Source organism: Anas platyrhynchos, chromosome 3 (assembly GCF_047663525.1).
Source record: "Anas platyrhynchos isolate ZD024472 breed Pekin duck chromosome 3, IASCAAS_PekinDuck_T2T, whole genome shotgun sequence".
Classification (NCBI taxonomy): Eukaryota; Metazoa; Chordata; class Aves; order Anseriformes; family Anatidae; genus Anas; species Anas platyrhynchos.
In genome coordinates, this window is record NC_092589.1 from 60,048,720 (window position 1) to 60,120,400 (window position 71,681).

General features: G+C 42.5%; 2 protein-coding genes and 1 long non-coding RNA gene across 3 annotated transcripts; 2 read left to right on the top strand and 1 right to left on the bottom strand.

The window, feature by feature from the left end:
• Positions 1–16,838: 16,838 nt before the first annotated feature.
• Positions 16,839–27,278, top strand: PERP (p53 apoptosis effector related to PMP22). The gene is made up of 3 exons (XM_005017738.6): positions 16,839–17,183; positions 24,125–24,268; positions 24,908–27,278. The coding sequence occupies exons 1-3, from the start codon at positions 16,973–16,975 to the stop codon at positions 25,141–25,143; spliced, it is 591 nt and encodes a 196-aa protein (XP_005017795.1). The 5' UTR covers positions 16,839–16,972; the 3' UTR covers positions 25,144–27,278.
• A 6,955-nt stretch (positions 27,279–34,233) lies between these two features.
• On the top strand, positions 34,234–50,813 carry LOC101797113 (p53 apoptosis effector related to PMP-22). The gene is made up of 3 exons (XM_005017737.6): positions 34,234–34,580; positions 48,384–48,527; positions 48,812–50,813. The coding sequence occupies exons 1-3, from the start codon at positions 34,370–34,372 to the stop codon at positions 49,024–49,026; spliced, it is 570 nt and encodes a 189-aa protein (XP_005017794.1). The 5' UTR covers positions 34,234–34,369; the 3' UTR covers positions 49,027–50,813.
• Positions 50,814–55,883: 5,070 nt separating this feature from the next.
• LOC101796988 (uncharacterized) lies at positions 55,884–63,944 on the bottom strand. The gene is made up of 3 exons (XR_005264634.2): positions 60,574–63,944; positions 58,265–58,379; positions 55,884–57,153 (listed from the first exon to the last, which is right to left on the bottom strand). It is a non-coding gene; the product is annotated as an uncharacterized lncRNA (long non-coding RNA).
• Positions 63,945–71,681: the final 7,737 nt, after the last annotated feature.

Below are 71,681 nucleotides of genomic sequence, written 5' to 3' on the forward strand. Positions count from 1 at the left end.
TTTAATAGTGTTGATTTGCAGATTCTGTTCTGCCACAGACGGATCAGTTTAAAATTAATTTTCTGGTTTCAGGGGAATGTTGCCAGTATTACAATGCAACAGCGATAAAATTCAAACCAGAGTCTTCATTGTATGCATTCATATATTATTCACATATGAAGATTAAACTTGAGAAAAATTTCTGTTTTCTTCTCTGTGCTACTCTCAGAATGCTCAGAGGTGTAGTTTGACTCTGGGAGTCGATGGTACTTATTTGGCCAACTTTGCAGACCAGCTTAGAAGATTTAAAAGCGAAAATGAGCAAGTTAGCTCCTGAACATACTTTAGCTCCAGTTTAGTATATTTTTTTCTTCACAATAACAGGTAGAAATTTATTTCAAGGAAGGTAAGCCTTGGACTCCAAAAGCTCTTCCAAAGGATCTGTTATTCCCCACTTGCTCTCACCCCTGCAGACACTACTTGTTATCTCAAAGCAGAACATGTTCAATACTTCCAACATGCGTCAGACTATCAATTGCTTAAACATCTATTTCTTCCACGTGACTAAGCTCAGGACTGAATTCCTGAATTTGACACTTATATCTGCATATTAGCAATAAAGTTGACCTGTGGTGTAGCCATATGCTTGGAAGTTTGTCTTGGAACATTCAATAAGAGCAGCAATAAAGCATCCGCTATAATCTGACCAATGAACTTGCACATTGAGTGATGCCCTTTTGTATTTCACTACTACTATTAACCAATGTGAGGTCAATGCTCAGATTGCTATTGGCATATCCTTTCTGGAACTGTAGTTGAGGCAATATAGCATTCAGCTTTCAGCTTGCTAAGAGTAAACAGTAATTGCCTTGAAGTCATGATCTGAAAATCCAATGCAAAGTGGCTATTGACAGACAAAAGCTCTTATTACAGCAATAGGCACACAAACACACTTTAGGGTTGGGGGAGAGCACTAGTATCCAAGTGTGTATTTTTAAACACTTTTGGAAATTTCTAATAGCTTAAATGGAAAATCTAGCAGAATGACATGGTGTTTTCCAACATCTATTTGAAATAAAATAATAATAATAATAAAAAAAAAATCTAAGAATGGCATTGCAGAGTTCTGTGTTTGGATTTCAGGAGCTTCCATCTCAAATATACTCTGTAATGAAAAACATTCGGGAAATAGGGATCAAATAAGGCTGCAGATTCATCCAGTTTCTAGTAGTCAAACTGGATTTCTTGCTACCTATGGTATACTGGAGGGTAAGCAGAAAGAAAAACAGACAAAGATGGGAGATTATTAGAATGATGGTCCTCTAAAGCATGATGACTATTTATAAGGATACTGTCTGAATGTATTTAGTTGGCTTGATCTTAGACATACCTAAAAGAAGCCTTGCTCCCAGAACTGTTGTAATCATCACTGATATAAGTAAGCTTCACTTACGTACAGTGAAGATTTCAGTGGTACATGATAGGACCTTTTTTCCCTGATGTTATATTGCCACAGTTGCAGCCATCAGAACTGTCTGATTTAAAGTCTTGATATAAAGAAAGGGGTGTTTTTTGTTTGTTTGTTTGTTTGATTGTTTTCTGTTATAGCTCTTTATCTTTGCAATCTTAACATGGAAGTTCTCCTATGTGAAATGTAAACACCAACGAATGTTTCGATGTGCACAACAATATTTGAGGTTTGGCTTGAATCAGAATGGTCTGAACTAATAATGCTATGATTTGCTGTCAGACAGATAAAGAATAGGTGACAATGACTGTCATCCTTTCTTTTTCATCTGTCTTTTGCTACAAAGACCTACCTGCATAGATCTTCAAAGACAGATGACATATTCATGTGTGCAGGACAGTTCTACTCTGAATTTGGTTAGAATAACTTCAGTACTCTCCTATTAGGACAAGGCAACCAATTTATGTCTACCTTGGACATTGCTCCATTACTTGGACACCATTATGGTATAAGATAAGCAAGTCTACTTGCTCTCCTGTGTCACACACAGCCTGCAGGCATGCAGATTTACAAATACAAGATAATTGGTGTTTAGTCCCTTACGGTGTAGAGTATTAGCACATAACTATAAAAAGACTCTTCAGATATTTCAGCCAATAAAACATGTGTGAACTCTTTTTCTGAAATTTGGCAGGATTTGGACAAGTTTTCAAAAATGCAGCAAAAAAACATAACTATGATACACAAGCCACTTGTACATTTTATTTTAATTCTTCATGCCAGAAAACAGTGACAGCACATCTTCTCATAGAAATGTTATCAGATTGTATTAACACCGGCAAAACATTATCTTCTTTCTTTCACCTGGAAACAGTGAAACTAATCTGATCGAAATGTAAAGCAGTCACTCCCGCTCCCATCCAGATGGGAGATTTCAGCCCCGGTTAGTGTTTGGCAAAGCAAGTGAAAATGAGATTGTACTCTGGCAGTTGCCAGGTAACCTTCAGATAGTCCCACCTATGATGCCAGCCAACTTCATACATGCATATATATATATTGCAGATACAATCTTTATTTCATACAGCCACAACATGTCGTTAGGGATAGCAATATTGTTCATTTCATATACTGTGGCTTTTCCGATCCGTGTAGAAGATGAAAAAGTTATCTTCTTGAATACTAAGTGCCTAACTTGAATGATTGCTTCATTCAGGAGCAGATAGTCCAATAGCTGCCCATGTCAAGGGCGAGCTAATTTTTATGGTGCAGAGGAGCAGAGCATTGTTGACTCACTAACAAATAGCAATGCAGATATCAGAATAAGAGGATTTGGGCATGTTGCATAGGGAAATATAAAGGCAATATATATGAAATATAAACCATTGTCTCTCTTTTATTTATTTTGTAATTAAGTTCCCAGGTTCTATTTGTTTCAGTTTAGCCTTGTACAAAATGTTGTTAACTAATTTGCTGTTGTTGGCCAGTTAATCGAGTGAATCTTCCTGCAGCAAAGGCCAACCACCATTACAGCAGTTCTCATCAGTAGTGGAAGTGAGTCCTGTAGTTGTTACAATCCTCCCCAATAACATGAGTTAACATACCTCACGTATTTCATGCAGTTGCTGGATGCTGTGGTGTATGTATATACACCCTACCTTCTGAGGAGGACAACAGTAATTCCTCTGTTCTCTGCCCTCATTCTCAAAGGCTGTTGCTTTAGAGGTTAGCCACCGTATGTATTTGCAAGACTGTCTGTATGTATTCTGCATGTGCCTCATCATTGATCAAAATGTAGCTGTGAGACAGAAATTCAATGCATATCCCAGAACTGTATCATAGGCAATCAATCCCTCGGATGCTGTGGCTGACCAGGGCCTTCAAAGTCACAGCAGATGGTCCAGTAGAGTTACACCAGCAGAAGAGGTAGGCTTGCATTTTTTTAAGCTGCAGCATATGCATACCACATTTTAAAGTCCCTAGTTTCATAATCCAAAGAGAAAATCAAATGCCTTGATGCTTTCTGTTTCATTAAAAAAACAAACAAACAAACAAACAAAAAAAAAAACCAAAAAAAATCAAACAGAAATTCAAGGAATAGATGTATTGCTTGTTAATCTTTTTATTAATGATCTTTCCCCATTACAAGCAATATACATCTAGTTCTGCAGGAATCTGCATTCCACAGATGAGTGCAACACATTAGATTATAATTTCATTTCTTGACAGAAAACCCTTAAGTGGGCATTACAGTGATTCAGATTATGCTGTATGGATGATTCATATCTTTTTCTCTGTGCTTGACAAAGCAGCAAGAATACCAAAGTGGCGGGTACGCTCTACTCCAGCACTTCACACAAGTCTTGCTTAGGCTCATGAGCCATAGTATGCCTTGATGTGACTGTTCCTTGGACTGGCAAAGCCATGACCATGAACAAAGAGGGGCACTGTCTAAAGCAGGTACCCATTGAAATACCTCATGGGAAAATGATGGATCACACCGGAGTCCAAGAACAGCATAGTAAAGGATCTGAGTTTGACTACAAGTTGGTCACTTAGATCCCCCTGTGAGCTGGGACGCAGCTCAGGAAACCCTGAGGTGCACCTCAGGGCTGACCCCTCAGGGAACAAACTTATCTGTGGACAAATGCTAACAAGAAAATAGGGTGAGTAGTTCACCTTAGGGAGTATTTTGGAAGCATGCAACTGGATTTAGAACCTGGAGTAAGTCTCGTGTGAGCCTTGCCATTCTCAGACCTCTAACTAAATCGCTGTTTCTACTGTAGCAAATCCTGTTGAAATTGTTGTGTTAAATTGGCTGATGATTACATGCTGATTAAGTGCTGTTAAAATCATACAATCTAGCCTTGTTATTTACAATGAAAGTAAAAAATAAATCCTAAATTGCTGCTACATTAAAGTCGTGTAAAATCTAATTCCAAAGAACCATGTGACAAAGCTGCATGTCATTATATGGATTTATCTCAGAGTGCAAAATGTAAGATTCCCATGGATGATACATCTCCATTGACATCTGCATGGCTGAAACTCATCAGTTATTTTTTTTTCCACTCCTAATTATTTGCTCCATTAATCTGTTCACCTCAGTGCTCAGTGCTTTCTGATGGTTGCTCACTAACAAGCCAGCTGAATAAATTTCCCAAGTCCTCATAAGGCCAGAAAGCCACATTTGTATTTGTTTAACTTTTTCCTTGTTGAACATGGCACTGGGACATATTTTCAACAAATAAATGCCTTCTGTGCTTCTCAGATAACTCACGGCCTTGCTGTGGTGTTCAGTTACCTACAAAAGCCATTTATTGCCTTATGCATTCCTCCAACATGGGCATTATCCCTTAAATAATTCACACTCCATTGTGCCTTACTGCCTGAGCTGCAACCAATATAAAAGATATTTAAGGATGGTCTTTACATAAAGCTCACATAATTTCATATAAGCACAGTTGAACCCTCTTGTGGAGTCAGGTTGGCTTCAAGAAAACTCCAGCTCAGCAGGAAATTTACAGTGTCATGTGTGAACTGTTTTCCTCATGATTTGTTTCCGAATCATGAGGAAGAACATCTTCAGTGCAAGCTGCATTGTTAGAGGAGCATATACAGGCAGTTAAATCACATTTATCTCCTTGATGCTCTTGTGATTTGTTTTTGTGTTCCCCCCCCCCCCTTTTTTTTTTTTTTCGTTTACAATTGGGGCAGAGCAGATGGCAACGGCTCAGCTTGTTGTAATATACCCATAAAATAAGCAAAACTGTCAGTGAGCCTTCTCTCCATTTTATTTCACTTTCAGGAGGATTTTTCTTTGACTGGAATGAACCTCAAAAATTGTGTCTTTAGGAAGCAATGAATAGAATTTAATGATTCTGCAGTTCTCTTTGAGTTCTCTGTAGAGCTTCTCGTTTAGGGGAAGAAGGTGGTACTTTGGGATTTTCTCCTCTACAGGCACTGAATTCTGACAAAACTTGTAGAAATTCCTCAGTTTTTCTGCTTTTGCTCTTTTATCATTAAAAATGTTTTTTGAAAGTATGGAGTGGCAGGAAGCTATCATACAGACATCAGAAGTGCATGTGTTCGAGACCTGACAGAGCCAATGACATAAAGAACTGTAATTTCATTAAGTTCTTCTCATCAAGTTCCAAAACAAACCAGCACACCAAACAAACAAACAAATAATCTGAGGTAATTCCTAATTATCATATGAAATTGTAACTAAGACCTAGAGATGATGGAGATTTGTTATTTCTGCTACTAGAAGTGCCCAGAATGTGCCAACATAAAAAACAACCCTTTACAGATAGACAGTAAGGACAGGCTTTGTCCCCAAACACGATCTAAACAGAAAGGACAGGTTAACCACATTTTAATTTTGCTTTTTTCTTCCCTAAAGAAACTATGGCATAAACTGCTGAAATGATTTGCCTGAAGCCACGCACAAAGACTGAGGAAGAGCTGTCTCTGAAGCAGAGCTGCAGGCAGAAAACCTCCTGAGCCACAGTTCAGTGCATCACCCACAGTTCATCCTTCCTTTTCAGAGCACTACCATGTAATAACATATTACTCAAAGTTGCTGACAAGTCTGAATAGCTCTTTTTCTTACAAATGGAGGAGTGGCCATTGGCAAAAGGTAGTAATAGCGCTGGGCAGCAAAGATTATAACTGGCCATGCCGTGCACTGTGCTACACATTTTGTCTTTAAAAGCTCCCTTGGAGAAACACGTACAAGAATACAAAGGAAGCTGAAATCTGACCTGTCTATAATTTATAGTACTCATTATATTTTTGGGACAGCCATCTCTTGGTAAAGGTAAGTTCTTTTATTTATAGGCAGAGGCTGCTCATGATTTGCATGCTAATGCATTCACATCTGCAAAGCCTATAAATTAGCCTCCAGCTCATTATGGCAATGCCATTGTCCTACTTGCCAGTATGTAATCTGATCCCAAATGTTTCATATGACCGCAAAATAAAACCAGCCTGAGGGAAGAGCTTCACTCTTGCAGTAGTAGCACACAAAAAATGTCCCCCCTTCCCTTCTCCCCCCCCCCCCCCAAAAAAAAAAAAAATCACCATAAAATTTCTGAAAGAGAGGAAACCACTAAGTGTTTCAGAAAGATGAGCACAAAAGCCTAACACTCTAAAACTCAAGAAAATGGAATGTTGTTGCTACGTTTTGAGGTGCTAATGCATCAGTTCAAACAAAAGGATGAATTTATGGCAGCTTTTTAATGGGCTCCCAAATAAAAGTATCTTCATAAAAGATGAAGTCGCTTGGTTGTCAAACTGGTTGCATCCTAATGTGTCATACAGGAACACCCCTGTTATTATTAATGTTTAACTTCTGCCTGAGCCTAGCTATCTGGAACAGACACTGAGGTCCTTTTTCTGTGCACTTGATAAAGGCACTTTCATAGTCAAGAGTTTAGAATTATGTCAAGATTTTGTTCCTTCATTCAGCTGGCAAAAAAACAATGTGCAGTGCAGACAAAATAGGCACACGTGCATGGCTCACACTCCTATCCGGAGGTGTGGATGCTTCCTATATCAATTCACTTTGTCAATGTTAACTGGATGGTACAAGACCACTTGCTTCATGCTAAATGTTCAGCTGCTGAAGGCTCTGCAGGCTCAGCTTTGCTGCTGCAGGTAAGGTGAAGAGTAGTCTCACCTGACCTCAAACACACTTCCACCTACTCTTGTAATTTCCATTTAGTTATTTTTAACTGTGCTGAGGCACACACATGTGCCCATCCTTTAAAAAGAGAAAAGTGAAACCCTTATAAACAAACCCTAAACCCTTCCCATATCATTGGAAAGATCTTACACAGGGTGCACTGATAGAGCTGCTGTCAGCAAGCTCTTACCACTGCCCAAACTTGCCTCTGCATTTCCCTACTGCATGCATCACATGGCCTTTTCATCTCTTCCTCCTAATCTCTCTACCTACTCTTCCCTGGCTGTAGATTCCCTAGAAACATCCATTCATCAGTGGCCTATCGCTAGAGGTAGACAACCATATATGAGAAGAAGGCCTGAAAAAGGAGAACTTTGACTTAGCCTTCAGAGAAAGAGGGGGCAAGGCTTCAGGTCATGGCACAGATGTGATGTTGGATTCAGGATCCAGATGTACCTGCATGGAAGAGATGTGCTAATACCTTAAATTAATTTCTTTGTTGAATTCTGGTTCATAATAAGAGCTGGTTATTTATTTATTCACCTGTAAATATCTCGTTTGTCACGGTAGGTTGCAGAGTACTGGAAAAGTAGGGCTCTGCATGAGTCACAACCCAGAAAAAAGCTCTGCCAAGAACACAAATCACAGCACTTTGCAGCCCAGCCCAGGTGATAAGCATCAGTGTTGTTGTCTTCGTGTTGTCAGCCTTATACTGCCATGAATGACAAGATTCACTGTGATGTATTCAAAAGGGGCTGTAGGTAGGGATATATCTTCATTTAATTTTTCTATATATGTCTTTTCCATACTACCATAAGAAAGGGGAAATATAGCATAAAGAGAAATAACTACTTGTTTAAAACAGACGTAGGAATATAGATTTTTTTTTTTTTTTGCTTTTAAATTCAGGGTTTTCAGCTCAGTTCTGTTCAACTCTACTTTTGATCTTGCAGAGAACTGCACAAGACTAGATCCAGCTCTGAGGCCCAGAGGTTTATACATCTGTTGCTTAGGCTGTTTCGTGGGTGGGCAGTGCTCATGTTCAAGCCACAGCCCTGTCACCCTCCGCAACGCCAGCAGCTGGCAGATAGCTCCCAGCTCTATCTTTTACAAGCAGGACAATCCCACTGAGCTCTGTGGGACCTTGCTAGCTAAGCTACTCGTATGAATCATGGAATTCATTGGACCTCACTGTTTAGTCTCCACTGAGAAGTATAGTACCAGTGCTCACACAAGACAATTCCCCTCTGGTTTCTAATTGCATTCACTTTCTATAAATGGCACTAGCCCCTTTACAACAGTGTGTGGGAAGAAAAGATCTCAGTTGCATTTTTTATTCAGATCAGCTGTAATAAAACCTCTTTCCCTCTCTCTTCTGTCTATTGTGCTTATCTTTAAGCTTTTGCTGAACCTACATTTTGGACGTAGCTCCTGCATGCTTTGTACTACAGACATCCAAGGAATTGTTTCTTCACAAATGATGGCAAGTAAAAGCATGCAAAAGCTAGAAACAAGCATTCTGCAATGACGGTTTAAAAACAAACATTTTCCTCTGTGTGTATTTAACACTTTACATCTCAGCCATATGTTCCTCCCCTCATCAATTTGCCTTTTAGATTGTTCTTTAACACTTGCCTATTTTCTTGCTCCTGCAACAGAAGGGAAGTTGATCTTTCATTTGTTCCGCAAATATCCCTTATTGTCCCGGGTTTTATTACCCCATCTGTTATTGTGTGATCACTTGAAATCTCCTGTGGTCTCACTTTTCCAACCGATCACACGGTACTGCAGGTTATATTTCAATTTAATTGCTATCTACTGTATGATGTGTAAACTAAAAAGAGAGGAGCAGAAAGATGAGGATGTTTTTCCCCTGTCTACCATTCCTCTCGTCCTGTGTAAGCATACATCGTCAGTGCTTGCTTATTATTGGTGACAACATTTAAGCCAAATCCCCCATCTCCACTCTTCTACTCAAAACTGATAGTTCCAGCTCAGTGTTTACTACTTTAAAAAGCAAAAGTGTTTACAGAATACACTCACCAACACTTGAGAGAAATGAGCTCACTTCATGAGCTAAAGAAACACTTCCCTGCAGCACACTTGTCAAGATGTAAACTTTCCCTCCAGGCATGGTGTTTCCTTTCTCCTTCATCTCCCCATCTCCAAGCCTTCTCCTACTGCTCCTAGCACTTTTACTCTTGCTCGTGCGCGGTTGTGTTAACTCTGCATATCCATGTATTTTTAAAATTATTTTTCCTCCCATTCATTTAGATATTTACATATACTATCTTCTGCAATGCCCTCTTTCATCTTCCTGCACTCAGATACTTCTATCAGAGCAATAAGTTCAAGAAAGATGCTTTTCAAATTTGAAGAGGTACGGTGCTGTTTCTGCATGGGGAAGTAGATCCTGTAAGTGTGATTAAGCTGAAATGAAGAAAGTTTTGGAGCTGAATGAATAGAGATTTCTGCTATCTGTCCAGTGCTATGGGAGAGAAAAATCAGCATTATTTATAAACATTGTTTTGCATAATACAATAGCAAAATGAGTCAATGCCAGGAAGGAACAGAGGCATCTCCTGATGCAACAAGGCTTGGGAGAGAGTGCGTAAGAGACAGCACCCCTGACTTGCCCCTGCAAATAATGACTCAAAATCTTGACGTTCATGCATGACGAGTGAATCCAGTGCCACATCCACATGTGCTGCTAATTTGGTTTCGTGATCCCTCATTTGAGAATGTACTTAAAGACCAGACTGTCTCTTAGAAATCAGGCCTCAGTGGACTGAGCTATTGGATGAGTCATTTATAAAAGCTAAACAGGGTCTTTAATGTGGAGCTGTGCAATGAAATGTACCCTCTCTGGTTCTCGATATGCACATGGAGATTAAATTTATCCCAAAAGCTCCTGCTGCTGCTGCTGGGAACCAGGACAGCAGTTTACAAGAGCTGCCTGTGCTGAGGCTAAAAAGAGTGAAAAAAGATGACTGTCTTCTACAGTGCTGTGTGGGCAGACTTGAGATGTGCATGGCTTTACAAAGGCGAAGGAAAAACCAAAGACAAGAAATACGGGTTAATGTAAGGAAATGCAAATATCAGTAAAATAGAAAGCTTCTGCAAATTTATTTTTCCTCAAAATATTTGAATGATACACTCTTTCTGGATTTGACTCTATCTTTCCTCAAAGATATCAATTTAAACATGTATATTAAAAGTCTTGGTGACAAGAATGGACAGACCGACAGATACTGCTCTTCACTGCACCCTAAGCCTGAAATGTGAGGCGAATTCCAGTTTAGGTTTGAGGTCTGCAGTTTTGGGGGAATTAAGTCGGGATGACCGACTTCGTGGCAAAGGGCAGGCCAGGAGGGCTCCTCCGGGCTTTGTGGAGCTGCCTTGGAGGCCCCGAGGAGCCCAGCAGGCTGCCATGCCCGGGGGGGATTTAGGCATTAGGTCAGGGACGCCTCAGGACGGCCGAGGCTGCCCTCCCGGCCCCCAGCCCCCAGGTTTTGGAGGTGTTTCCTGCCCTCTGGTGGTAACAGACATCCCTGAAGCACGAACCCCGATTCCCCCAGGCTTGTAGTAGGTAGTCAGCACCATGTACATAGCCTCTTCTGTTAACATTAACATGGGAGCCGCAGGAAAAATCCCAGGTCTCACTTAAACAGAGTTCCAGATCTGAAGCCAGCTTCCAGAATGACACAGAGACCTGACGGTGTCCCCATACATCAAGCTCAGCTGCAATATTTGCATTTCCATGTTTGTGTTTGATATTGCACAAACATGACATTTTCCAGAAAAATCTTCTCTCAACTTAGCTGAAGCGAATACATAATTCAGAACAAATATGAGCGTGCTGCTCTCCAAGAATGAGTAAGCCTTCCCTGGACCTCTGTGAATAAATAGGAAATGTTAAAAAATAAACAAACAAACAAACCTAAAATCAATGAAAACCATATAGGAATACATTGAACCATGGGTTTTCTTTGAAGGGGAATTCAAAAAGAAACATTAGCAACTCTGGAAAATAATTTTCTCATACTGGACCAAGTTCCCATTCCTGAAGCAATAGTTCCAGTGTCAGCTGGGCAATTCCTAGGACTTCATTGCTACATTTTAGCATCATGCACAAGATTGGTCAGTTTGCAGCCTTGGAAAAGGACTTACAGACAAAACCTAAATTAGCATGCAGGTCAAAGATGACACAGCTATTTATTTTATGCTTTCTTCTTTTGTGTTTTGCAAATACAAATAAAAGGATGAGGTAAAGGAGGAAAAGTTGCAGTGACAAATCTGTAGACCTTGGATATTGTGTGGACATGATCCAAGTGAACCTGAGGCCTCTAGAGAGCTCTGGGGTAAAATCCCAGCCACCAGGGATTCTGTCATTTCCTTTAATGGAGGCAGAATTTCGTCTAACTGCAACACAGAGCATGAGCATAAGTGCAGAAAACTTGTTGCTGAGTCAGTGACCTCACAGGCATCTCTCTGACCATCTGCATGGCAACTAGAAGCACAGTTTGTGCAGAAAGAGGAGGGCTCTTTACTGTCCTTGTATTTATATGATTTTAGGTCTTCCCAGGCAGTTGGAGTCACCTAAGATGTCTCAGGCTGGAATGAGAGAGCTAGTCAGCCTCTGTGGGCCATGCTGATGTTGTTTTGCTGCTCATCCAACCTGGTATTTTCACAAGGCGTTTGAAGCAGTTTCAGCGGCACATCAATTGCACACAGCCAGTTTATTTCAGTAGCGCCAGCCCCAGATGAGTTTCTAATGTAAGCTGAATTCAACCAAGAGCTACTGACAAAATCTGTTCAGAAAAAATTGCTTTCTTTTAAATTCAAATAATGGCAAAGTCTCTGCACAGATAAGGAAGGAGAAATTTGATTTGGAAATGCTGCTGGAGCTGTTGGTATGGGTTACACTACCTCGCATCCCTATCCTGTTTTATGGCTTGAATGACTACCTTGTTTTGGTGATGCTAATTAGTGTCTAAATAGAGGTCTTACCGCTGTGATGCCTGAAGAAAGATTAAGTAGAATTAGGGCACTTGAAATTGAGGAAAGTGAGCATAAGACGCTGGTGAAGGACAACACCCATGAATTATAAAATAATTGTATTTACAACAGGTATTCAGTCTGTGGACATTACTTTTTTCCTAAAGGCTTTAGCTGAGAAGTAAACAGGCTGGAAAAACTGTCTTCAGATAAAATGGGAAAAGGAAGGGAACCTCAGCCCTGAAGGGACCCTGCTGTGCCCCACAGCTGTGATGTGGGACAGAGCAGTGACCTCAGCACTGTGCCACCCACCAAGTCCTCCCCAAATGCACCCTTGGGAACCAACCTGCAGATTCCCACCGCCCCACTTCAAAGCCATACCCATGAGAACCCATCTGGACTGGAGCTGATCTCTGACCTTCACTCAGCTCTGCCTGGTTTTCTTTGATAGCTTGGTGAATGATTGCCAGCAGTAGTAAATGATTTACTCTGTGCACAGCACCATCTACTAGAGGGGCACATCCCTTGTTATGCTGCAGAGAAAAGTATTGCTATATAGTCCCAAAGATTATGAAATTATCTGATGATGATGACTTGCATAATAAATGACTAAATGTACGGATAGTGGCTGTGAAACAGGCTTATGAATCCTGTTTTCTGTGCTAAAAAAAAAAAAAAAAAAAAAAAAAAAAGAGAGACAAGTATTTAGATTTTCATAATAACTACAGAACATGTAACTATCTTCGTAGCTGAAGGTAACATATATTTGACAGAGGAGCTTGATCTAGAGTGCCCAGATAGAATCAGGCATTTCTAGTCATTTAGTAAAGCAAACCTTCAGTTTGTTTTGATACGTATTGGGCACCTTTTCCTTGCGATCATAGTAGTATGTGCTTTTCATGCATGTATCTGCAGCACCATGGAACTGACTACAACCATCTGGTCTCTGTGCTTATGCTGGCTACACAAGCTGGAGGTGACAAAAACTACATATGCTGCAGGAGCTGCTTATTTTGCTGCAGGAGGCATGGCTTTATTAATTTGTTAGATTTTCTCACTACTAAATCAAAGTAACACTGGAACCGACTGCAGATAACTTTGCTGACTGTGTTGTAAGCCCTTGGTAAACACAAAAAGAAATCTTTCATACGCTGTCTTTCAGCTTCAGATGGATTTGCTAGTTGGCTTTTCTGTTCCTTATATGTCATCTTTATAGCCTGGTGGTAATGCCTCCTCACATGGAGTGACACTTCCATCAGTAGTACCCAGAAATGCAAAGGAGTGTAAGGGGAATTTTCACTTTAAGCTGTTCCCGCTCTGTAAATGGTCAGTGCTGTGCTTAACCGCAGGCTTTAGTGGCATACAGAGGGCAGTGCCACTAGAAGGCAGGACATGAAGCATGGGTAAGAGGGTAAGAGGACTATACTCTGGTCTCCAGTGAAAAAGCCAGATATTTGCAACCAAAAAGGAACGCTGATTGCATTTCCCTCCTCATGGGGTCACTGGGGAGAGGCAGGACAGGCCATGGTGGCTGCTGATGCCAGAGGAGGGCTTGGTGGGCTCAGTGTGATGTGACACAGCGGGGCCAGGCTGCACTCAGCACCCAGTGGGAGTCTCATTGTGACCGTCCGGACACCACTGCAGGGCCATATGCTGTCTTGGGGAGCCAATTAATGCTACTAATAAACCTGGCAACCAGCTCCACGTGCATTTCTGAATTGGGGAAAATCTCTAACTTCTGACCTTGTAACAAAGCGGGCAGTTTCCTGAGCAGTGCATTCCTGCTCTATTTCTCACAAAATAGATGAAATTTAACCTTGCTTCTCTTCCAGCTGTAGAGAACAGCTCTTATTTTTTGTACTAAAGAAAAAGACTTCTGTACCTGCTTCTGAGTGCTGCTGATAGTGAGCTGCCTGAAAATCATCTGTCAACACTGAACAAATACAGTTCTGCTATAGTTACAAAAAAAAAACCACTAGTTCTGCCTTTCTCCTCTATGCAAACATTATGTGTTGAAGAATTATGCACGCTAGTAGATTAAGCAAAATTTATTTACAGCTCTATTTGGAATGAACAGTGAGCGTAGATGTCAGGAACGGATGAGGAAGACTATTTTGGTTGGTGTGTGCTGTCAATGATGCAGTTGGATTTGAGAAGGACCAAGTTGTGGTAATCAAGGCTTCAAGAACAATACGCAGGTAGTTATGATTTGAATTGGTATTGTATGGAAACAGTGGTAGGAACTGAAGGGTGAACGAGGAGTTACCAACAAAAAGTACAAAGGTGACAAAAGTACAAAAGAACAAAAGTGGTTTTGTGCATATATATGTACACAAATGCACACATTATATGTACATATATACATATGTGCATGTTAATCAACCTTTGTGTATATATGTATGCATATATGCATCTGTTTATTTATGTGTGTATGTATGTATGTATATTAAACAGTAAATTGATCCCTTGTCACAATTCAAGTTAGTATGCAGGTACAAGCAGGCCATTACATTTTTCCAGATTGGTGACTCAAAGACAGATTAGATTTTAACACTAGCCCTTCATTATTTTGCCAGACAATATGAACTTGACAGTAAAAGTCCTTGAGACAGTGAAGCAGTAAGTGGTCCTTCAACAGTATTCAGAAATGGAAATTCTTAAAACCATCAACTTAAAAATACCCTTCTTCAGTTTTCAGCAAAAAAATAGCTCATAGCTATACCCTTTTATTTGTACACTTCGGAAAGCCACATGCTGTGCAACAAATATGCAAATAATCTTTGAAGCTACTTTTAAATATAAATTATGTACTTTAATTATCATTGACAGAATTAATACTTCTCACTGTCTGATTTTTCTCTCACATTGTTTTAACAAGTACATACAAGTACATACCTTTTAGGTATGCATAGCTTCTTTTTGGATTTTTCTAGTAGGAACTTTAAAGAAAATGTTGAGGGGGTTGGTGAAACTTCTTGAGGTTTGAGCTAACCTGCTTGAGATTTTTGCAGCTTCCCTATGGTGATATCACCTTGTTGTTTTGTTTCCAGCATCGCAGTCCACTCCCTGGCATTTGCCAGAAATCAATACCCATATGAGGTTCACCAGCCCTCCCCACAAGACAACTCCTCTGAGTATCTTCTGAGGAATTGACATGGGTCACAGTTTGAGCATGTTTGACATGACCATGACAAAATTTGATGCAGTGCAATAAGACCTTAGTGCTCTGCATCTTCCTTGAAACCCATGTAATTCACCCTACCCAGTAATCTTTTTCAGTCCTTCAGACCTCAAATATTTGCTGTCCTACTGACCTCTTTGCTGAAGCCTTGAAGCTGCTCTAAGGCTCAACCAAATGTATGTGAGTTATGTGCCAAAAACACATGCATCCTGAATCCCGTGTTTGGCACCTGTCTGCTCATCCGACAAGAGTTTGCATTGGTGCTGGGCAATGGGATAATATGATGAGATGTGTGTAGATATTACTGTGGAGAAATGTTTCTCCCATGATCAAAATATTGAGTCTGCATTTATGTCATGTTGTGCGGAAACCTTTGTTTTGGTCACCTCTGGGGTGCATTTCCAGAATAGGATGGGGAAATATCAGGGCATAGGGCACAGGGGTCCTGAGTACCACTCGCGGACTGTGTCTGGCACAGCCTGGTTGAAAGTCAAAGCACAATTGCAATCACGCACTTGTTAGATGGCCATTAGGAATCAGGCATTTATTTAATGCTCAGTTTAATGCCAGACAAGTGTTGTTAGTTATGATGAGCTGTTTCCTTGTCAATAATGTCATGTTCCCATCCTCAAATAACACCTCTCTTTCTTCTTCTCATTTGCATTAAAATTGTCCAAAAACTGGGCAAGGAATTGACTACTTGAACTGTTAAGCAACATATTGTATGTGTTCAGTACCTAAAGTGGCTAACACTATTAGTATTATTAACATTAGGTAATGATGATCTGTCTTTATCCAGTGAGCAGAGAGGAGAAAAAATGAGTTTAACTACCTGGAGAGAGGGCAGGGCTTGTGAAATACAGTAAGAACATGAAGTTTTTGCTGTGGCTATTTACGGCTACCAAGAAGACACCTGCAGAGGTGGTGAGAAAGACAGACAGACTTTTGGGAGGGTCTGCTGGGTGTAATGTAGGGGTATCAAGCAGAGGTCAGGTATAAGGTAAGTGACCCACCATGTAACGCTGACAGCAGTCAAAACAAAAGTCAAAACAAGGCTTACATATACTGGGAACCTGAAAAGCAGAATCTGGTTTTGAACACGTCCCTGGCCAAAATGCAGCACTATGTGTTTTAGGACACCAATTTTCAGATCAATCATATTGATGTGCCCAGACTCTAGAGCCATCTGAGGTGTCCATCCAAGTGGTTCAAGTACCTCGTGAGAGTCTTGGCTTTCCCCGTGCCCGGGTGGAAGGCCAGCAGGACACAGGACTGTGCCACTGACCACGACCAAAATGTGGGGTTGGACATGGGAGGAAAGCAGATAGCAAGGAGTTAAGTGCAGGACGGGGAGCGTAAGAGGACAGTGTTTTGCTCCTCACTGCACTGAGGGAGCAGGGGCAGGGTGAGGAGCAGGACCCAGCCCTGAGCTCTCCTTTCTTCTCCCTCTCCTCTCCATTCCTCCAGCTCCACAGGTTGCCGCCGCCACGCTTAGTCACAGGAATGTGGGTGGGACTCCCTCCTCCCCCGGCGCGCATTAAAACCCAGCTCAGACGGACAGACCGGCAGTCTCTCTTCTCAGAGGAGCGTCCCTACGACACCCCACCCTGCCCTACCGGCGAAGCTCGGGCTCTCCAGGTGCCCCCGACAGCCAGGCAGGATGGTGGTGTGCAGCCTCGCCTGCTGGAGGTGCCGGTGGCTCCTGCCCCTGCTGCTGGGCCTGGCCATCATCATGGGCATCATCGCGCTGGCGGGCAGGGGCTGGCTGGAGTCGGAGTCAGAGCCCTACGTGCACCAAGCGTCGCTGTGGGAGAGCTGCACGCGGAGCGAGCAGGACATCAACTGGAGCTGTGAATCCCTCATGGACTATGGTAAGCGGGGGGCCCTGCGTGGGACCTCTGCAGCCAGGCTCCCGGGGGAGCTTTGGCTGCAAAAAGTGTTGGTTCAGCAGGTGGTAGCAAAACCCACGGTCCCAACATTTCTGTGGTGGTGCAGCTGCTCGCTGGGATGGGGTTTTCCAGGCAGAACCAGTACCACGGCTTAAATGAGCAAAGAAACACAGGTCCTCAGACTGCTTCAGAGCAGGCTTTTCTGTCAGTAAGAAGACTTTTTTTTTTTTCTCCTTAAGTTCTTTTATAATCAAAGTAAGGGAGCCAACTGGCCACGGGTTCGCTTTCTATCAGTTATTTGCAGGCTGTGGTGCCAGCAGCCTCGCCCTGCAGTAAGCAGCTCCCTCTCGGCCTCGCTGATCGAACGGAAAGGGAAGAAGTGTTTATGCAGGGCTTCCTGCGCACCTGGGCAGTAGCAAAGGTGCCTTCCCCTGCCTCCAGAGAGTGGACCTTAACCCTGCCTAGCTGAGGGATGGATGCCTCCCGACCTGCAGCTTAAAATGGCCCAGTATGGCTTTGCAGACAGAAAAAATACCATTTTCTGTATATACCTCTCCATTGCACTGGGACCTAAATCAGGGAATAATTGTGCCGCTGTTTTAACTTGCTTAGCTGCTTTTCTATCTGATATCACACATTCTTACCACATACAGATTCTGTTTCTTGGGGACTTTATTTCCTTCCCCCCCCCTTTTTTTTTTCTTTTCCTAGCTGTGGTCTGATTACGTCTGCTTTTCTCTCAAACAAAATATTTCTGGACAAATAAGCAGACCCGCCTTAAGATCCTGGAGGAGGGTACCTTGGGGACTGCAGCTGGAGAGCTGGAAGGGAGCGTTGCAGCCTGTGCGAGTGCAGGCAGGGAGGCTTCCCTGCACAGATCCCCTGCCACCACCCATGCACAGAAGGCTGCCGTTGCCACACTCGTGCCTCTGCTAAGTCCTGAATGTTTTGCAAAAGCACTGGCTTCGTTTTAAGGCCAGGTGATGGCTGTGCGTTTAACTGAAGGTGAAAGAAATCTGGCTGGTGTGTTGAAAATACCCATCTCCCCCACTACCCAGAGCAGAAAAGCTAGTGCGGGAGCGTGGCTGAAATCTGCACTGCACGGAGAAGAACTGCTAGTGCAGAGGAGCTGCTGAGGTTTGCTTTCTCCGGCAGTGACCCTGCCTCACGTCCCCGAGTGCCGATGGGTGTGTGCTTCGCTTCAGCCCCAAGCGTTCCGGGACAAAGTGACTTTCTGCAGTTTTCTCTAGTTAGCAGGAGAATAGTATCCTTGACTTTGCTTATTTAACCTTAAGCCAAAGCTTATTTATATCCCTGGCTTATTGAGACCAATTTGACTTTGCCTCTACTGTAATTTTGAGGAAATCAATGCCACTGTCTTCTCAAACACTATTTACATCTGGAGACAGGATGTAACATATGAGTTCAGGTTTGACTTATTTTGTTTCCTTTTTTCTATGCTAATGCAATTAGGCTCAAAGTAGGTGAGGGCATTTACAAAGGAAAAAATGCCTAGCAGGCGTTTACAGCACTGCTGCAGGAAAAGAAAAGCAAATTAATTGAGATGCATAACTTGTGTTTTGCATATGATAACTACTGTACTCTAACTAGCCTGCTAACTCTCCTGATGAGAAGAAGACTTCAGAGTGAATCTCCATTAGTAGAAAACTGCATTAGACATTCTCTTAATTGAGCTGTGGCATGTATGCTAAAAAGAGAAAGAGAAAAAGCAGTTCGGTAACTTGTTTTAAATGGGGAAAAGGGGGCAGGAACAGACAAACAAAGTTTTGCAAATAGGAATGTCTCCTAAACTGAACTGCTTCTTAATGCATATTTACAGTCTGCATAAGAGGGAAGAAGTAGCAAGGGAAAAAGAAGAGCAAAGTATCATTCAGTAGGGAGGTGGGGAAGGGATTTTGATTTAAGCTCTGTACTGGTTTGCGTCTGGGAAGTACCTGCCTGGCAGCATCTGTGTATTTATCAATATGTTGCAATGCGTGGCTGCCGTACTGCACATAATATGACTCAAGATGACTTAGTTTGGGCCATGGCAGGATAAAACTGTTGACTGTGTGTTTGAAACATATCAGCAAGCCATCAGATATGACGAGGATTGTTGGCAGCGTGGATACTTGGAGAGGGTGTTTGCCTGCGTCTTTACAGTGATGAGCCTGTAAGGTCAGGAACAGTAATTGTGGGCGTAAACGTCCTCCCAGTCCTAAACGCCTGTTCCCAGTGACTTCGGCTTGAATTGTCACTATAAAAGATGGGTGTGTATGTGTGCAGTTAAGGTGATCCCAAGGTGGTGAGCTCTTTCATATTACTAACAGCTGGCTGGTGTTCATGAAGTATGCAATAGACAACTTAGAAAAATGGAGGCATTCACCTGAAGCCTTAACAAGTGCTGAAAGGGAAGAAAAAAAAAGGTGGGACTTAAAAGTAGGAGCCCAGCCTCTGTGAATCATGTTTCCCTGCCACTGTGCCCCTGTTGCCAGGGGACTGGACTTTGATACCGCAGATTATTGGTGAAACAGCAAGCATGTACCAAACTTGGCTGAGGGGCCATGCAAAAAAGGAACATTATGGGTACACTCATTGCACCCTCACCTCTTTTCAGGCATGGTTCTGTCTGATTTATGTTGCCAGGATGTGTTCTAGACAAACAAACTTAGAGTATCAGCTGGGTGAAGGCACTCGGAGAATGCTAATAGAAAAGAGATAGCAGTCAGCATGCCTGGCTACACCCAGAAAACGCGTCCTGAGACTCCCTGGTGAAAGATCCCAGCGAGCAGGACATGCTTATTTCTGCTGTAAGCAACAGGGAGGCATTAGAAGCTGGAATCATGCGGGATTTTGCCTCTCCTGACTTCCAACTGGTGTCAAATGTCTGAAACCAGGCTTTTGTTTAAGTTCGGTAGCAAAACAATTGCTTTTTTCGGACTGCTAAAAACAAGGGAGAGCTGGGATCCCTAGCGTTAATTCCCAGCCAGCTCTCCTGGCAAGCCTGCAGTTCTGGGCTGCCCTGTGCTCTCGATGGGTGTGCACATACCTCTCCTTCACCATGCATGTCGTCATGGAAATTCGCACATTATGTGAGCAAGAAAATATTACTCTCAGTGCTCTCGTTCTCGCAGTCCACTGTTGTTTTGTCAACAAAAGCATATTTTCTGGGCATTCAGTGCTATGAGCTCTCAACGCCAAGCAAAAATTGTCACAGTGATTTATATACAGAAAACTGTTATAACTACAATGTAAAACTGCATCTCTTTTAAGCATGTCACAGTAAAAGCTTCCACCCTAATATTGTCGTTATTCACAAGCTGACAAACTAGCTTCTGGTTTTGTAAATAAGTGAACAAAGACAAGAAGGGCTTGTTACTTCAAATCTGTACTGGTTCATCTTCCTGCTAGACTATTTTCTCAGTCCTTTTATTTGTTTCTATAGGGAAATGTAGATGTAAATGTCCTACCCTGTAGAGCTTCCATCTCTTCCCCGTCGAGGCTGAGGTCCAGCCATATAAAATCAGGAAGTACAGCTAACACTAAGGCTCTTGTTCTATTTTTTTTTTTTCCCCTTTATTTCATCCTTTTACTGATGCTCACCATTAACTTTAAATATTCTGACCCCTCCTAGTTATTCACATGGCAATATTTGCAGCTTAGTTCTTTTGCATAGTCACCATTGATCAAGCTGAATAATAAAACTCTTAACCCTTCCCAATAATTATAGCCCTTCAGCTCCTGTACAGTTTTTTAATGTTCTGTAAACACTGCCTAATTGATAATAGATACTTTTCTGCCCATTAGATGCAAAGAGCTCAACTCTGCTTTGAGGCAAAGCTGACCTGGGGAATAGTAACACCTCAAACTGTGCCACTCTTCTGTTGTCCCATTCTTCTGTCCTCCTATTTATGCAGCCCCAAATTACTTTGGCATTATTGTTTGATTTCATAAACAGACGTCATATTTATGCCTGGGTTGAGTAAGAAATTGTCTCTCTGCCCAATGAAGGGACTTTCTATTTCTATGGAAAACATAAATTCTGGCGAAATCTCTCGTGATTACAAGGCTCTTCTGAGCACAAACCAGCTGGACGTTGGGGCTGATCTGTCTTTCTCAGACTGCAAGCAGATCTCTGCAGCTCTTAGGAGAGCAAAACCAGTGGGAGACAAAATACACAAAATACACACCTCTCCCCCCAACAGCCTGGAGCCTCAGGACAGAGGCTGGGTGCATGCGGAGCCAGGACAGCCTGTCTTAATAGGTGTGGGGATGATGAGGTTAATTTGGGGAGATTTCTCTTACACTGTGCATAGCAACACTTGGCTACTCTTGCTGTTTTCCCACCAGTGCTAATGTGGCAGGCTGGCCGTTCGATAGCTGTTATCTAGTCCTGCCGAGAGCAGATCCCATCCATCACCATGGCCAGCACCAATGGCTCAGTCTTATCAGCTCTTGTCAATATCATGCCACTGATAACTGCTGCTGGAGAAGATAATCCAGCAGGAGAAGGAGGGAAGATGCAGGCTCACCAACACTACACTTCGCTCCATGTGAGCAGAAAAAACGTGGTGAATTTCATAGTGGTGGTGCCTGCTACTGCCCTGTTTCTGAAGACATACAGAAGCTGGGTTTGATATCAATCTTCCTGACTGGATATCTCCTACAGCAACATGTGTTGTCGCTCATATTGCCAGAGACGAGCTAATAATTCACTGTGAGTGGAGCCAAGGCTGAGCTGTGTCAAAAATCTCGTTACCCTTGTAAACTAAGCACATAGGGTCTGGAAATAAAGGAGATAGCACTGAGGGCTTTCCAGCCTGTATCTCTTGCAGGCTTGTTTGTGTTGCAGCAGACTTCAAGGTGTCTAGCCTGATGGTGTATTTGAGTTTGCAATCTATCCTGTATCGGGCAGATGCCAGGCTTGGCTTCCTGCACTGTGCTAGCGTATGTAATGCACCGTGGGGGAAGGTACTTTGGTAACTGAAAGTGTTTCTTGCTGTTGTCACTGTTTTTGTTTGTTTGTTTTTTATTTTTATTTTTCCCTTAATAGGGCAGATATTGATAAAGAGCATTCCTCGTTTGTTCAGTCTGAATCACTTTTCCTGGGCTGGCTCTGTGTAATGGCTAAATGCCCTTTAATATTCTTTATCCCTAAATAAATCCTGCTGTGGAGACAATGCCCAATACCTGCATTAGGTACGTCAGAGAAGATTTTGAAGGAAAAGATGGTATCGGACCGGTGACATATCTGTAATCTCCAAACACCAGTGGGGTGTACTCCTTCCCTCCTGCCCCTGCAGCACTCCGCTAGGAACGGGGCATGAATCATGCAGAGCTGCCTGCAGGAGGTGCGGAGGCTGAGGAGAGCTGGTTTAAAAACATTTCACTGTCTCGAGTCTTGTTCCTCACAATAGCTCCAAGAAAAGCCTTTTCTTTGCCCTCTCTGTGCCAACCTGACTGCCTTCAGGTGGTGGTGGTGTTGCATTCTCTGTCTCAAATTACTTTTTTCTTTTTCTTTTTATGTCACAGTAGAGCACACAGGTAAAGGCAGAGCATTGTAACTCCTCAGGAAAATGTTCACTGTCTCACCGTCTTTTTCATAGATTTTACACAAACAAGGACTTGTTTGACAGAAGTTACATTAAAAACAAGGTGTCACCTTGTTTTTGTCACTCCAGCTGTGCTTGGACATGAAAGATTTTTATGGGGAAAATATTCTGGCCCAGACCTCACTGCTCCCTTTAAACCTACGTTAGAGGGAGCTCGGGATCTGGCCCTGCCTGCATCTGAACACGTGCACGTTGAAACCTGTGCTATACAGACACACAGAGCAAGCTGTGATGACAGCTCACTGAAACCCAAGCACTGGAGGTACAGTTTAGGCCATGTGGGTAGGTATCCTGCCTGCAGGCAGGAACACCTTTGCTGTTATTTGCATTGGACTCGCTCAAACTTCTGTCTAGCTTTTAAAGAGAATGAGGCCTGGCTGTAACGGGTGCCTTTTCAGAAGCCTGCGTCACTGTGAAATGGGAATTACTGGTGGTTTGCTGGAGGTTTTCTCCTCCTTGCTGTGCTGGTGCATGGCAGGTGAGCTGTGAGCTCGGCTGGGATCAGGCCCCTCTCTGCCCCTCTGAGCCTCCCCAGCCTGCAGCTGCCTGATCCTGGTGTTGAACCTGGGCATCTGTGTGGTGCCCGGTCCCACCAAACCTCGAAGTAATGACTCAAAGTAATGACTCTTTCACTTTACCTCTGACTCTGCTATTTCTTCTCCACCCACAGGTTTTAGCTTTTTCTAAATATTTTTGGCTGTGAAGAGATACTTATCTTTGAAATTATTCTCTTCCTCTTCGTCATCTCTCAGCTTGGCTATCCCAAATCTATTTCTTTTTGGTCGTGCTAATTTTACTTCACATCCATTATTCCCGTTGGAAACAAGCAGACAGGAAGCTGTATGCTGACAGCATTTTTATTTCCCAGCAGTTGTGGCTGTGCTTGTGGTTGTACCTTCCTGTCCGCTCTCATACTGCCCCGTGTGTGGAAGTGGTTTTGTAAATTTGTATGTCAAACAGGGCTGATAATGACAAAGTACATTCTCAGAGGTATGTGCCCTATCTGCTCAGATGGCTGTGGGTCTCTTGCAGATACTGACTTTGGAAGTTATCTCCATTATCATGCTATAAGATATCCCTCTTTTAAACAGGACAAATTAGTGGGCAGGGAGTTCAGCACTGCTTGTCCAGCGACGGTGCCTTGCTCTGCAGCTGTGTGCTTTGGAGAAACCCAGGATTGCTTTGACACAGGGAACGCTTCTTACAGTAAAGCATTTCAACAAAGAAATGAGTAAAGGAAACAGAAGAGCTGCAGTGACCTACAGTTCGGTGCACTGCTGTGTGTGACACCTTTCTTCTTTTCTTTACTAGGATGGGGGAGAGCAGCAGCTGCCACGTACCTCGTTGGCTTTGTGATCCTGGTCATCTGCTTCGCCCTCGCAGTCATCGCGTTCTCCGTGGAAATACTCCGCTTCAACTTCGTGCGGGGAATTGGAGGCTTGCTCTTTGTTGTCGGTAAGGCTGGGTGCAAAGACAAGGCTGTCCTAGATGTAAAACGGGCATCAGCAGAAAAGCATGCTAGATGGAGCCTTCCTCATGAAATAAGATGCCTTTGTCTGGTTTATGATTCATTTTCATGGGAAAAAAGGGAAAGTTGACTTATGCTGAGAGGACAATGGTTATGGAAGCTCCAGCAGCTTTTATTGATTGTCACTTTCCCAAAATTAGTGCTTAGGAGAAAAAAACAGCTTTGGCCCTGCATGGCATATGCTAAGACTTCAGAGCTGAGAACGCCAGGTGCTTCCCACCTTCCTGGGGAGAGGAGCAGCTGGGAGGCTGTGGTACAAGCCAGAGGTAACTGGCTCCACGAGGACCAGGGTGCTTGGCAGCAGGACAGGGCTGGTCTGGGCGTGCAGATGAGTGCCTGAGCCAGGTGGCAATGTCAGCTGTAGCTGCTGCCGCCAGGTAAGTGGGGACCTGCCTCGACCAGAAGTCAGGCACCTCTGCAAGAATGCAGGTGTGATCGCAGGGCTGGAGCTAATCCTTACGTATTGGGGAGGGCAACACGGTTATCTCCAGGTACGGTTGTTTAGTGGGAAAAGTAACAACATTCACTGTCATTTACTCTTGGTTTTCTTTTCTTTCTCTCCTCAGCTGCATTCCAGATCATAGGCTTGGTCATCTACCCGGTGAAATTCACAGAAGAAATCCCACTGATAGGAGATAATATGTTCAGCTGGGCCTATGGTTTTGGTTGGGCCAGCACTGTTGTTGTGATAGGTTGCGCTTTCTTTTTCTGCTGCCTCCCCAACTGGGAAGATGAAGTCCTGGGAAACATCAAGCCAACCTATTACTACTCCTCCCCAGAGAGAGCACCATACTTAAATTGAAAGATTAACTCCAACTACAATCAACCATCAAAGCAACATTACAGCACCTCTGCTGTGAATTTCGGTGCGATTAAAAGAGACTGGAAAAAAAACCCACCTTATTTCTTCAGAGTATTTCTTACTAGCACTGGTAAAAAAACAGTAAAAACATTGGCATCTCTAAGCAAATAGCTTTTACCTAAAGTATTATTTATGTATTCTCATGTCAATTCTGTTAGGTAGTTTACTTGCTCCTTTCCCTCCTAATTAATTGAATCACCCTTATTTTACGCAAACATTTGCGCGCAAATAAAGACATAGGGTTTCAAGTCCAGAAAGGAGGGAGAGAGATTTTAAACAACCCACAAGGGGGACCTGCAAAATATTTTTTTTTAATTATTTTTTCATCTCTAACAAAATTGTCTTATATAAAACTAGGAAAAAAATGCAACCCTTCTAAAGAATGCTTTTTCTTCCACCAAAGTCAGTCCTAAAGAAGGAACTTTGCTGAATCTATTACAGTCACATGCTGCCTAAGAATCTCTTCTCATTCCTGTTACTGAACTTTATTGACTATTAACTGTATGAACTAAGGGGAAAATACAAATATTTTTTTCCTCCATCTGTTGCAGTTGGATGGAGATTTTCTCTAAAGCATGGAGCTAGTGTGTGTAATGGTGGTTAGCGTAACACTTATTGGTGTTTTTGTGGCCACTGCAGTGCTTGTGATAGAGGCACATATAATTAAATATTAATTGTCACAGAGAGAACCAATAAATCTTCAGATGTTAAAGTGTGTACATTTTTACATGATATTTGACGGATGCTGATTTAGAAAATGCTTTTCAGAAGAAACACACACTGTTCTTTATGTCTGCCCTTTAAAAACTGCAGTATTTTAGTTATCAGACATGCTTTGGAGGGAAACCTTAGCATAAGGTGTTGAAAACCTCCAAAAGTTTCTAAAACACGATGTAGGTACTCCAGGGATTGGTAAACTTGGGAATGTTTTGTGAGTCACTAGGGATAGCAGGTACACATAGGAAAGCAGTCTGTGAACAATATATACATGCAAATTTCATATGGACACGTCTCAGGGAGTAACCTGCTGGGCTCCCAGCTTGTCTTTCTGGAGCTGGCGACTGTTTTCCAGTGAGACAGAGCTGTGTCTGTGTCTGTCATGGACCAAAGCAGCTTACAGCGCATTTAGTTAAGGTCTATTATCTTTGTCAGGGATTTCTTCAGCTGGGGAAGAAAGACTGCTTTCCCCTTATCATGAACCCAGCACTCAGGAGATGGCAAATGTCTGAGTATATGTATTCATGCACATGTACAACACAGAGCTACAATGCATTAATCAGTATCCTGTGAAACGAAAGGGATGTAGATCTAAGCTTTTTCAGTGCCTGACGTATCTTGTATTATATGTTGTATATCATTCTGTTTTGTAAAACCTCTTCTAATTGGGTAATTCTGTATTTTGGGTGTGTTCTTGTTTTGGAAAGACCAGGTGATGTCTTAACACACCTCGCAGGCTTATATTTTATAATTTTACAGAGTATAAACATCTGCAGACTTCAGAACGGTGTTACAAGCTCAGTCAGTCATGGCATGTACAATAAACTGTGTTTCTGATTCTTGCTGAAGAAGACAACTTGTGACAAACGTGTCTTTAAGAACACATTTTTTTTTTTTTTTGTACAGTACTGGTGGGGGCGGGGGTATACTGTGTAGACATATCTGCATTATGAGTAACGTTAGTACGTTTCTAGTGAATTCAGTACACAGAAGAGAATCTCAAGTCTGGAAAATCCTTGCACAGCAAAAGCTGGGAAGGAGAAAAGACATAAGAAAATGAACACCCTTCCTAATGAAAGGGAGGATGGTATGGTAATAGGGTTTAGCATAACTTAAGTCTTTTGTATGTTTTTTATAAGCACTGTCATAACTTGTCAAAAAAAGCACAAATGTAAAATAAACATGGTTCTGAATATACTGGGTAGGTGGAAGCATAAGCAGCATGTTACACAATTAAGATGTCTGGGAGAAAGCTGTTGCAAATAGCCATTAATTACTCTCAAGTGATACTAATGTATGTGGCACTCCTTTCAAATGTGGTGGCTTAATTAAAATGTTTTAATTGATAGTTGTAGAAACTTGGTGTCATTTGTGTTTCATGGATTTGATTCATAACTCAAGAAAATGGCCATTCTTTTCCTCTCTTAATGTGAGCATCAGTATCTGTGAACTGTTGGGTTCATAAAATGAAGTCAAAGACCTCATCTATCCAGGAGGCACCAACTGCATTTTCCAGTCCAATAAGTTTGAGTATACATTGTGAAACACATCTGCCTGCTTTGATCAGAAGCACCGGGCACAGCAAACTCTTGGCTAAGCCAAAACCTCCTAAATGCATCACGACTTCAGGAGGAACCCCAAACATTTTAAGTACATTGTGGTCTACAGGAGGTCTCAGTTGTGGGAAATGTGTTCTTTGTAACCAAAACTGCCAAATAACTTCCCTATACTGATCAAGCACCTTCAGCAGGGAGACAAAGATGAAGTACTCACCTGGCAGTTTCAGTGGAAGCCTGCACTTCTCCAGTGATTAAAGACCTTCTCATTTTTTAACCGTGTGAGTGGCCTGTAAAGAGTCCTATGTTACTGGCATTCTTTATTTTGAACAACTCTTTCTGACTTTATACAGGCACCAAATCCAGTGTTGGCCACCACTGCATCAGACCAGCCTGGAGGTTCTCATTTCTGGAAAGACAGGTTCACTATTTTCCCAGTCTCTTTAGCTGCCCTTTTTCTTAAATGTCTCAGTTTTAAAACATACTTACCACCCTGGATTCTGGCCACTTGTTTGTTTTTTTCTTGTTTTGTGTTTTCTTTGAATACACAATTAGGGAAAATGTTGTTCACTTAGATTTTCCCAAATGTTCTGAAAACAGTTGGAGGGTTTTTTGTGATGCTGTGATGCCCATTTTTTAACATGAAAAACATCTGTACTACTGCTTACCTAGCAGTCTTTATTCAGCTACAGCCTAATTCTGTAAAACTGAAAGACCCCACCGAGCTTCAGGCTGTACGCAGGCTGAAACCCAGCCCTGGTGCAGAGAGAGATGCTCAGAGAAGCCGAGCACACGCAGCTCTCTGCTCAGGGCAGCAAAGAGCACTCGGCTCATGGGACTGGGTGCCAGAGAAGGCTAACTCACCTGAGTGGGATGACTGAATGATTAAACCTCATGGATATGGGAAACAGTTGCCACACCCCACTGAGATTTTGTGTTTTCGGTGACTCACTTTTTAGACGATTCCTTCATGAGGCAGAATTCCTAAGAAATACTCATAAGGCCTTTACTTCCTGCATCGAAGGACTTTTGGACCCAGAATGCACATATAATTCAATACAGTATAGTCCAGATAATTTGAGATAACTTCTGTCTGTGTGCTTTGGGATATTCGCAACAGGCAAAAGGGCTGAGTACTGGTGCCACAATGCAGAGCAGTGGAGGGTGCTGGCAATAAGGAACAGCAGTCTGAAAAAAATGGGATTTGCAGTACCAGGAGGTGAGGCAGCACAGATATTGAAATGAAATTGGGAGTTAATACAGCAAGAATGAAAAGTAATCAGATGTGGAGGATGTGTTTCCCAAAGGCAAATACTGTAAAAGGTAGTCCAAGGCATCCCCTGTTCAGGTCTGCACCAGTGCAGCAAGCAGCATTTGTCTGGGGTTTGCTGGCACACAAAGGTGTGGGCCGATCTGCTTCAGCTACAGAGCTTGACATCCAGCAATTCCAGGCAAAAAGACAATGCCCTCAAATTTTGCCTGCACATAATTATATTTAAATGACTTGGGAGTTGTCAGAATAGTCCAAAGATAAATTTTATTATTATGATGAATTTTGAATACCTAAATTTAATAAGGCTGAATTTGTAATAAACACTGTAGTGGAAAACATGTAGGTGTGTCTAAAGCTTTACAATATAAATAATAAAACTGCAAATAATATAAATAAATTATAATGTATGATAAGCAATATGCATTATGTGATATAAATAATGAATATGAACTTTTCCATGAATTATATTCCTCATGGGTATGTCTCTGCAGGATTGGATAATATCTACCATAAGGATCGCTACGACTGCTGCTTTTTATTTATTTAAAGCCTTGTGGCCAACACATACCATTTTCCACAGCACTCTTCAGGAATCCAGAAATGTCTTATAAATATTGAAAATTGCAGAACATCGAGGGCACACATTGGAAATCGGGGATCCATGAGACAGGGACGGCAGAGGCTCAGGGAGGTTCAAGGCATGCAGAACTGTGAGCCCAAGGGCCTGTACTTGGTTATGTCTGGAGCAGCTGAAGTGTGAAATCCCTCAGCAGTGCGAGGCATGGCTCTTCCTTTGCTCTGATTTGCTACAGAAAGTCACAACAACTTGCAAAGCAAAACTCAGGATGACCATAACTGCATTTCGTATCAAGACAGTATGAAAATTTGGAAATGTTGGTAGGAGAGCACTGCTTTCTTTTCAGCCTACTTCCTAAATCCATTCCAGACCAAACACATAAAAGTGAAACAGTCATTTTTCACGTACCGTTTTGGTTTCAGTAAAACCCTACTTTTGTCTGGACAATTTCAGAGTGAAAATTCCTGGCTGAAACTCTCACAGGTATGCTCGGTATGCATGCCTTATCTGTAAATCTCAGAGCACTTACAGAAGTAGCTGGTGCTGCTCCCAGCTGACCCATAAGGCACAGTAAATGAAGCGGTTTCTTTGACAGAGAATTGTAAGCAGTAAGGGTGTAGCACCTGGGAATTGCTTGTGTAAGGCAGTTTTTACCCCTCTCCTGAGGCAGCTGACCGGCATGTTTTACAAGGAGTCGCTGTTAAGATCTACTGTGCTGGGACAAGCATTTAGAGCCCCTCGCTATGCCACAGGGAAGCTGTGGGCCCTAAAGCATTTCGCTTAAGTAAAATCATCATTGTTAAAGGGCTGGTGCTCCTGACAGCCACGCAAGGAAGATGCAGATCCCCCAGATGGTCACAAATCTTTAGGACTTGACTGTGGCTGTTTTATAGCACACGCTTGGCTTTGGCTGCTTGTGTGGTTGGAAGGCTGAATTAATCAAACTTCTGCAGAGCATCAGTAAGAAGTAACTGTGGGTTAAGCCTTGTTCCAGCAAAGAGCTTGTCCTAAAAAAGCCATGTCCTTTAGCAAAAACTAGCTGAAAACAAAATCCATGCTCAGGCACATGGAGATTTTCCTTTTGTGTTTTCCTCATACAGCCTTGAACTGCCCACGTAAATAACAAACATGGGAGCAGCCTCATGTTCGCTACTCTGCAGTTAGAACCTGCTATTATGATAATCTTCTGTTTTTGCACATACAACCTCACTAAGGGAAGGAAGATTCTTTTAAGCTTCTACATCTGCCATGTTGAGGGAAGCCTGTTTTACTGACAAGTTACTGAGCGCCACGTGTGGGGCAGGCTTGGGAGGTTGGACAGCATGCTAGTCCTAGATGGCTCTTGCTAAAAGTCTTAACAAAACCCCGTGGAGGTTTTCCTCCAAGCTCAGCAGACAGTGGAGGTCTCAAGCCTCTTCAGAGCCTTCCTGTGCTGCCTGTGGGTGCGGGGAGGGACTTTCCAAGATGTGTGGCAGCAGGACCCATCACCAACCACTGCGGGGCCACCACAAGCACCACCTGTGTGTCCAGCCACCACAGGAGACTCCTTTGAAATGCCCAGCATGTGGGAAAGGAAAAACCCACTCCCGAGGTTTCAGGGGCTTGGCTCAGTGAGACAAAAACCTGGGAGAGAAGCAACCTGCAGCCTCTTCCCCCAAGAAGGGCAGTCGAGAGAGTGGACATGAACCTCTCCTTGCTGGAGGCTCAGTAATTTCCCCAACCTTCTTCTTCCAGATTGAGCCCTGCGTATGTAAACAACAAGTGCTAGCCTTCAGGCAGCACCTTCAGAACTGTAAGATCTATCTGTAATAGTTAAGGCAGAAAATGTTTCTCAGTTGCTCAGAGTGACTTTAAAAAGTAAGAGAATGGATCATAAAATAATTTTAGCAAAGTTTTAAAGAGAAACAACTCTGGAGGCTTCTTGTTCACAAGAAGTATGAACATCATGGAATGAAGATGCTCTTTCTGTAAAACTCATGAATGTGCACTGCAGTTGGTCAACCCATGCCAATCTGCAGTCATACATACAGTTCACATGATAGGGCCAGCAGACTAAGGGTGGATGAAAATGTGCTACCAATTATTTGTTACCTTCTCCATCAAGAGAAAACTATTTGTGTCTTGGCTGAAGGGGGAAGATTGATGTTTTGAGCTCTAATGTCTTAAAATTGTTTGTTTTATCAACATTCTACTGATTACTGATTACTTAAGTAGCAATGAAAATTCATTAGGAATATTTTGAGATGCAGTAAGTGCACTAAAGTCTAAACAGTTTAACATTGACAGTGTATCTTAATTTTCAACAGATGATGCTGGTGTTTACTCTGAGGGGCTATCTACAAACATGGGGAAAAGCAGAAGAACCAGTTGCTTTCGCACAGCTCATACACTGCAAAATACACAGCCCACTGTGGGTATGTCATCACTTCAGATCACGGACTTTGTAACAGAAGTTTTCAGTCATTTTTCCCCGTTTGCCACCGGAGTATCAGAATTACACACGATACTTCATTTTGTCAGCTTTGAATACATCTTCCTCTCTGCTGTCCCAGATACCACAAATTACCCTTGTATTGAGAGTCAGAATTGCTTGTCATTTGAAGTTACTTAAGGATGACAAAGATGAGCAAGATGCAGAAACACCTGCTGTGACTGAACACTACTCATCTTTCTTTCAGTGTGATAAATGTGTTTTGTGGTATCATCCTGCAAATGCTAACATTTGTGACAGTATGCATTCATTCAAAGGTGAGTTATGACAAAAACTGATGACAAATCCTTCAGTCATATATGGCTACCTAAAACAGGGATGAGCATTCCACAGGAAAGGGAAGATAATTTTATTCTTCGGCAAACACTGGCCTTCAAATACCTGACAGTGCTTGACTTCATAGTGGATTTCATCTACAAAATTGCTTTGATTTGGTTGTTTTCTGTGAGAACAAAAAGGCCAAGTGTTTAGAGAACTGCAACTGTTCTTGAAGGACTGAGAACTGAGAAGAGACTAGATATAGACAGCTGAGTGAGGGCTACAGTCTACTGCCACGTGCATCAGTGTTTTTGAGGTCATTGTTTAAAAAACATCTGATATCCAAATCCAAACTTCTTTTGACTCAGTCTTTTGGATATTTTGTGATCATCTTTATCTCTGCTGTGGCAACAGAAAGAATATGTGTAAACAGATCTGGAAAGGTTGCAGGTACCAATATGTTGCAATAAGAGTGAGCTTCAAATAATATTTGTTTTAATGTAAATATAAGAATTCAATGTGTAAAAAATATATATTACAGTGTGTTAGAATTGATAATTAAACTTTTAAGCATTATATTTAGGTTAAAGATAATTGAATTTGTGGCTAGTACAAATGTGACCTACCAGAGCTCCCTAAAATGTCCTTTACAAAATATGGTTTCATTTTTCTTGAGGTTGCCTCTTATTTTCATCCTCAAAACAGCAGCTGAGATGTGTTGTTGGTTGGCTTTTGCTCTAAGTGATGCTCAGTTCCAAGGCCAAGTTTGTACAGATGTGTCCTGCTCTAGCGGAGGTCTGTTGAATGCTGTTGATGGACCTCTCACAACCTCAGGAAAATGGGCCATGACCATACTAAAGGAGAGTTGCTGCCTGAAGGCTTCAGCTAGCCAAAATTGCTCCAGCTGGAGGGTGAGGGACCAAGCAGCCACTGCTAATCTACCACCAGGCTAACATGCTTAGAGGTAAGGCACAGTGTCACATTAATCCATACAAATTGCTCTCATGGTGTAAATAATGGCTCTTCACTGTGCTGCAGCTCACTGGTGTGGATGTTCCAGTTTGGGTCTACATGAGCTCAAGAACTCCTGGTGCACAGTCCTGTACAGTGTATTAATTCTATGTAATGTATGAATTTATTTTATATTATCTTTATTATGGAATTATGAAAATTAATTTGGCAAAAAGCTGTGGAGCTTGCCATTCAGTATGGATGCTGCATTTCACCATAAAAACTGCAGTATGGTTGCAAATCCCTCTGAGTACATCAGGTCCAGGCTTGGATGCAGACCTGGCTGACAAAACCCACCATGGCAGAAAAGGATTCTTAGCATCCTGTGAGCTTCACCATGTTTCACAGAAAACAACTTAAATCTGCAAATGGTGTAGCTGATTCCAGACGTACAGACAACTGAAATACCAGGTTGAGGCACACGTTAGTTCAAAGGGAGAGCCCTACGAGCACGGCTGGGTTGTTTCCAAGCTGGCTGGCAGATCAACCCGCAGCCAGGAGGCCGTGGTTTGTCTCTTCTGCATCACGCTCGCAGCACATCGCAGGCAGGCTCTGGCAGGCCCTGAGCCACATATGCACAGCCAGATCCACATGTAGGGAGGCTTCGCAAGGCACAGTCAAACCCAAGCCTAGTTTTCATTCTCTCACAGAGGCTATAACCTGAATATACTATATTTTTAAGGATGAACTCTTGTATTTTTCCCCCCTGCAGCTATGTGTTAGCTTAATAGCAGCTAGAGCATTTTTTTTTTCATTGATTGCCAAACATAGGGTATCATTTCCTTTTTAAACGGAGTCCAAGAAAGGCATCTTTCAACCTGCAGGTGTCAAGTTTCAGGAGCAACCACCACCCTCCAAAGCAAACAGCTGCCTGGGCTGCCTCCTGCATTTACCTGCCCCATGCAAGTCCCAGGGAAGATGCGAAGCTGCAAGCACAGCAGTGAGTTGCTCCTTTCGCTGGGGAGCGGCAGGAAGGAAAGCGTTAAATGCCGAGGGTAAACATCACCCTCTTTGTTACCGAGTCAGCAGAGCAGAGAGGATCCCACTGACAAACCCAGCCTGGCAGCCTCTCCCCAGCCAGACTGGTTATTGCTCCGGAGGCTCTTACTCATTTGAATTTAGGAGGAGCTGCCTCCCTCCCTCCCTCCCATGAGTGTCCCGATTAAAAAGCTTTTCTCAGACACCTGCAGACCGGCTGGCAGGTACGGGTGCTCCCTTAGCTCGGCTGGGTCGGTAGCAGAGACAGCTCTCCTTGCCCCGCCAGCCTCCTGCGGCCCTGCACGATGGTGAAGTACGGCCTCGACTACACGCGGTGCAGATGGATCCTACCCCTGCTCCTGGGCATCGGCGTCATCTTTGGCATCATTGCACTGGCGGGCAGGGGCTGGCTGGAGTCGCAGACCTTGCCCTACGTGCACCAAGCGTCGCTATGGGAGAGCTGCAGGAAGCCTTTTGAGGGTGGGGAATGGAGGTGCGAGTCCCTCATGGGTTACGGTAAGCATCGGCAGGGGCGACGGGGAGGGCTCTGAAGCAGTGGGTCACCTCTCCAAGCTCTTCTTCCCTCAGCTCTCCTCGCCGTATCTCCTTATATCTGACCTTCATGTAAGAAGCTATGGGAGATAGGGACCGACACTGAAATACATCAAGGTTTTTGAGAAACAGAATGAAGGTGCCCTCAACCCTGTGCAGGAAGAAACCTGGGTGCTTTAGGAAATGGCTTGCATGGTACAAAGAAAAAGCCACAAGTGCAGAAAATATCACAGCACTTAAGAGTTTTTTTCCTCTTTTAGAAAAAGCTGGTAAACTTTTCTCACTAATCACGGCTTTCCAGAACTTAAAAGATACTGTTGATCAAATGTCCAAGAAGCAAGTTGTGGGGGTAAGCCTGGAATGAGTGTGATAAGCCAAGTGGGGAGGTAGAAATGTACAAGTGGGGAGGTAGAAATGATACAAAGATATCCCCAGGGAGTGTCAGACTGCAGAATGCTACTCCAGTAGGTGAGTCGTGTGAAGGAGCCTTCGTGTGATTATGAAAGAAAGCTTTAAGAGAAGAAAGCATTTATGTTTGTGTTGAATTTTGCTTAAGTGTGCTATTAAACAAGCTGTCCCAGCTTGAAGAGGTTTAAACGACTAAGTCTGGGAGGGTAGGCCAAGAGAAGGATCACTGTAAATGTGTGCTGTTTCTTAGCTTTTTTCTGTATGTCAGGTATGGGCCACAGTCTGAAGCGAGTTATTGGGAGTGGTGGACTGTTAGCCTAAGCCAGAAGGTTCAAGCTTTCTTGTGATTTATGCTGATGCTCACTCAAATTTTACAGAAGAACATTTTCTCTAAGGTTCAAATTCCAGCTGTTTTAGTTGAAAATGAGAGCTTGCAGAAGCAGTCTCAGAGGTCATTTATTACAGCTTTTCAAAAGTACTTCTGAAAGTATATCATCCATGGCCAAACTCTACCTCCCGTGCTCAGAATTAATCTGTAAAGAGTTAACTGTAGGAGGCCCATGCGAGTGCAGGGCTGTGAGACAAGGCCAGCTCCATTCAGCCACATGCCCAGTCCTGCTCTTGGAGCTCCTGTGTCAGCTATTTGGCTGGGCATGGATCGAGCCAATTTGCTGCCTCTGGCACGTGGCATTGGAGGGCAGGAGAGAGACCGTGATGCTCAGCTGCAAGTATGTGTGCATACTGTGGGTAGAGGGGCGGTGAGAAAGGCCTGGCCTTCCTTGGTTAGAGTTAGCAAAGGGCTTCCCAGTCCTGAGTTTCAATGAAAAGTTAGGTGCTCCAGTTTAGGCACTGTCTGTGTCATGAAGGCCCATTTTGCCCGAACAGAGAATTTCAGAGGTTTCACCATGCTTCTCTTCATGCTATAAATGCTTCCAGGTCCCACATGCTTGTTTGGCATTACACTTCCTTCCTTACCCTGCCTCTCTCTTACATGCTTAAATCCTGTAGTTGTGTGCAGTTTCCCACTGGGAAGCATCTACAGACAAACCAGGGAGGTCGTCCTCCTCTGGACTATCCCACAACATGTCATGTTACCTTGAATTACATCCTCAGTAAGTGCCACGCTTCTAACATGTTGGTCTTAGTACACACATATTCTCCAGAACATGCATTGGAGAGTCATCTGGCACTTTTGAAAGCATTAGAAGTGCTGTTTGCATGCTGCATGACTGCAGTACTCTCTCAGTGGACATCTATCTAACAGTTAACCTCTGAAAATTTACTAAATACACAGAAAGCCTGAGCAAATCCTCCTCGACAACATTCCCAGGTGGAAAAGGATATGTCTGAGACAATAGAGTCATTTAGTCAATGGGGCAATATGTAAAAGTAGAACATAACAAATATGCACATAAGCCAAATGATGGTGGATTTTGCTGCCAGACCTTTGGCTTTGCAAGATTAATCCATTGCAGTGTAAATCTGGGCCTGTGTAAAATACAAGGGTGGGCCCCCCAGAGGGGTAAGAAGGCTGTAGACCTATCATGGTGCAAAGTCACGTCACTATCCTGCTCCTTTCTAGCCCCATAGATGTAGATACCCACTCTCCCCTAATGCAAGCAGGGTGTCTGCAGCACTATGCAGCAGAGCTGTGGTCCTCCTTGCTCTTTGTACTTCTGGTTTTGTGATTTTCCTACCCATTGCCAGGGAACCAGGACCAGGACCTATTACAGGAAGACCTGGGCTGAGCCCCCAGCCTGATCTGGACTCAGGTCCCACCCTTTCCAGGCAAGCCTGCTAACAGTTCAGGTGTTACCTAGAGGTGGCCTGCAATGGAGGCAGCAGGAAACACCATTTTCTCTGCTATTTATGAAACACAGAAGAGGAAGGAAGGATTGCAGTCTGTGTTTTTGTTTTTTGTTTTTTTTGGAAGAGCAAATGAGCAATCTGTCTCAGAGGACTGGTCTCAGCTCTCAGCCCTGAGGAGATGGAGGTGCTTTCTGGTCAGATTTCCTTCAGGCACCATGAATTCAGAGGTGGGATGTGTTCGGAGACAACCCTGTCCTCTGTACTTCCTATCACTCCATTCTTGCTCAGTAGGTGTGGCCTACTGAGGATGTACTGAGGTGTGGCTTGGGATGTCTCTTTTGTGGCTCTTGTCTTTCCTCATGCGGGGTGCAGGTGCCTGATGCTGGTGCCTTGGATTCCACCCAAAAAGCAAGCCCTGTAACAGCATATCAGTTGCAAGCAACTGCAGGTCTTGCATTGAGTCTGATTTTACCCACCTCAGTGCTAGAACATGGGTTTTTAATAGTTCTGGGATTATGTTTATCCATACTGCTCCAGCAAGGTCACAGAAAACAATCATTCAGTGTCTTGTGCCAAGCTCAACACCATGCTTGATGAACAGAGTGCAATTACTTGCCTTCCTGGGTGCAGAGACAAAAGACATGGTGTAAATAGAAAGAACAGAAACATTTTACATTTTTCCAGAGATTAATTCTTTCTTTCCCCCTCTATTCCACAGTTCCTATTTCCTTTCTTCTGGGCTTTATTCTCAGCTTCCCAGGCTGGGTACGTTCTGAAATTCAGTCTTCCTTTGGGGCTAGTTTCACTGACATGCATGATATGCACATCTACCCCAGCGGCTGCCGTTGAATATGCTCAACGTGGCTTGGACAGTGTAGATGTCTTAATCCATTTCAGACATCTTCATCCTATTATAAATAGATCCAACTATAAAGATCTTGCAAGTTGTTCAATATAGACTGCAAATTCAGATCACGTTCTCCACCTGCAATGTTTGTAATTCGCCTTGCATCTCTGCTGGTCTTTTGCAAGTGTATGAAGACTGTGGAAAGTGAGAACATGAGGAGTTTATGTACTCTACTAACTTCTCCAAGAGTCCAGATCTTCTGTTTTAAGAATATGACACTAATACAGACATTACCAGAAGTCTTTTGCTTTCCAAGCATGTCTAGCTCAAACAAACAGAACTTTATAGGGAAAAATATCTAGTGCCTTAAGACACATCAGAAATGAATGGAGTTTAAGATGAGGGACTGAGAAATGCAAACTGTAGCTCTAGCATTTTCTGCTATTTGGAACAAGTACAGGTTTCAAGCTCATAACATGATTGAACCATTACAAAGACAGAGACAAATACTTAAGAGGTGGATAATGAGCACAATATGGAAAGTATCTAGCGGGGACATGGCTGAGCTTGCAAAGAAAACACAGAGGTTAAATCCCTTCATGATGCTGGCATGGTATTCCTTTGTTTTTCTGGATTTTTTTGGCTGCATAACCTCTCCTGAACAAGGTGTGTCTCAGACCTGAGACAATTTTTAGTGCGTGATTTATTCCATTGCAGGCTCTGAAGATGTTTAAATGTGTGTCCTTGGCTAGGAGGAATATCTGATTCTATTTGATTCGTTTCAATACACAATAAGATGTATAACTCAGGGGTACATGTCCCATCTTATGTTCCACCTGGCCCTGCAGCCTTTCCATGTGCAGATGCTGCCATCAAAATAATTTCAAGCTTAAGCCTAGGTTGAAGTTGTTGGGTCATTTGCACGGTGCAAACAGAAATATTGGAAAAAAAAAGTCAAGAAAAGGTATTTCCATGTGACGGAATCCAGACCATCAGTTATTTTCACATCATAGTATTCAAATCCAGCCTTTTTCTAGGATGTCCAGAGAGTTTATTGCCTGTGGAGATTAGTGGCGGGATGAATGATTTTGCCATCTGGAGAGGACACATTTCTCCATCTTGTCTTCCCATGTAGTGGGTCACCATCTTCTATCTCATTCCAGTATTATTTTGGACTGTGAATGTTAGTTCAATACTACAGGATGGGATGGCTAGTATAGTATGATTATAAAGGAAAAAAAAAAAAAAAAAAAAAAACGGTTCAAGAATGATAGCAGATGAGTGTCTAAAGCATAAGTAAACAAAGGGAATGTTGCAAAAGGCAATAGCCTGTCAGGACATGAAATATTCTACTTTAGTCTCCTAAGAACTCCATTGGTAAGAAAATTTTCTTCCCTGTTTTTGTTTGTTCATTTGTTTTTGTTTTTAAATTGAACGATGGGTCCAGGGAACCTTTTGCAATGATGAAGCCCCGTTTATTATTATGGAGGCAGCATGTATGAATGGAAATCACTTGCCACTTGCCTCCTCCCCCCCAGGTAATGATACAACAGTGAGGTCCTGGCTCCACATCTCCTTCTGGAAAATTGCCTTCTCCAGCCAGACCACTGACTCATCACACCTAGGGCACAGGGCAGACTACACACCTCATTTTCCCACTGCCACACTGCCTACATGAAATTGTTTAGCCTTCCTCCATGTCGCAATCACTCTGACAGTCAGGCATGGGAAAGCCTTCTCTTGCCTCAGGCAAATGCCCTGAGCAGAACAACACAGGGATATTTCCAGAGGGCTGAACTAGGAGACAGTCCCCTTCAGCAGGGCCTGGGAGGAGAAGCAGCCTGTCCCGACTGCTCCTTAGCATATGAGGGTGTGTGCACATAGGAAGAGAAATGGAGAAGGCGTGTAATTGTCCTTTGAAGGAGGGCTTCTCTCAAGTCACAGGGCCATTCTTGCAGGCTTTCCCTGAAGCCAAGGTTCTGCACCTAAACTTTTCCAGATAATGGTGATATTCAGGTAGATTTGGAGATGTGTCCCTAAATATGGGAAACAAAGGCTGAGGAGGCTTCTGGCAAGTCCAAGGAAGGCTGTGTGGGAGCTCAGAGTGGAGCCAGATCCGTGCTCCCTGCCTTACCTGCATTACAAGGCAAAGCACTGAATCCTTTGATACAGGGTGAATTGAAAACAAAACCTTTTTGCTGTTCCTGTTACATCAAAACCTGAAACAATTACATTTATATACGGTAATTTCCAGCAGTGTTAATGACAGTGCGTAGGGTAGCACATCATTGCCTAAGTCATCAGTCTCCTGAAAGTGTAACATTACTGAGGACTAACCAGTGAGAAATAGGACGACAAGATTAGTTACTTAATAACTTAGAATATTCAATAGGTATTCAAAATTTAGAATGCTAGAAAATACAGGCTTAATTGCATGTCTTAAACTATATTAATGAAAATATCACAACAGCAATATATTTAAGGAACTCTAATGCAAGAGAGAATGATTTTTTTCCCCCCTGAGTTTGTAGGAGAGACTCCATTGCTACTATAGAGGTATAAGAGAAGAGGTACAAGCCCAGAGCATTTAATTAGCATGGCAATTTTCATTCCTCATCTGCAATTGCAAATATGCTTTCCCTTGTAATTTTAGGGTTTGTGCTTTTTTTATGTTTAGTGGCAGATTCATTTAATCAGACTCTTTTCTAAATAATAGTTACGTTATTCAGCAATTAACTCCACAGAGAGCAATTGCAGATGGCATACCACTGTTTATCATCCAACATCCCTTTCAACAATTACAGTTAAATCTCATGGAAAAATGTCATCCGTGTGAAGGGTTCTCATCTCCCTGTGAGGATACGAACTGCTGGTGTCAAGGACTTTGCAAAGATCCTCAGTGCTTTGAATTCTCAGGATCTGAAGTCCTTGAGCGCATACCATTTGCTCACACACACCAGAGGCACCTCTGCTGAAAATTTATGGAAACTTGTGGTTATATTCTCATTTCTCTTTACCTCATATCTTCGCCTAGTTTATTGAGGTAATCTGATACAACAGGGCTATAGTACTCTCTCCCTAGTCTGAATGGTGATAAGGTCTGCAAGGCTGATTTTGAATTCCACAGTAAGGTTAAACAGCCAGATTACTTAAGCAGAAAATCACTTACTCAGGAAAAGAAACATTCCTCTCAAAATGCTATTATCTATTAGTTTTACATTTCCATATTACTTCTCACTGACAGCTTGTGTTGTTCTGAGCAACTCTGAACATGGCGAGTCGGCACATTTTTAATGCTCTGTTTCTTCTTTGTCAAGCGCTGTTACAAGATCTCTCATCAATCAAAAATTCCTGGGAACTCAAGTTAGTTTGTGAAGTGAGAATGTTTACATCTGTGTCAGATGTTTCTGACTATGTCCCAAAGGCTTCTGTCTTCCTATTGGTACGAAACAGCACTTCAGCTCACAAACAGCTCTGCTGGAGTAGTAGTCTGCAATGGAACACACATAATGTCACGAATTATGTTGAATATGCACAATGTGTTTAAATCTGGACCCCAAAATAGGATGTCTCTGTGTAGTTCCCATTTGTTCATTAACAACCCTATCAGCAGCAAGCAGGAAACGCTGAAGAATTTTAAGATGTATTGTCAAAGATGCCATTTTCATTCACAAGAAGAGTAAATAAGGCTTGCAAGATATTTTATGAACACAAAGTACCATCTGTTTGTATATATTATTTTTTTCAAATGATAATTTTTTGCTTCTAACAGGAAATTAGATCCAGATTTATAGCTGCTCTCTGTTGGAGAGAAACTCCCTAGTGCAAGAGGCTACTTGCAGCAAGGTTTCAGAACACAGTTTGCTCACAGCATGAAAAATGCAGGTCAAGAGTAAGGAGAACAATACTTGGTGCCTATGGAAATGAGATGTAAATTCAGTATTCTTCAGCCTCAGATGGCCCTAGGAAAATCAAACTTAAAAGGAGCTTTTTGGAAAGGTTCCACTCTGCTGTTTCAATTACAAGTCCTAGTTCATAGGCTGTGTTGTTGTGGAAGTTTATTCTGTTTAACTCACATTATATATTTTAACCCATTTTTAGCACAGAAGTAGTTAAGAAGCAGGTACATCTTGCCACTGTGTGATTAACTGAATTTATGTATATGTACTGATTCATCAATACCTTACCTGAATTATTTATCTGACCTTGCCCACCCCTATACACCCATTCAAGTTTAAGTCATCCTCTTTTAGCGTAAAATGAGTAGGAAAAATAGGAGGAAAAATGTTGTAGTATTACAACAAAACTAAATTTTGATCCCAAGATGTTTGCAGCATATGCAACTGCTTCTGAAGATAATGCGGGCTAGGGATATTCCCTAATTCTCTCCTGGTCAAACCTTTAATTCTGAGGCACAGTGCACACGTTGTTTTTAATAGCTAACTTACTCCCTTGGTGATCCCTTTGATGATGGCTCTACACGCTCTGCCACTTCTGCCTCCCTAGTGCAAAGTAAGCATCAAGGAGAAGCCCTCATTAATACAGGATTTGCAGAAGCCAGCTTCTAAGTCAAGCTTATACATGTCTGGGCTTTTGGTGAAATTAATTTGAACCACTCCCTCAAGACGTCACTGCTCCTCCCCTCAAAATGCAAGTCAGGATAGCTCCTAAGTTGGGTTGCTTTCCTCAGTAAGAGAAGAGGTTTTCAGAAGCCTTGGATGCAGGTGTTGCCTGTATAGGTTCACGACTAAAGTCAGTGGTTGGGAGTTCATAGTAATTTGCTTCAAATGAGTTAAAATCCACCAAGCTGAATGAACCATCATCTTAGCATTAAGGCTAGACACTGTCTTCTGCTAATGCATATTATGTTTTACTCATAGATGGTCTATGCATAAGGGTTCTTTTCATTACTGTTGTCATTTAAAGACTTTATAATGGGGTAATCGGAAGTTGTGATCCTTTCCCATTTATACTGGACCTGCTACTAATCATGGAGAAACTTTAGAATGCCAGTACTTGGTGTGAACCTAAGTAGGTTGTTCTCTGCCACAGTGGTTGTCTCTTTAGTAGCGACAAGCTAAAAACTGGTTCCTGCCCACATAAAAATGGCCTGCATGTTATGAGGTAATACTTGGTTATTAATTGAGAAACACCTATTGACTGCCAATGAATTCTGAAGTAATGCTAAGGAAAAGAAAACAAAGTCACCAAAAAGAAGAACCAAAAATGTGTATTTTTTATTCCATTTCAAATTATATAAACTCACACAAGAAACAGGTAGGCAACCAGCATCAACTTCCCAAGGAAAATATATCCAGAAAACATAGATGTTTTAAGAACAATCCAGATGCAATGAAGAGCACTGGAGGATAGAAGCTCAGAGAATAATACACATCCAGTCATGCCTTTGAATGTTTTTTCCCCGTTTTATTCTGTTCGTAAATTATCCGTGACTAATATGTGATTTTCCTCATTTTTATAGCCTTTCTGATAAATTATTTTCAGTCAATAGCTTTCAGTCTGCATATACTGTTTATTCATAAGAAGCTGCTTTTAATAGTTTCTGATTTATTTCATCTGTAAATGAATAAATGAAGTCAGGTATTTCAAAGACAGCTCTGTGATCAGCAAACAATTGCAGAGATTTTAATGTTCTCTCGTTTCCAAAAAGATCGCAGAAATTTCTTGTAGTTTGGTTGTTAGAGGGTCATGATTTTCAGAAGACAAGATTTTGCCCTGTCCAGCGTTAAAAGGAAATCCTGACCATGCCACTTACCTTGAGTCCTGGATATCAGTGGCTTATGTATACACCAGCAGTTTGTAACCTTTCAGCTGATAAAACAAGCTTAGGGTTAATGAGTTTGATGGGTCCACGTAAAATGCAAGCTAAGGGGATATAAATTAGGAAAACCACCTTCAATTTAATTTCTTTCCAAAGGATACAAATCAAGGAGTCTTACTGTAAACGCATGCACAAATTCAAAGCTGCAGACATGTTTTTCTACAGACATTTTTGCTTTCACATGGAAATGTTCTCGGTGAGAACAAAACAAAATGAAATGGATAAAACCTGGCTAAAGCAGTTCCTTTTCATAGCGAATTGTGTGCTCTGCAGAGTGTGCCACACCCTGGTGAAGAACGTCAGGTTGAGAAATCTGAGTTCAGCTTTGTTTCCAAAATAATGCTCTTTCCCTTTAATCAGAGAGTCATAAAACAGGTTGAGCTCTGCAAACTCAGTCTAGAAACATGCTCATTACGTACAACACAGAGATGAATCACCACCAAGGCAGATTTCAGCTCTTGTAAGAATTGCTATGTAAGACTGGAGCTAGAACAGCAGGATTTGTGTTTGTCTCCCTTGTTGGTATGAGGGATAACAAAGTAAACATTATCGTCTTTCCAAGACAGTTCTGCATTTCCCCCCTTTCTATATTGAAACTCTCCTTAAAATTGCTGCACAATTTGCTGCAGTGGCTGATGTGATAAAATGATCAGCTGGTGAAAAGGCATAGATAATTTGTTGATGCCTGTGAGCTGTCAACAACCATTTATTTTTCTTTCCAATGCTAGTTGTGTGTCAGCTTCAAGACAGGAGGAAAATTTGATGAAGCATATTCTTATTGATTAGAGCAGAAGGACTCCTGAACTCTGGTGTTTCTTTCAGAAAATATGACTCGGAGACACTCCAGAGTTCATGTGGTTTGGGGGTACCTCAGCAAGAAAGGCATGAGAAGATCACTGTGAACGTTTCTGTGTTTTGAACCACATACACCACTGACTCAGCTTACTGCTGTGCAAGGAAGTTTGCCTCCTTGTGTGTGAAGCACAAGCGGTGCTTGCACTTTTGCAAACTGGAGAATGCATGAGGGAGTAAAATCAGGAAGGCAGGAAATCGGAGATATTCTTAGTCCTGGGTTTCTAATAAAGCCAATCAGCTTCCATATGGCTGCAGTCAGCAAGAGGATGGTCAGAATATGTTCAGATGGAGCAATACAAGAGGTAGTCATGCTACCTCCAAACTAACTTAGCTTTAATAGCACAGTAATAAAGCTGTTATTATTGTACACTGTCAGCTAATTACCTTGCTCAGAAGCTACAGTGAGCTCTGCAAGGGTACGGGTAGACTCTTTCTGTTCTCTAAATTAGCTCTGGGTCTCCTCACATGGCAGTGGGTTTCAGAAGGCAGGCACTTATTTGCACTTTCCAGTAGTCCCATATGGCTGCGATCACAGTGGGTAGTCTGGGCTCGCTGACTACAAGTCATCGCTGACTTCTGCACAAGACACTGTAAATAGAAGCACTCTGTGCTCTGCTTAAGATAGGCATGAAATTTTTGCCTGTGTGAGATAGCAAGGTCTTGCTGTAAGGTTTTTGCTTAAGATAAAGTCACTCAGAAAATTGCCAGCTAAAAGGAGTTGAAGGGAGGGTGGTGTGTAGCTTCCTGCAAAGCCTCTCACAGTGCTTGTTGATGGGCTTTTTTTCAGCTGACAGAGGAGGTGAAAAGGGAGAAGTAGGACTGACATGCAGTGTTACAGGATCCTGCTGGTATTCCAGGACACTCTTGCATAAACACATATTTCTTTTCTAACAAGCAGATTTTAACTATTAAACAGCCAAAACATCACTGCCATGTGCGGGGACTGAGAAAACAGATCTCACAAATTGCTGTGTATTTTTACAGACTCAGCTTGATGTACTGCAAGCTGCTGCTCCCTGCATCCCTATTTCTCATTTTATGATGGGAGAACTTCCAGCTGCTTCTCTCTAGAGTCAAGTGTTCGTTGAGTTGGTGTTGCACCAGCCATGGTGTTACATTCTTTGGACTGCATTGCTTTTTTAATTGTTATGAAAAAACTTTGCAATTAGAAAAAAAAATAATTATGCTATAATGTTTGCTTTATATTAAAGAGAAAAAAAAAAAGAAAAAAAAAAAAAGGAAAATAAAATATTTGGGATCAGCTTAGCCACTTGGTTGCAACTAAAAAATTTCCTAAAACCATTCAAAAGTGTTTCCCAATAAAACACCTATTCTGAAATGGTACTTTCAACAAAGTATTTTGCAGCCTGTGGAGAAAGAGCCTGGTGGGAAGGGCGTTGCTGCTTAACATCGCAGGGACTCTGCATTTGCGCCAAGCCTTTGAGAATCTGTTCTAGAGGTGCAGAAGACATTTGCAGTTGTAATGGCTGAGGTTATACATTCTCCCTCTGTTTTCTGACCCATTTAATTCTTCTAATTCTTCTAATTCTGACCTTTTTGAGGAATTGTAAGTACTAGTCATATTTGTAAGGCCGCTAAGCTACTCTAGTTATTCTGGCACAAGCAAAAATTAATACCTCAGATACAGAAACAGTTGCAATTATCACCACATAACCTTTTACCCCAGAAATGTAAGCCATTTACACGCTGTGGTCTTAGGCTCCTGAAAACTACTCTTTGTGAAGGACAGGTGGCAAAGTCAGGGTACTGTTCCTCAAAAAAACTCGTGGTGGCTCTCCTATGGAAGCCTATTGCTGTACTGCAGCTGCGCATTGGTTTTCTCCCAACTTTGAGGTACATTTTTTTCTCTTTTTAGAAGCGAGTGTCACAAAATCGGCTGTTAGGTGATTAAGCAACGCATCCTAAAGATGTAAGCATCCTGCAGCAAGCATGTCTCTGCTTGCCATGCATCCAGTGCCCTGCAGGCTGGGCGTACCCAGGCTGGACGTACACCCAACCTGCTTTCACACAGTCACCATACTTGTAACACTACATCGGGAGAAACACCTGGTCGAGCCCTGAGGAGGATGGAGATGGCAGTAGGGGCATGGTGCCACGCACATGGCTGTGGCCATCAGGCACCCACTGGGCTCCTTCGTGGGTGATGTTTCCAGCCAAGGGGTGGTGATCTGCCACCAGCTCCTCTGGGCACACTAGGCCTTGGCAGACCTGCTGAGGTGCTCCCCTCCCATGCTGGACCCTGCATCTCCACAATTCTCTATCTCCATGCCTCCTGTAAACTCCTTAAGAGAAGAGTCTAGGCTAAAACACTGGGCTAGACGGTGAGACACATCTTTGCTGTCCCTTCAGTTTTTCTCAGGAAGATTCCTGTTTACATGACAAATAATACAGTTGGAAAGTCCTCTAAAGGAGACAGAAACTCTTTGGCATAAGGAAGAAAAAGGACAGGACATAAAATGGAAAGTGTGGTGCAATGGTTAGACTGGATCAAGGGTCAAAAAGCAGGGGTGGATAGTGAAAAGTAAACAGAAAGGGAAATTGGTTTTGATGGGCTGAAGGGTTAAAAGTAAGGCTGACTCATAATCCTGACCCATTTTCCTAGTCCGATATCAGAGGGCTGGGGAAGAGCCAGAGGCAGAGCAGTGGCTGAACCCAGAGGGCTTTCACGCCAACACTGGGGATGCTTTGCATTTTATTACTTTAATTCTCTTATATGGGTGACCGTCCTTTAAGCCTTGGGCTACTACAGCAGCAGGAAAAGGGAGCTGAGATGAAGGTCATTTTCTGGTTCTACCTGCACAGGCACGCAAGCCATAGAGTGCGTAGGTCACCAACATATACGATGGTTGTGTGGAAAAGCATAATAAATCCAAACTATTTGGTGAACTGTGTCCTCCCCCTGGTTTGTCTGTCTGATGGTACCTGTCCAGCTGCTGATGGACAGCACTTCGATGCAAAAAGGCCTTTACTGAACAACGCGCACCATGTTTGAGTTGAGTTCTAATTATCACCAGGCTTGTTTGGGCTGTGGTAATTTTACAGCACTGTTGCTCTATGTCTTTGGTTAGAAGCCAACACCTTGCAAACACAGTGTAGGTGAGGAGGTAAAGTCTGTAAATGCCCAGCAGATTTAACTGCCTACTCTATCTACACACACAATTTTAAAAGTGTCAAAGCAGGCTTTTTACACTGAAAGGAGGAGGCACTTTGATCTCTTGGAGCAGTCATTGTGCCTCAAGACTTAAAATATTGAATAAATATTTTTTCTGTTGTTATAACAACACAATATGCTTAGCTCTGACATGTTATAACGTAAAGTTACATAATTTGGAAATTAAAGTATTACTATCCTGAACAAGTTTTTCAAAATAAAACACTTCTGATTTTGGATCAAAAGGAGAGGTCAAATTTCATTACAGAATAGACACCAAATCTTTAGTTCCACTTAGGACACAGAGCTAAACAAAGGATAAAAAAGTGGAAATTGCTGAATTTTGACATTAGTGGAGTATTGTCATATTTTTACATTTGCATGCCAGAGTGGTAGTGCTTGTACAAACTTTTGTTTTGTTTTTGTTTAAGGAAGAGTTTGATTGGTTTCAGGGATAGTCCAGTTCTCCTTGCCCATGCAGAATGCTGCTGGTTTTACAGCATCTGCTGACGTTTGTTAGTGAAGTAGAGTGTCCACTGTTAAATCTTTAAAATCACTTTTTCTCTTGATTCTTAATTGTTAAACCTAAAAATGAAGCATGTATGCAAGTCCCATTGCATTCTGCAGGAGAGGTATAAGTTGGTGTCCTTACACACTCTGCACTTAATGATTTCTGGTGGCATCCAGATGCTCAGCTAAAAGAGGAAAGAGAGCTCCCTGCTTTTCTTCTTGAGAGATGACCTTCTTTCCATGGTTGTTTAAAATTAGACGTTCACTATAAACCAGAGAAATTTTATTTTTTTTTTTTCTAATTTGCCTTCCTTCTGATTTCAGCTTGGGGAAGAGCTGCAGCCGCCACATACCTTGTTGGATTTATACTCCTCGTCATCTGTTTTGCTCTGGCCATCATAGCATTTGCCATTGATACGCTTCGGTTCAACTTCATAAGAGGAATTGGAGGCTTGCTTTTTGTGGCTGGTAAGAAAATATGTGAAACAAAGTCTAACTTGTGCAGGAATATCCATACCAGAACTGGCGTTTCTCCCAGCTGCTTCTATACTTGGTTCTATGCCTGTATGCACCTGTGAAATTAAAGTGAAAAAAAGTGAAAAAGAATGTAAAATCTGTCATGGCAGTGGATCTATTTCCAAATCTTCCAAAATATGGTTGGATTTAGCTACAGGTATTATGGAGATGGGCAATGTGATGAGTGTTAGTTTAATCCTTTTTTTGTTTTGTTTTGTTTTCTTCTGTTTCTTCAGCTGTGTTCTCCATCATGGGCTTGGTCATTTACCCAGTAAAGTTCTCCAGTGAAATTGAAATGACAGGAATCAATATGTTTAGCTGGGCTTACGGCTTTGGCTGGACCACTGCCATTATGGAAATATGCTTGGGATTCTTCTTCTGCTGCCTTCCTAACTATGAAGACCAAATCTTGGGTAATGTGAAGCCCACATATTTTTACTCTTCCCCGTAAACACCAGGAAAAATGCATTCATATTCCAGAGATATCTGACAGGCTATCTATGTTTTTCAGAATATTGTCATGAGATGCTAGTAGGAAAGTCTGGAAACTTTACAATACATGTAGAAAAACAGTACTGGCATTTTACAATAAAGTTATCTACTCTTTTGTGGACCTCATATCTGATGTGGGTTGCTTAGGTTAAGTCTAAATGTTAAAAAAAACTTGCGTTTCCTCATTCATTCTGATGAGTGGGGGTGCATATGGATTTTATTAAATTTTATGTGCCTTCATATTTCTAATTAAATTCAGAAAAGAAGTTATCAGCAGACAATGACAACAAAAAATGTATATCATCTTTCTGAAGGGAAGTGGCTTGCAGAAGTCCCACTTCATGTGTGTTAGTTTTCTTTAACCTGAAGATTTTGTGCATTTTCAGAAAGCCAAATGCCTTTATCCACTGACTGCCAGAGCAGCAAATCAGTCAGCCAGGACTTCATGGCTTTGCTTCCAATTTTCTACTCATTCAACTTAAGCCATAGGGCTACAGTAAGAAAAGGGCAAGAGAACCACCCCTACCAAAGCCATCACCCAGACTTCCACCCATCTATTTGGAGTGTAGGATTTTATTACTGAGTATCAGTAAGAGTAGACAAGGACCATTAGTAATCCAAACACCCTTAAAAATCCTGGGATGCCATTGCTGCAGCCAGCACAGAGCAGGCAGAGGGGATTTCCAGCCATCCTTGCAACCTACAGACCTGGTTTGAAGAGGCTCCTGGTTTGGCTTTCTCCATGGGCCTCTGTCCCTTTAATTGGCTGTATCAACATCTATCTTTAAAAAGCTCTGTTTTACTGTTCCAGTTGTTTTATACAGCATAAGAGGGTCAGGAAGGAGTTAAACAAAGGTATGACTCCCCTCAGCATTTGGCTCACAGGAGTGGACTTGGAGCAGTGTGGATCTAGGTATCAAACTTTGGTCAAAACGCCCTTTTAAATTAATTTGCTTGTTTTAAATATTCTAAAATTGGAAAGTACGTCCTGTAAAATGTGTAAATACCCCCTACCATCTCACAGTAAGACTTTCAGTGAGAGAAATCTTCATGAAACACTCTTTGGTATCTTATGCTCTACAGTGCTTCAGAGCTGGGAATATTGCAAGCAATGAAGTATACTCAACACTATTGGTTTCTGCATTGCAAACCCTGGCTTTATAATGTTCTTTTTCTTCTCTTACATGAAAAAAGGGATAATTCTATTGTGTGTAAAAAGGAGTCCCACTGAAATCCTTAAACAGAGTTGATTATTATCTTGTAATATATCTGCAATTTTTAAACAATCTGTACTCTATGAAAAGAGCCTTGCCAAGTATTCTTTACTGCAAAGAACGAGAGGTAGGAACATTTTTTTAATAAAACCTCTGAGTAGCTAAATTTAATAAAGAAACAGGCCTTAACTTTTTTTTTTTTTTTTTTTTTTTTTTTTGAAACAGTTAATCCCTTTCACTTTTATAGATTGACTTCTAACTTAGATCAATAAACATGAGAATTGTATCAGGCCGATGTGGAGTGTCTATGCAACAGGGACTGGCTAGACAAGAACTTGCAAATGCATTAAGAAGCTATTTCCTAGTCGGAAGTAAATGAAAATAAAATAAACACACATGGAAAAGCAATTTGTATAAAATGGCTTGCAATTTTTTATGTAATGTTATCTGTTTAGGGAAAAAAAAAATCGTAACTCTTTTCATTCTGCTTATAATACCTAATAAATGATCGTATCTGTGTATTGTTTCAAAACTGAGTCTTAGATTTTGTTCTCTATCAAGAGCAGGGAAGTGTGAAGACCCCAGAGTATTCTCTTCTAAGGCACCATGTTGGAGCATATGGGTGTGTTGTCTGGATTTAAAGGGTGAGAGAAATTTACAAATATAACATCAAAACAGCTTGTACTGTTCTTCAGTGGACCACATCCTGGGACCTCGTTCACATCTACATGAATACTGAACTTGCTCTGTTGAGCTTATGGTCCACGTGGACTCAAGTAGCCATCTGCATGGTTGTGCATTGCAGTGTGTTACAGCTCGCTTTCACAAGGAGGACAACCAGGCTCACCAAATAGGAAGCTGGTGTGGTCCTGCTCCATGCTTTTGCTCCAATGGATGTGTAAATCCCTTGAGGACGCAAAGGGGAACTCAAGCAACCACTGACTGTATTTGCAGTCTCTTTGCCATTATCTGAATGGTGACCCAACATCTGGAGGTGGAAAGGTGCACAGAAGAGAGCAGCATCAGGGCTGGTGGTGGTGGCATTGCAGGACACAGCCCCGGTACCCATTCCTTGCTGCCGCCTTCCCCTTCCTGGGAGGGAGGAGAGGTGAAGTGGCATCGCTGACCCCAGCACAGCCACAGGGAGCCCAGCCCAGCTCCTCTCCATGAGCCCCCATGTCACACAGGGAAAGGCTTCTCTAAAGGAAGGCCAGCAGGCAGGTATCCAACACACAGAAGCATCTCAGGTGCCAGAGCTTGAGTGTCCATACTTAAGGTAGCTTGTTTCCAGTCATAGAACAACCCAGGTTGGAAGGGACATCAAAAACACCATCATTTCCAAGATGCCATGGGAAAAGGGAGTCTAGACCAGGATTATCTAGCACCCTGTCCAATGCTCCCCTGCCACAACAGGGCAACCAGCTACTCAAGACAGCATGGCAAAAGCAGAATGCAAAATGCAATGTTTTAACTGAAAAGGTGATGAATCCCTTGCCTAAAGGGACCTACAGGGAGGGACTCTTTGCCAGGGAGTGGGGTGATAGGACAAGGTGTAATGGCTTTAAAAGAGGGTAGGTTTAGGTTAGACATAAGGCAGAAATCATTTACTCTTAGGGTGGTGAGGCACTGGCACAGGCTGCCCGGAGAAGCTGTGGATGCCCCATCCCTGGAAGTGCTCAAGGCCAGGCTGGATGTGGCCTTGGCCAACCTGGTCTGGTGGGAGGTGTCCCTGCCCACGGCAAGGGGTTGGAACTGGATGGTCTTCAAGGTCCCTGCCAACCCAAACCATTCTGCGATTCTACGGTTCTTTGACGAAAACTTAATGACTAAAAGAAACAAAATAAGACTTAAAGTTTCTTTGTGCCCAATGGCAATGCTAAAGAGATACCAGGTAAGAACGGATATCTGCAGGATTTGGCTTTTGAGAACATGAGGTCTGCTACAACAACAAAGTATTGGGGAACATCCTCCAACAAATGCATTGCATAATTCAAGTATATTACTGAAAAACAAAAGAAAGAATGTGCTGAGAACAAACAGATTGTTAAGCGGCCTTACTGGTACAAACCAAAGCAGAAGAAATAAATGAATCCTTCTATCGGTAAGTTAATATTCTGAATTTAATTTCTGGGGTTTCTGCCAGGGCTTGTGTAACATGTTGATGCCTTGGTCTTTCCAATTCCCTTTGCAAATATTTCCATCTTTCACTATGCATTTTTCAGGCACCTGCCATGTTGTCCTGTAATGTAGCCTGCCTAATCAATAATTCAAATGTAATCTAGTTTGCAACTGTATTAAAGTTGTGCATATTTTGCTGTATGAACTAATGCTATGAGTGAAATTTTGACCCCATTGACATCACTTGTAAATCCATTATTGATTTTCTTGAAGCTGACATTTCATTCTTGAAGAGCAAACACTTTTTCCTACATGTGCTCAGAATCAATATCATCTCTGTGGGTAGCTCCATTGATTTCAGCAACTCTCTTTACTTCTGGAGTAGGACCGTAGTCCATATGAGGTAAGGAGCCACAATTACAGAAAAAAAAAAAAAAAAAAAAAGGACAATTCAATCTGTGCAAAGATAAGCAATATCTGTATCCCAGTTGCATGACACTTTGTTAAGACACAGCATGGTCACAGGAAAAAGATGGATCTTCCCTTTTGGCACATCTCAGCTGTACAATTATTATTTATTATAATGCAGTTTCTTGGAATCCTTGCTTGTATGCTTTTATATTCAATGGACTTCTCTGTTCTCTGAAGATGAGTAATTTTAAGAAAAGATTGAAACAATTAAGCTTGTGATAAGGGAGAAGAGAATTAACCTATTTTTACACTCTGTCAGGAAGTAGGAATCAAACTATCTTGCTTGAGGGGTATTGAAATGAACTACCAAAGAGTTACTTCAGAGTTGTAGTGGAAAGTCGACTAAGAAAAAAAGAATTAAAAGACTGCTACATAGCTAATAATGGAGAAAGAGGGAACAAGTCATATGGATTTTTACTTGACTTTTTCCCACTGTCAAAATATTGCTATTGCTAGAGACTTGCGATTCAAAAATAAACAAATAAACAATAAAAGCAAACAACAACAACAACAAACTATTTGGGTGCAGCTCTGTAATAATGACTAGGTCTAAATTTTATGTCCTAAATTTTTCATTGCCAAGTGCCATAATCTGGAAAAGCACAGATAAGGTTACAGATGGTTTTGGTAGGGTCATCAGAGCTGTTTACATAGATGGTTCCTTAAGTACTTAGGGATTTGGGCCCATATGCCTGTTTATACACACTGGTTAGCTCCACAGATTTCCTGCATGTGAAATGGTGTAGTGATTTTTACATAATAATGTAAAATGTGAAAATGTGGATGCATCACAGAATTTTGCACATGACTTTTGGGTGTGAATTTCTAGGAACATCTTTCAAAATAGCCTTACTGCTTATGATAAATGTAGTAAGATTGGATCAAAACGTCCTTTCCTGGACAGCTTTAAGGCACATCCTTTTACTTGAGCTCCTGTTTGACTGAGCCATCTGTTTTTCTGTAAAAACAGTTTTGCACAAGCCTACTCTAATGAGCCTATTATGCTGAACAGAAATTATATTAGATATCCATGGAGAACCCATCATAGATCACTCTAAATAGCCCTTTACTGTTCACATGTGTTTCAAGCAGAGAGAGAGCTGTTGCTTAAAGGATTTTTCTGGAGAATAGTGTAAAGCCAGGAGAAGGAAATTCACTCAATTAGCAGTTGTTGGCCTGGGTTACATCCCCAGCTCCCAATTTCTTAGAAAGGAACTAGGTAAGGAAAAATATTACATAAAGACTTACACATATATACATATATTTCAGCAGTTTGTCTAAAATCGACCTCAGCGTGAGGTATATAAACACATTTGGGCTTGCACTGTTATTTCGAGGTTTTTGTTCTCTTTCTCTCCATGCAGAAATTTTCTCACCTCAGTTCTGTAAGGCTTTCCTGCTCCTTGGTGTGCTGCCCCAGTTTTACCACACTGGGTCCTGTCAAGCACACCCCTGCTTACCACACTCCTATCTAGTATTAATACAGCAAGGTTTTATGCCCTAACCCTCTCTCTTTCCTGCTTAAATAAAATACTCCTATGTATAATACATGGAAAAAGACAGGGAACAGATGCACCTATTTATCTTCATAATCGCACACAATTTCTGAGTCACAGCACAGGTAAGGGACCATCTGAGTCACGGAAGAGTGCTGTCCCTGGCTGTCAGAGAAAATTTCTTATCTCCTTGTTCCCTGTCTGATGAGCTCTGCTTGCCATCCACTGCTTTCCGAGGAGGCTGCTCTGAGAGCAGGCCCCTGACTTGCAGCAGACACATACCACAAGCCAGGTGACAAGAGCTCCTCTCCTGCTGACATGGCCTGTGACTATATCCAGGCCTCACCCTGGGGCAGTGCCTCTGGCCCTGAGCTCTTCTCAGGCAGAAACTCTTGCTTTGGCAGCAAGACGTCCTGTTTTGTGTGCTCCAGCCCCTTCAACACACCCTTCCCCAGGCTGCACGCAGCCTTTGACATCTGTGTCCCTGTCATGACTGCTGCTCCCTGCTCAGGCTGCTGCTCTGCGTCATTGCTGTAATTCAGAGCAGTGCCCCGGGCAGGCCCCTGGGTTCCTCCTTTTCCTTGCCCAGTCTAGAGCACAGTTACTGAGAACTGGTCACAAAGTGGCCAGGTGAGGAGCAGCCACCAGCACCAGCAGGCTGGTGGGGAGCTTTGCTCCCCTCTGTGAATGTGTGTGGTTAAACAGCAGCTAGGCCAGCATGAGGGAGCTTTGAAAAAAAAAATATTGTGAAGAATGAGGTGAAAACAAACTTACACAGGTCTCCATCTGTTCGGTTAAGACAAATAAGGACAAGGGAACTGTTTGCCCGCACGCCTTTTGCAGGGGTGGACTTGAAAGGACATGCTCTGCCTTCACCTCCCAAAGCCTCCAGGGCCCTTGGGAACCATGGTGCTGGCAAGGATGGGTCCTCCAGAAATTCAAAGAGAGCAGGGGGGGTTCTTCTCCACACACATTTCCACCTCTTCTTGGCAATACAACTCCAAGATTGCAATGGGAGTGTAAGTAACATGAAGCAACCAAACCAAAATATCTCCGAGGAGGAAAGATCGCTTCAGGCAGCGTAGTGGGCTATCCCCTCCTATGTATAAACATTATTTTGCATAGAGTAATATAGAGATCACATGCAGATCTTATACAGTGCCTGTTTTGGGAAAGGATGCTTTGTTCTGAAGTATTAAATAATGCTACAGGTGGGTTACTAGGGTGGATTAATACTGGAAATGGGGATTGATATTCAGCAACCTCAGTGTTATCAAAACAGTCCCACTTTGGACTGTGTTTATATGTAGCTTACCTCATACAAAATCCAGAAGTTTCATGTTGTTCACCTAAATGATAGGGTTTTTTTTTCGGGACATTTTTTGGTTTCTTTTTGCTTGGCTACTACATGAGCTTTAGTTCAGCCCAAACCAAAATATTTATTTCAGCTTCCTTTTGCCAGTGCAATCTTTTTTTTTTTTTTTTTTTTTTTTTTTTTTTTTTTTTTTCTAGATTTTAAAATAATCAAATCTTGAAATTAAATAGCTTTATTTCAAAAGTATAGATACAACATTTTAGTTATTTCATTTTTTAGTGGATGAATATATTCACAAATGACAAACCTGAGAGTTTAAAGTCAAGCTGAGATCTGATTTGTTTATTTAAGTGAATAATCTATTTGCCCAAGACCAGTGTTCTGCTGTTGTAAATATAGGAGCCATTCTGCTATTAGCAACAGTAGTACAGCTAATGTAATCTGAAGAGATCCTTTCTTTTAAGTCAGTAGTGATAATGTACAAACAGTGAGTGAAATGCAGGGAAAGGCAGGGCTTTGAAGGTTATCAGATGAGAGATCACAGAAGACTGAGCAAAGCTGCATACGACTGGGCTTGTGCACGGGCTCCTCCTCACTTACTCGCCCAGTTTTGAGAGTCACTGCCAAGCCAAACACAAACACAAAGACTTGTTGACAGCCTGTGAAAAGTGTTTTGAAGGCAGGGAGGCACTGCAGACAAATGCCAAATAATTACAGTGCTGCTGCCATACACTCTTGCCACTAAAAGTTTGATTTAAGCCTCGCTGTAGCTCTGCAGATGTTGGCATCTCTAAACATAATATTCTTACAGTGTGAAGCTTCTCTTAGTCTTTATTAATAAAATGAAAGTGTAGGCTGACTTGGTGATAAAAATTAGTGGATTAATTGAAGAACTAAAGTGCAGGGGCTTTCCAAAAAGGGAGTCTTGCGTCCTTCCTATAGAGCTTCATCATCGTGCTTCCTCCTCCCCTCACTGCTATTGTAAGTACCACTGTAGTTCACCTCATGTAAGAAAAAAATATGAATTGGTACCCCTCAAATACCAATTCCTATCACGCTTTGGGACTGGCAGAGTACCATGTAGATGCAAATACTAGGCATTTATAATATCTATTCGTACAAAAGTTAAACTCATCATGAAACAGTTAATCCAGGCAAAAGAAGAAAGCCTCTGTTTCAGCTTTGGGGCAGCCAGTTTATGCCTACTGACACAACAGATTAAGAAATACACTGCACAGTCCTGTAAAGCTGAATCGGCACAAAATGCTGGGCTGAGACACTGGTGATGAGACATCCAGTATCAGCTCTTGGGCAGAAAATACACCTCGGGCTAGGGCTGGGCTGCTCCAAGCCTCCTGGGTGAAGCCACAGCAGGCACAGGCGGTGCAGACATCTTCCATTGGGTACAGGGAGCAGCTCCTTCGCAATTGCTTGAGGGCGGTGAGACAGTTGGCAGAGAAGCCATCACAGCCCTGAAATTAAAATTACAAGCTGCTTTCCCATGGCAGTGCTGGGACACAGCATGGTGCTTTGTAATTATGTTTTAGGAGCCTCCACCCTCATGCCCTAATTTCCAATTAACAGTTGTACCCTTCCAACTGCAAACATCCTGAAAATAGGGTGAGGAAGCCAGGAGGGACCATTCTGTGTAGGTCAGTAGCAGGCTGCAATCTGGAAAAACAGCTTTATGTCACCACCACGGTGTGGCCCAGCCGTGTGTCTGAAACCATCGTCTCTTGAAGTCTCACTGGAGGAATAGTTAAAGCCACAGGGAAAATGGCCAGAGAGGGGAATGGAAATGTGGTAGAAATGGAAGGAGACGTGAAACTGAGATAAGGCAGTACAGCAGTGGAACACAAGTAATTAAAAATTATTTTCATACATTTATTTACATAATTTACATAATTATAAGCTAATTCAATTTCAAAATGTGCAATTTAGATTTTTTTTTATTCTTCTTCTTCTTTTTTTTTTTTTTTTTGTAATTTTCGTCTCCAAAGGTTTGTCAACAGACTTTTCCCTGTGGCTTTAGATGACTGGTCACCTGCTTTGATTGCCAAATGGCATGGATGAAACCAGAACACTGGATTTGTGATGGAGGCTGGTGGCACCTACTTTAATGAGAAAGGTGTGGGTGACTGCTAGAAATGTTCTGTTTTACCACATCTGAATAGGCAGGGTTTCCTTGCTAGGTTATTTGGTCAGTCTGTTGCAACTGTGAAGGACTCACCACTTGACCATCATAGAGATGCCTCCTCTGATACTCTCTCTTCCTCATGTGCTGGTGCAAAGAGGAGGCTTTCAGAACCTTCCTCAGGTCCAGTGTTTTCATGTGGGCAGAAATTAAGGAAAGACCGTAACCTCACAGGGTTAATTTAAAGCAACAACTTCGCCCATTTTAATAACAATAATTGAACACCTTCAGTATGATATTAAAAGGATGCTTCTCCCTTCATCTGCATAATAGTTTCCTTTTAACTTTAATAGTCCTTGTTCTATCATTTGTGACCAGTAAAATGTATTATTAGCAACAAATACAATGTATATAATAAGAGATTTATGGGCTTACATTGAACCCTTTACCTGTCTGTTGCTGTTTCTTTACACTGCTGTTTTCTTGTTTGTTTTTGAAGATGGTAAGAGCCTGGACAGCCATTAAAATGGAAATGTGAAAAGTTTCACAAGGAAAGCTTTCCCACTGAAAAAAAAAAAAAAAAAGCAGATTTGGAAAAAAAAAAATCAAAACAACTTTTATGAACCAGTCTGGTTTAATAAAGCTTTTCAACCAGAAATAATTAGGAAAAACTGTAGCACTTCATCTGAAGACTTAGACACTTTATCTTGATATTATTTTTATTCATGTGAAACAGCAAAATTGGAGTTTAATGAGATGAATTTCTGAATCTTATCAAAACAAAAGGACTTTCACCTCATCAAAATAACCTTAGTAAATCCTTCATTTATATTCTAAAATCATTGTTTCTTCAGCTTTTAGAATATAAATGTATCTCACAGCAGGTGGAATTACCAAAATTTTATAACAAAAAATACACAAAAGAAATGTCTTGATTTGTTACTGTCAAAATTGATTTTTTTTAAAGTTTATTAAAGTTTTGAGTCTGGTGAAATGGTTGGGACGAGGGGTATCAACCAGGAGTTATTTTTCATTAAGGAAATTAGGAAATTCAAGTTTTCTACAGGTAAAAAAAAAAAAAAAAGATGTAAATAAAAGGGGGGGGGGGGTGTGGAATGACACAATAGTCCTGCATTTAGATGTAATGAAATAAAAAAGGTAGAGAAAATATCCATTCTGATGGAAACTGTGAATGCCCTGACTATTTGAGTAGTACATAACAACACTTCAGCTCTGTAACTGGGGCTTCAGCCTATTTGGATAGATTAGATCCTGCCTTAAAATGAAGCTACACTCAAACCAACACCCCAGCTGTGCCCATGGTCAGCATGGATTCAAAGTCAATGGAAATACAAATAACGGGTTTGTAAGTAGAGGGCAGAAGCTGAGATAAAACTTGGGTAAGAACCAGTATTGGATGTAAGGGCCACAGGCACCATGGAGAGTTACATAAATATGCCTTTAAAATTTGGGATTTTCTGTAATTATGTCCTCTTCCACTTGAATATTATGCATATATCTACCAAATATTCAGGAATAGCTTTTTGGCATAGCCCATTAAAATCCTATGTGTCCTTGCCTGCCTGAGCAAAGCTATGTAGGCATCATATCTTGGCGTGTGGCTGACGGGTGTGACCTCTCATGGCACATCTCAGTGCAAGACCAGATTTAGAAAGAAAGACCCACTAAGCAGGGGATGGGAAAAAGGAAGAATCAAATCCTCTCTGGGCACCTCCAGGAGGCAGGCGGGATGGACTGGGGACCAAAAAAATGAGAAAGGATCTGAACAAATGGCAGGTTCAAACCTCCTCCTCATCCCACGCCTGCTCTGGAAGAACGTTTGGTGCCTGGCCCTGAGCTTGCTGCATTTGGCCAGCCCTGACCCCGCTGCTCACTTTGAAGAGGAGACCTAGCAGATCAACCTCCTTTGGCCTACCTGATGAAAAGTCTTGCTACAAGACTGCAGGGGCAGCACCGCTGGACATGGAGACACAGATGAATAAGTCTGTCTCTGTCTTCAGTATTGGAGGAGTTGCAACATGACCATTTACCATTTCATGACCAATGCAGCTGGTATTACTGAGGACTGTATGTTGTAAGGTATTGACTGCTGCTTCACAGTCTAGGGAGGCATCCGTGACATTTCCTTTGCTCCCTGTGTAGTACAAGACTGATTACAAGCAAAGGGAAGACTATTAACTATATAATGAGCAAATGATTTAAGCTGAAATGTTACTGATTTAGTAAGAGCTTTTATTGCACCATACACAAGCAGATGCATCTCACGTGAAAGACACGAAGCTTTTGATCGTAGCTCTTCAGCAGTTATTTAGTGCTAAAGCTTTTCCAAGCTACCCTGGACTGAAAGGTTGATGATGACCAGCAGCTACACTAAATGGAAATCTTTCAGTCAAGGAGGAGGCAGGGGCAAAGGACAAATAGACATGTGCAAGACAAGATTCTGCATTACACTTCAGTTAATATTAACCCACGTTTTTATCCACTCTTGTCTGATTATTCCTGAAGTCTTTTGATAGCAGAAATTTGCTTCAGGAAAGTCTTCATTATTCAGTAGCTGGTTGTGCGTGAAGGGTTGGGAGGAAAGGAAACCTACAGGGGGCTGAGCTTAGCTGTGATTTTCATGAGTGGGAATCTCAATTCTGCCTGCGTGTGTGGATGTGAAGGATGAACAGAAAAGCATGGCCAATAACACAGGGAGTGCAGGAACAACGAGCTGTAATTCTCCAGTGCCACTTACCTCCTCTGAGCATCTGTTTCCATGTAAAATAGGGAGAGCAGCATCTTGTAGAGCCGCTGGGAGGATGAATATTTGAAAGGAACATTGGATCTGCAGATGTCTTTGCATTTAGCTGTAATTGATTGCTAAAACTGGCAAACAATCTGAGCCTGTTGTTCTTCGGGATGCCAACGCAGCCACTCCTCAAGGGCAACACCCAAGACAACACCACCACCCTGATCTGGAAAGAAATGAAGAAGCTGTTTTCCTTCCTTCCTCTTACTCCTCAGTGTCCCCAAGCCCCATTCTGCTCACGTCAGACGCCACAGTGATTGAGGCAGATGAAGCAATACTGTCCTTTATGTACTTTCCCATGCTTTAGAGAAAGAGCAACCGTGACAGTACAACATACTTTCAGTAGATACACATCCAAAATACTCAGAATATTTTTGGTAACTTTTGTGCTGATTCAGTACAATCTGCAAACTCTTTGGGAGTTGTGTATGTTCTAGCACAAAACACCACCATTAGTTTTTTTTCTTACTGTTTTTGCAAGCCTGGTTGGAAGTTCAAGTTCATACACAAGAAGCTTCAAAGCCTACCGCTCTGTCACCTGCAGCAGTGGCACCACCCCTCCGTTCATTGTCATTACAGGGGTTCCTACACGGTGTCAAAGGCACAAGGACAACTCATCCGTGCATTAGCAGTGCTGGCGTGGTGATGCTCCTCCCAGCTCATGGCGTGGCTGCCTTGGTGCTGCATCTGCAGAACTTAGTTTGTTCTGGTAGCTGAGCAACACGTTTCTGTTGCACAGAGGGGCGATGAATCATGAGGGTGTTGGTTCAGGCTCAGCTTGGCTCAGCTTAGAGAAAGCTCTCCACAAAGGAGCCTAACAAAGCCAGTACGGAGCTAGGAAAACACTCCCATTGTCATTGTCACCGTCCAGGTCTGGGACTGATCTATGTAACAGATAGCATGCACAGGAAAAAACCCTGCCTGTGCTTCCAGAGTAGCTCAGGGATCTCAAAAGCCTCATTAAGCAACTAGAAAACAAATTATATTTATATAGATTTTTTTTTTTTTCTCAAAGATTTCTATGTCCTCTATTAAACAAAAGCAGGGTCCTAGTGTTTGTGTGAGTGTGAACACAGAGACTAACAGCATCCAGACAGCAGCTCTTGGAACAACAACGGATTTTAGTGCTTCTGACAGAACTAGAAACTCTGAGATTTGATACCAGTTTTAGAAACACAGGCAGACTTCAGGAGTGAATTTGCCTAAGCAAGTTTTCTCTTAACTTTGAACAAATTAATGAAAGTGTTATAATCCATTGCTAACATTATATATATACATATATATACATACGTGTATATATATATATATATATTTTCTACTAATAGAACAGGAAATAATGAATGGCAGAGCTGGATAAATTGCACGTTTTGCTAAGACTGGTAAATAAACAAGCAAAACAAACCATGAAAAATAGTTCTGGTGTGAGTAGGTGTGTAAATCTACAATTTCACAAACCAGAGGCTGTGCAGAGTGATACATTTGGTGTAGGCTTGGTTTATTTGTGAGCTGTAGCACAGATGACTCTTTTCCTTGGAAGGCAAATTTCCTTATCAGTGATCCTCCAGGTAGGAATATGGAAGTAACAGACTGCTAGTTTATCCCTTACTCCAGGTGTCATAGGTCTGTAACTTGAACAGCTTATTTCCTGTCATTTCTTTTTAAACATAAATCATCCTTGACTGGGTTTCAGCCCAAAAATCTAAAAGCCCTCCCCTAAACTGAACCTGCCTAAGCCACAAGTGTTTTCACTTGCATTAGAAGCTGTCTGGTTTTCAAGTCTTTTCATCTGTCAGTACTGGAAAGAACAACCTTGTCTCATAAAATCAGACATGATGAGAGCTCTTGCTTTTCGAGAACCAGGCAATGGTCGCTGATCCTCTTCTGGTTTTATGTCTTACTACCTCCCTTGTTATTTGTCATTGTCTCCTGCTAGGAGACAGGTTATACCTATGCTGATCTTCCTCAAAATCATTTCTGTTATTTTTCCATAATTTGTTTCAGGCACGGTCACTTGGATTCTTTCAGACTTTTTCCTACCAAGTCTCTACTTCCCTCTAATTGACATTATTTATCTTTGTTGATTAACAGTGACATGAATTAGAAAGTGCTTTGGTAGTTGCAGTATTGTCAGAACAGCTGTGGAAGAAAGAAGTAGGTGGGATTCATTTATTCTGCTGTCTCTGGACCCAGAAGAGGCCCTGTTCTTGCAACACAAAATGCATGCCTATGAGCTGGGCCCTACCTTGTCTTCACCAAGGTCATTTCATGGGGATATATGCATGTGATTTATTTTTCAAACTCCGCTTCATTCTCTGCCTGCTTCCTTCAACACCCCACGGACGTCTTTTAGAAACACCCGTATAAAATGTCAATATAAAGCACTTCTGTGTAGCCTGAATGTATAGATAATTCTCCATTAATGTTTTCTCAGGTTTCAAAGTGATAATCCATTGCACTCTAGGGAAAAATAAAAATACTACAGTACATAAAAGGTTTTCAAGTGGACACATAAGGTATCTGCAGGAGGTTAGGACTGTATGTGTGTCTTGACACAGGCATCAAATATCCCAAACTAACCAAGCAAAACCATGAACATTTGTTTTTATTAATGCTCCCAATACACTTAGTACAGCAGATCTATATTTGGTTTTGGGGTTCCGTCATTTTAAAAAAAATTCTCCTTCCAAGCAGAGAGACAAAATTAAAATGATTGCTAGTTCCAGAAAGCAAATGGAGCTAGTTGACTGGCAACATCAGCGGGAAGGACTGATTGACCTGAACTAACCTCTCTCTGTTTTTAAATAAAAGGAAGATTTCTTTTGGAAAATGAGGGACTGTGTCTCTCACCACAATTGACAGGTGGGTGCATTTCATGTGAAATAAGTTTGCAGGAAATGTGAAAGTACGAAGAGTTAAGAAACAGGCCTCTGAAATGGTTCTATGGGACAAAAATTCAGATAGCTGCTGCAGTGCACCCTCCTTTTACAGCTGACATTTTACAGTTGTCAGAGTCTAAGATGAAAATCATCTCCTTGTGCGTTCCTCCCTAGAGGATGAAGGGAGCCCAGCCTGAGCAACTTTGGTGTAGACTTCTAAGATAGGTTATCCTATCTGTACATTTATCTCAGTTTCTGATACTTTGTATATCATTTTCAATAATCTCAGATTTTAAGGCTCTTATCACTAGTCTTGCTTCTTGCATGACACTGCCATGAATGTTCTTAATGAATTAAAATGTCTGAGAAGTGCCAAACTCAGCCTTTATAGTTTATTTGTCTGAAGTGTGAGATCACTTTTTCAACCTTTTAAATGCTTACTGTTTCAATGGATTATTAATAATGATAATAAAATTTAAAAAAAAATATCCAAACAAGCCACCTTTGCCTGCTGTAATCCCTGGATCATCTCAAGCTGGGGCTAAAGCATAGCTCAGAATTTATGGCTATAGTGCACATTTTCTGTGCTGCTGAATTGTGGTTGTCTTGATTCTGAGCTGCCACGCAGATGTGGGCTCATATCACTCAATGCTTTGCTGTCATGACTAGGCACCCGTGCAAGAGCTCCTGACCTAGAGAAACCTGCACTGGCCAAGGATCTCCTGCCCCAGAACAAGCTTGGGGCGATGCTCTGGGACTGGTGACTGCAATGGAGGAAGGACGACTGCCACTCGTGGTGTGGGGAGCCTGCTGGAGGCCTCCCTCATGATCTCCAGCAGGTCTCAGGCACAGAAGGACTGTGAAATAAAGCAAGAACTGAAAAGGCTTGTTTCTCCCCATCGGCCCAGCCAAGAAAGCCAACCAGGTATCTAGGAAGCACAGGAATCTAGGAAGCATCTGTGTCTCAGCATGCAAAATTTTCCATATTTGTGACTCTGCAGCTTCCCATAAGCCTGCTCCTAATGAAAGTGAATGGCAAAATCCCCTCTCATTCCATTTTATGGAAGACAGTTCAAACGATGGGTTCACATCTGCTTTTCTATCCCAGTAAACTAATGTATAAATATTAACATCCCCTCCCTGTATGGATGACATAATCCTGTTTTATGGAGTCAACCCCCCATCATTTAACTAAGTTAAACCTATAGTCATTTTCTTGTCTGAGACAGGAGCTCTTCACTTCAGGTCTTTGCTTTATACTCTGCTGAGTTAGACCTCCACCAGGCAGATCTAGAAAAAAAGACAGTCACATGGCTGGAGTTTGCCATCCACTCCCCAAAAAGGAATAAAAAACCCACAAACTTCAGTCCATCCTGCCACGTGTAGTGGAATAAACGGAGGACAGTATGCAAAACAGGAAGATTTGACTGCACCATTCAGAAATGCTACCAGTACTTATTGGCACTACCACCACCTGATATCTGTACAAACAACCTTCCTCTACTAATCTGTTTTTAAACAGGCTCAAAAGGGAACCTGCTGCAGATATATATCTGAATGCCTATCCCACTTCGTGTAGATTTTTCCTGTCATGGCACAAAATAGACAAAAGGCAATCACTATTATCAATGTAATTTCACCAGGAAGCATGTCATAAGTTCAGATGCAACATATCGTGCCCTTGAGTTCTTTGAAGTTTATCCTAAGCAAACCCAATTAAATAATAATTAGTTTTGTATGGATTTATTTATTTTTATTTATTTTATCAGAAGGCACAATGGACTCATATTTATTAATCATCTAGAAGCAGGCAAGTTTATCTCCCAGGTAGAAAAGTGTTAGGACCTTCATGGGCTCTCTTAAAAATATCTCACAAGAATCTCAAGGATTTTATCTGTTTCACTTGCTCTAGAAAAGGCAGTCTGCTTTGTCAGACTGAATAAGACACCCAGGACAGTAGCTTCTAAAGTAAACCTTGAGCTGTTGATGGTATGCTTTGGACATTTCACTTTCTTTACATCACCACTTGCTTGGCAAACAATGCCGGTAGTGCAAGCCGTGGTCTGTGGGCAGGAGGAAGGAGTTCACATTTTTAACAGCACTGTGCAAATAAGAAGTTATTTATTACATAGGACAAATAACAATTTGTTACATAAATTTATAACTTTCAAAATTGATCAGTAAGTCCTCACAGCTAAAGCCCAGCCACTGACCACAATTTAGCTTTTGTTGTCTCGGCTGGTAATTTTTTTACAGTTACACTCTTTCCAGTTGTGTGACTTAGAAAGTAACCTTAGCTTTCTGTATTAGTAGCACCCATGTTGACTTCTCTTTATTTCAGTTCTAGAGAATTAGCTTTTGCGGTAAGGACATTGTAATCCCTGTTATGGATTACTTGGTAAACACTAAGCATGTGCCCTTGGTTTGTTCACTTAGTGGGCAGCTCTGGCTGAACGTGGTAGTTATAAAAGTATTGGAAGGAAGAGCTGTCGACGTCAGGTTTGATGGTCTTAGAAGTTTCACCTGTTACTCATGGACAGATGCCCAAAATAGTTTACACTGAGATTTTGTACGGGATCTAGAAGACTTTATGGGATGATGAGTTTGAACGTAAGAAGCAAGTTTGGTAAATAGTTCAGATTTCATAGCCGTGTAAGATAGGTTTGATTCCTTGTATGTAAAAAAAAATCACTTCTTACTCTACATAGGAGAAGATGGAGAATATGTTGTAGTGACTGTATCAGCTTCTCTGCTTCCTGCGGTAACAGGTGGTTGTAGCTGCCCGTGCCCAGGCTGCAGGTTCCACCACCTGAGGGTTTTCAAATGTGAACACGGTGAGCAAGGAGGCTGAAATTTACCACAGGGCTAAAAACTGCAAACAGAGATACTGTGAGTAATATGTTTTAACCGGGTCTCATGTCGTCCACACACAAGCCCACGGCAAAACCTCAGCTGATTCAGCCAGAAGCAGACCAAATTTACAGAGCTTTGATGTATGAGCTGACTGTTTGGACAGAACAATTTATGGACATACACTCCTCCAGGCATCCTCTGAAACTTTTGTCTCTGCTCTAAAGTTCAGGAAACTCAGATTGAAACCAAAGCTTAGTTTCCCAGTTCTGTTTTCAAGTTGTTTACAGTGAAATATTTAATGGGCTGGCCAAATTCTGTCATCACTTGGTGGGCATATGTCTGCTTTGCTCGCAAGGTCTGCATGTTTGTGCAGCAGGTGGCACCACCACTTCCCTCTTCAGTGTCACATTGCAGTGGCACTGTCTACATGTTTAGAGCTGTTAAGCTCTTGGGGGGTAAAAGCTACAGAGCAGCTTAGCAACCTGCTTTTATTCAGTAGACAAGAGAAGAGAAGGTTTAGTTTTCCAAACCTGCTGATGCAGAAGGTGCTGTGTATGAATGTGGGGGGAGAATGACCTGTAAGGGAACAAACACACAAACAGTGATGTGGCCGGATTGGTGCTGCTAACAAGCAGGGTCCTTTAGGTGCTGGTAGGGCGTCATGCTCAATAGGAGTGACTAAGCTGCACTAATTGCCAGAGGAAGAAAAGCAGCTGATGTAATTCAGTGTCACTAAGGTGAAAAAAACAAAAGGAAAAATTAGAATTAGTTGAGAAGGAAGCACGATTCAAGGGCACTAACCAGGAAATTAGGAGAATGCTGATGAAATGCCCACTAAGGCTGCAGAGTGCTTTGCATCTCTTCCACTACCTGTTGATGCAGTTCTGCCCCCACTGAAGCCAAGATGCCCCCTGTGCCCACCCTTAGTACCTGCTGCATCCTGACTGCAGCACTGTACCATCCCAAACCTTCAGCAACGCACTGAGCAGGGGGTCTCATGGTCTTGAAATACATATTATTCTGTCCTCAGAAAATTATGAGAAAAGAGGCACAGCCAGCCACCTAGCCTAGGTTTCAGAGGAACGAGAAAAAGAAAAGTTCATTGTTGCCTGTCTTTCATGCCCTGTGTCACCTTGGGAAGTTGCTTTAGGTAAAACTGTAAAGGACAGCTATACTGTTAAGGATGCAAGATATGAAGCGTTTGAAAGCAAGTCTAAGTCTTAAAAACTACCTCTCTTGGAATGTTAGCTAATCTTTAGGGCTGATAAATGTGTTTTTATCCACTGCAGAGGAAAAGGTAAGTACAAGAGCAAAGCAAGAGATCACAAGGATTGTTGCCTTGAGCTCAGAGATTAGCACACAGCACCTGAAGGGAGACCTGAGATTCTGCCTTTTCTCAAAGTACTGGTTACATGTTTAAGAACCATTATACATTTGTGAACATATGTCACAGAGGGAGCTGCAATCCATTTCCCCACATATTCTCTCTTACCTACTACATGAGGTAGTTCACCACTGTGCTGCCTCTAGCCCAGTGAGATGTGAAGCCACAGGTCTCCAACTGAGGGAAGGGGAGGGGATATAGCTACATTTTTATGGGATGCAGCTGAACCCAGGGCTCCCATGGCCTTGTGATTACTCTGCTCTGGTGTATGCTAAAAAACAAGGCACCTGTGGCATCTAGAAACCTTTGTGACTTTCCAAGATCTCCATATTCAAGCCCAATGTTGAAGAGGGAGGGGGGAATAGTCTGTTTATGAGGAAGCTGCAGGAATAAATATACTGAAAGACCAAGGGATTATAGATATTAGAATAATGGCCCAAAATACCTGACAGGTCGTGCCCTCTGTGTTAGGGATAAAGCATTGCCTATATGAACCAAAGCCAGACCAACATTAATCATATATAACCATATAATTTCAGCTTGCACAGATGCATTCTGGCTCCCATCCAACATTATAACAGTATTTTGATTATCTGTTGCTTAGGGAATCAGCTTCAGGCCTCCTGAAGACACAGAGGAAATATAGATTGTCATCAGTACTCTGACAGGCACTACCTTTTTTTCTAAAAGGCACTTTAAGAACCATCCCAGGAGTTCCCATCACACTCAGATGTATTCTTTAAATGTTCCCTTTCTCCTGCAGCAGGCATTTTCTCCAGCTGCTGCTCCTGCCTGGGCCAGCGTTGTGCTAGCCCTGCTGGTGGGAGGGCCTGGGGCTGAGGAGATAGTACAATGTGAGCTAACTCCACAACAAAAGCTGTGGATTTGGGAAGAAGAGTCACTGCTTGCACCTATGCAGGAGGGGCAGTAAGCTGCTAGAGATTCATGTCTATGGCTGAGTAACAAATTGTTTGGTGGGTAGGGTGACATTAAGGAGTTAATCAGCAGCGAGGCAGAGATTAATGTCTAATTGTAGCAACTCCAGGCAGTTTAATTTGCTTCCCCTGGCCTGGTGACAGAGTGAAACTGTCAGCTGGAGCTGTGAGAAGCCTGCTCCACCCAAACTGGGGTGGTTTCAACCAGACAGCGCCTGCCAATCTGCCCTTCCTGCCTCCCTGCATGCACGGAAGGTCATAAATCATGTAAAACTCTCCAACTGCTAAGCTGTTTTGTGCTGAGGGAATTACCCATGACTCTATACTTGATGGAAGCTGCTGTCTCCTCAAATTGGTTAGGCACGTTCGCGCACGGAGGAAAAGATAAAGTGGATGAACAATTTGAGATTAGTTTCTGTCTTTTGTTGAAGCTGTATTCACAGCACACGGCCTCAGCCTACGCAGAAAGAGAACCAGATCAAAGGGATTATTAAAGTAGTTGCAATTTTGCACCCAAATACTCTTTGATTGCCTCTTTTTTTTTCTGGCTGTGGTGACTCTGGAGTTGCACCTGGAAGGAAAAGAGCGGGGTTGGCCTGCACTGGGCACCGGGGTGATTATGTTGTATCAGCACATCTCTTGGAAAACAAGTTACAGAAATGTGTCCGCTGTAACTGTTTTCTTTCAAAAGAATCCACTATATCCCTTTGTACAGTAATTCATTTCTCACCTCTCTGCACTCCCCAGTTTCTAATAAAGGAGCTGATTTACAGCATGCCACAGCAGTGCATGGCTGCTTGGAAAGGACCTGTGCGTTGCATTACCAGCAACCTCAACCTGAAGGAGAACTTCTGGTAGGCTGAATTAGACACCCAGACTGGAATTTGGCAAAAAATCTGGATTAGTTCCTTTACCTTCAGAAACATATGACAGAGAGCCTGAGGGCTTACACTGCATGAAAAAACAGGGTCTCTGCTAAACCCACAGTACTCCAGCTAATTCCTGAACAAAGTAAAATCAGTCATTTACCGGTTATCTGAACTATTTTTCTCCATGCAAGGTCTTGCTTGCTTTAGGAGGGTGTCTCAGCCAACCTTAATTCTGATGGTTATGTCTACAACAGGAACAATGGCTTTGGGTCCCAGCATGGAGCCCTCAGTGCTGGTTCTCCAGAGACTGCTGTGCAATAGGGAAGGCACAAAGCCACCTTGGGGCAGCCCTGGGAGGCACTTAGCTCATGTTTGAATGCCACAGACTGAAGCGAGTGCCACTTTTGGGCTTTGTGGAGGCGATTACTAAACCGGGAGAGAGATTTTGCCATGCAAAATGACACTTTTTATTTTCCATGTCAGATAATTGCTCTCATTTCGTGCTTATTTCTTTACAAGTGATAAGGGCAGGATCCTTCTGGCGAAAGTATGAGACCCCAGGGATGAAAAAAAAAGTCAGGAAGGGCTGCTTGCAAAAAACAGATGCGGGCGGTGGCCAGATGCCCTTGATACCAAACCGTGCCGTGGCAGAGGGACAGCACAGCACCTGCCTGCTCCCAGACCGAGGACACGACGGCTTCCCCGGTCAGGAAACCTCTCCTTGCAGGCAGAAGAAAGCTGCCCCCACACAAGGGCAGGGCCTGCCACAGGACGCTCCTGTCCCCGAGGGGAAGGAGGCCGGGGACGGGCCCGCCGCGCTGCCCGCGCCCGCCCCCTGGCGGCTCCTGGGGCCGGGGCCGGGGCCGGGGCCGGGCAGGGCCGGGGGGCTCCGGGCCGGGGGTCTCGGGGCTGGGGGGCTTCGGGCTGGGGGGCTCTGGGCCGGGCAGGGCCGTGCCAGCCGGTCCCGCCTCATAAACGAGGCAAATGCAGAGCAAACGCAGCGCTGGTGGAGGCCTGTGAGCTGTCTGCCATCCGGAGCTTGTGAACTTCTCCCGGGCTGGAGGGCTCGTAGGGGCCAGAAGACAGCAGAGCTGGTGGATTTTTTCTGTGAAGGGCTAGCCTGCAGACAGGATCAGGCTGGAAGGGTCCTGTTGTGGAGCCATGTGGTAGCTGGATGCCTGGTAGCTGTTTCTGGCCGGGCAGTGGTGCACCTCCATCTTCCTGGTGGAGTACGGTCTCCTGGGCCCACGGTTTAACCAGTGTTAAATAAAGTTAAATATGTTAAATATCAGGCAGAAATATGCCTGATCCATGGGTGTGTGGGCTCAGCAGGACCAGCTCGTTGCCTTCCTGCAAGGCTTAGTAGTACTCACCCTCAGATACCTGCAAAGCGAAGGCTGGTGGTGAGACACGCTGCTGGTGTGATACAGGAGGCCATACCAGGGAGTTGGAAAACTTCCTCCGCCTTAGGTCTCTACATTCTTCTCACAAACCTGTACAAATTCATGCGTTCTCCCATGTTAATAAAGCCTGCCTGAAGGATTTATTTTCAAGATGTGTGTATAACCTACTGACATAAGATTTGGCTCATTTGTGCATGGTTCATATTAATGTACTCGTTTGCTTCTGCAAGCAGGTTGCCACACAAAGCAGAGCAAGCTGTATCAGCGTAAGAATACAAACACAGGTGCTTATGTGTGTATTCTCAGAGATTTATACTGTTTTAGTTTTAATTTGAAAATATAAGGGCTGGACTGCAATGTGTCTCCCTGGTTAAGGCAAGCACCACTAAATGATGGAGGAGGAGTCCTGCCTCCTTTCACACATTGCTGTGTGGTGTTTCAGCTACACAGGACCCCAAAATAGCTCACACAGCACACAGGCAGAGTAGTAGTGGGGGATCTATGTCTGAGTGACCAAAACTGCTTTTTCTTTCCTCTTGCTGCAATAAGTGCATTCCTCACTCCATCATGCTCTGCACTGCACATGGACAACTGTTTACTGAGTGCAGGGGAGGTGAGGGTGGTGTGCTTGGTGCTGCCTGCCCCAGACCATGGGTCAGCCGGCAGCCTCCTGGGAGGAGGAGGGAGAAGATACAACTGAAATGGGAAACTAGCTGGATTCTCGTACCTTGTGA

Coding starts and splice junctions, on each gene's coding strand:
- PERP (XM_005017738.6), top strand. CDS start 16,973: ATGGTGGTGTGCAGCCTCGCCTGCTGGAGGTGCCGGTGGCTCCTGCCC. Junction 17,184..24,124: donor TGAATCCCTCATGGACTATG/GTAAGCGGGGGG, acceptor TTTCTTTACTAG/GATGGGGGAGAGCAGCAGCT. Junction 24,269..24,907: donor AGGCTTGCTCTTTGTTGTCG/GTAAGGCTGGGT, acceptor TTCTCTCCTCAG/CTGCATTCCAGATCATAGGC.
- LOC101797113 (XM_005017737.6), top strand. CDS start 34,370: ATGGTGAAGTACGGCCTCGACTACACGCGGTGCAGATGGATCCTACCC. Junction 34,581..48,383: donor CGAGTCCCTCATGGGTTACG/GTAAGCATCGGC, acceptor TTCTGATTTCAG/CTTGGGGAAGAGCTGCAGCC. Junction 48,528..48,811: donor AGGCTTGCTTTTTGTGGCTG/GTAAGAAAATAT, acceptor CTGTTTCTTCAG/CTGTGTTCTCCATCATGGGC.